Source organism: Salvia splendens, chromosome 5 (genome assembly GCF_004379255.2).
Source record: "Salvia splendens isolate huo1 chromosome 5, SspV2, whole genome shotgun sequence".
Lineage (NCBI taxonomy): Eukaryota > Viridiplantae > Streptophyta > Magnoliopsida > Lamiales > Lamiaceae > Salvia > Salvia splendens.
Window position 1 is genome coordinate 40,515,380 of NC_056036.1, and position 69,460 is coordinate 40,584,839.

At 38.5% G+C, this 69,460-nt stretch overlaps 9 protein-coding genes across 12 annotated transcripts; 5 read left to right on the forward strand and 4 right to left on the reverse strand.

Annotated features, from left to right (window-relative positions):
- The first annotated feature begins 2,236 nt into the window (after positions 1-2,236).
- Positions 2,237-5,534, forward strand: LOC121802779 (vesicle-associated protein 1-2-like). The gene is made up of 7 exons (XM_042202473.1): positions 2,237-2,489; positions 2,569-2,639; positions 2,723-2,804; positions 3,172-3,287; positions 4,250-4,396; positions 4,616-4,693; positions 5,208-5,534. The coding sequence occupies exons 1-7, from the start codon at positions 2,270-2,272 to the stop codon at positions 5,319-5,321; spliced, it is 828 nt and encodes a 275-aa protein (XP_042058407.1). The 5' UTR covers positions 2,237-2,269; the 3' UTR covers positions 5,322-5,534.
- Positions 5,535-7,296: 1,762 nt separating this feature from the next.
- On the forward strand, positions 7,297-8,651 carry LOC121803472. The gene is made up of 3 exons (XM_042203135.1): positions 7,297-7,589; positions 7,676-7,901; positions 8,012-8,651. Exons 2-3 carry the CDS (start codon positions 7,799-7,801, stop codon positions 8,461-8,463), a joined length of 555 nt encoding a protein of 184 aa, XP_042059069.1. The 5' UTR covers positions 7,297-7,589; positions 7,676-7,798; the 3' UTR covers positions 8,464-8,651.
- Positions 8,652-9,415: 764 nt separating this feature from the next.
- Positions 9,416-10,585, forward strand: LOC121803301. Of its 3 annotated transcripts, none has more exons than XM_042202980.1 (2): positions 9,416-9,757; positions 9,823-10,585. In XM_042202980.1, exons 1-2 carry the CDS (start codon positions 9,539-9,541, stop codon positions 9,991-9,993), a joined length of 390 nt encoding a protein of 129 aa, XP_042058914.1. In that variant the 5' UTR covers positions 9,416-9,538; the 3' UTR covers positions 9,994-10,585. The 3 variants fall into 3 exon arrangements, with proteins under 3 accessions (XP_042058914.1, XP_042058916.1, XP_042058915.1); XM_042202982.1 differs by having other exon boundaries at positions 9,877-10,585; XM_042202981.1 differs by having other exon boundaries at positions 9,416-9,736.
- Positions 10,586-10,687: 102 nt separating this feature from the next.
- LOC121802780 lies at positions 10,688-12,413 on the reverse strand. Its single transcript, XM_042202475.1, has 4 exons — positions 12,294-12,413; positions 12,056-12,115; positions 11,598-11,950; positions 10,688-11,515 (listed from the first exon to the last, which is right to left on the reverse strand). Exons 2-4 carry the CDS (start codon positions 12,108-12,110, stop codon positions 10,907-10,909), a joined length of 1,017 nt encoding a protein of 338 aa, XP_042058409.1. The 5' UTR covers positions 12,111-12,115; positions 12,294-12,413; the 3' UTR covers positions 10,688-10,906.
- A 785-nt stretch (positions 12,414-13,198) lies between these two features.
- LOC121806018 (E3 ubiquitin ligase PQT3-like) lies at positions 13,199-20,935 on the forward strand. Of its 2 annotated transcripts, none has more exons than XM_042206084.1 (15): positions 13,199-14,133; positions 14,952-15,063; positions 15,405-15,486; positions 15,620-15,786; positions 15,901-15,974; positions 16,186-16,251; positions 16,335-16,491; positions 16,565-16,713; positions 16,851-17,015; positions 17,183-17,479; positions 18,383-18,424; positions 19,042-19,291; positions 19,400-19,516; positions 19,668-19,740; positions 20,170-20,935. In XM_042206084.1, exons 1-15 carry the CDS (start codon positions 13,971-13,973, stop codon positions 20,788-20,790), a joined length of 2,535 nt encoding a protein of 844 aa, XP_042062018.1. In that variant the 5' UTR covers positions 13,199-13,970; the 3' UTR covers positions 20,791-20,935. The 2 variants fall into 2 exon arrangements, with proteins under 2 accessions (XP_042062018.1, XP_042062019.1); XM_042206085.1 differs by having other exon boundaries at positions 15,901-15,965.
- A 261-nt stretch (positions 20,936-21,196) lies between these two features.
- On the reverse strand, positions 21,197-27,591 carry LOC121806019. Its single transcript, XM_042206086.1, has 10 exons — positions 27,218-27,591; positions 25,306-25,365; positions 25,162-25,201; positions 24,039-24,217; positions 23,911-23,949; positions 23,706-23,789; positions 23,571-23,631; positions 22,796-22,920; positions 21,526-21,617; positions 21,197-21,424 (listed from the first exon to the last, which is right to left on the reverse strand). The coding sequence occupies exons 1-10, from the start codon at positions 27,263-27,265 to the stop codon at positions 21,313-21,315; spliced, it is 840 nt and encodes a 279-aa protein (XP_042062020.1). The 5' UTR covers positions 27,266-27,591; the 3' UTR covers positions 21,197-21,312.
- Positions 27,592-29,561: 1,970 nt separating this feature from the next.
- LOC121806022 (transcription factor MYB114-like) lies at positions 29,562-30,410 on the forward strand. The gene is made up of 3 exons (XM_042206088.1): positions 29,562-29,732; positions 29,819-29,948; positions 30,022-30,410. The coding sequence occupies exons 1-3, from the start codon at positions 29,609-29,611 to the stop codon at positions 30,311-30,313; spliced, it is 546 nt and encodes a 181-aa protein (XP_042062022.1). The 5' UTR covers positions 29,562-29,608; the 3' UTR covers positions 30,314-30,410.
- On the reverse strand, positions 30,373-37,604 carry LOC121806021. Its single transcript, XM_042206087.1, has 5 exons — positions 36,978-37,604; positions 35,151-36,352; positions 32,444-32,593; positions 31,206-31,322; positions 30,373-31,117 (listed from the first exon to the last, which is right to left on the reverse strand). The coding sequence occupies exons 1-5, from the start codon at positions 37,261-37,263 to the stop codon at positions 30,530-30,532; spliced, it is 2,343 nt and encodes a 780-aa protein (XP_042062021.1). The 5' UTR covers positions 37,264-37,604; the 3' UTR covers positions 30,373-30,529.
- A 20,421-nt stretch (positions 37,605-58,025) lies between these two features.
- LOC121802178 (transcription factor MYB11-like) lies at positions 58,026-60,403 on the reverse strand. Its single transcript, XM_042201770.1, has 3 exons — positions 60,106-60,403; positions 59,873-60,002; positions 58,026-59,159 (listed from the first exon to the last, which is right to left on the reverse strand). Exons 1-3 carry the CDS (start codon positions 60,236-60,238, stop codon positions 58,286-58,288), a joined length of 1,137 nt encoding a protein of 378 aa, XP_042057704.1. The 5' UTR covers positions 60,239-60,403; the 3' UTR covers positions 58,026-58,285.
- Between the last annotated feature and the right edge of the window lie 9,057 nt (positions 60,404-69,460).

Below are 69,460 nucleotides of genomic sequence, written 5' to 3' on the forward strand. Positions count from 1 at the left end.
AAAGCAAATCTAGAAGCTATATTTTCAGTGAAAATAGAAGCCTGAACTGCAACGGTAGATATGCTAGTAGAAATATCATTGGAAGAAAAATTATGTAGTTAGTTATTACTTGAATTATTCTGCCACCAATCCATTGGAGTATTTAGCAATAATAATATAGCAGTTGAACTTGAATTATTCTGCCATCAATCCACATGCGGATTAAAGTTTAAATCCATTAATCTTTATAAATCGATTTTCAATTTAAAATATTTTAAAAAGTTCGATTACGTACCTACAATTATGTATGATTAGGCCATTAGCAATAGGGCGCCCTAAGGCGCGCCACGTCATCAGTTTTATCCTCCTACCCCCACCTGCAATGTGGCGTCCTAAGGCGCGCCCTATATGTTATTAATTTAAATGTTATATTATTGTTTTGTTAATTAATGTAAATGTTTTTAAAAATGTAATGCAAACTAAATTAAAAAACACAACGATTAACTAAAAACCGGCGAAGATTGCATTCATTAAACAAAAGTTACATGTTTTGAGTTGGCTAAAATCTACGCAATTCCCAACTTCCGGCGCAGCTCATCGATCAACCCCTGGAGATATTCGGCTTCGGCGGGGTCCGTACACTTCTTAAGCATTTTGTGCGTCTGCAACAACGTCCTCGCCATCGAGGCTGTTTCCAACTTCTCATACGTGGCGGTCAATGGGTGCGGGGTCGGGAGTGGGACCTTGATCGGCGATGGGTCGGCGGCGGTCGAGGATAATGTCGCCACCGCCTTCCCCTTGGCCTTCGCAGCCTTGACGCCTATGGGACGCAGGGAGGACATCGGTGTGCCGGAACTCTCAATGTCCTCGTACGGCCGGTTGAGGTCCACTGGACGAGTTCCGCTTTCACCGCTCGTATAACCACCAGCTTCGGTGTTCTTCGTCCTCTTTGACGCCCCGGTGTGCACAATCCCGCCTTGGATCTTCTGTTTGTCCCTCAAGAGCGCCCAGATGGCCCCGTGTCTGAACTCGCCGTACAGGGACTGGTACGACAACAGCGCTTTGGAGCGCACGTCGCTCAAGCTCTCGCCGCTCCCCTGGGCCCTCGCGCACTTCTCGTACTCCGACGAGAACAAGTTGATTTGCTTCTTCAACTGGTCCCAGTGCTTGCGTAGCTGCTCACGTTGCCGCTTGTACGCGCTCGGCGATGCGCTCCCAGTACGCCTGCTGCCTCTGATTGTTCGCGAATATCGGGTCCTCCGATATGTCTACCCAACACCTCGCCAATATGAGGGATTCATCCGGTTGGTAGTTCGTACGGCCGAGGGCGTACTCTTCACAATTTCCCGGAGGTGGCAACTTCTGCGCGCGGTGCCGGGCCCGCTTCTTTTTGGCGGGGGCGGAAGGGGTGGCGGCGGCGGGAGGGGGCGACGGGTCGGTTTGGAGACGGCTCCATGTCATCCAAACCGTACGATTCCATGCTGAATTTGGGATCGTACTGCGTGTTGTCGTCGAACGGTCGATATTCATCCGGTTCTGTACCTGGCCAACGAGCCTCCCCAAACATCGGGCTCTTGGGACTTGAATCCATTTCGTAGTAATAATAAAAATTCGAGTTTCGAGAGTGAAATCGTGAAATGAAACGTTAGAAATGAAGGTGGGGTAGGGGTATTTATACAAAAAATCGAAAACGCGTGTCATTGTCCGCGACCATCGTCCGCCGATCCCGCAATGGGGCGCCCGATGGCGCGGATGATAGACCATCGTCCGCGACATAGGGCGCGCCCTATGGATCGGCCGCGGACGAAGGGGACGGACGATGGCGGGCACCCACAATGGGGGCATCGTCCGCGCCCGAGGACGATGGGTGCCCCATTGCAGGTGCCCTTATCACTAGTTCACTGCCCTTGGCTTTTTTGTAGTGCAAGTATTCGGTTAGTCGGTTATCGATGATAAAATGTTGATTGTATGTTATGGGTAAGTGGATAACATCTAAAATGATTATGAGTTAAACGAGATGATATATTAATAAAGTAAATAGTGCCATTTTGGTTAAAATATATACTATTAAAAAAATATACTCCGTATTACATGTAGGTGATAGGATTTTTATCCCTTTTTTGAACAAATCTAATTTTATATTTTCACAATGATTTTTAAATCACACAATTTGATAACCAAATTTAATGGTTCCTACAATTTAAGCATATAGTAGTAAAGGCAATTATTAGAAAAAGAATTAGTACTCCTACTAATTTGTTTTGTTACATGTAGAAATGATTGGATTCAAATGAAATTCAACCACTATCTCTCTCTCTATCTCATTTCCCTCCTCAACCTCACTCTCAGTGAATTGCGGATCACCTCCAAATTTTTTGTAATCTTGAATGTATATGTTTTTAGCAACACTTTCAGCTCACAATTTGTTTTTGTCGCTTCACTTTTTGAAACGCACAAAATGAGTACCGGCGAATTTCTCAACGTCGATCCGGTGGAGATGAAATTTCCATGTGAGTTTGCTCCTCTCAATCCGCAATCGTTTAATTGTGTTTTGTTTTGATGATTTTTCGTTTTCGCTGGGTTGATTAGTTGAGTTGAAGAAGCAGATATCTTGTTCTCTGCAAGTGTCGAATAAGACTGAAAGTCATGTCGCTTTTAAGGTGAAATCGTCACAAGATCTGAATTTATGGCGAAATTAATTCTTCCTGATTGCTCGATCCTACTTTTTTTATTGGTGTTTCAGATTAAGACCACGAATCCGAAGAAATATTGTGTTCGGCCAAACACAGGGATCGTTTTGCCCCGTTCCACATGTGATATTGTTGGTAATTGCATTGCTCAATTTCATTGTGTTCATCAAAAATTAATGTGGCATGATAAATTAGGCATGCATGGTGGTTGATCTGTGAATGATTCTCTGTTATTCTAATTGGCTACTTGAGTTTTGGATGAGTTCATTTTCAAATTCAAGGTGTAACGGATAGGGTGTTATTACGAAAATCGTGCAGGGCGAATTGGATATTCGAAAGCATGTTAAGTATCAGGAAAGCAAGCTTGCATTTTGTATATCATTTATGTTTCATTTTTTCTTAGACTGATGAAATTGAATGCTATCATTTATGTTAATGTTTTCTATTCGAAGAGGTTACATTTTCAAATTGTGATGTGTATGTGTGTCTTCTCTTATCGTAGTTACAATGCAAGCACAAAAAGAACTTCCAGCAGAAATGCAATGCAAGGACAAATTTTTGCTTCAGAGTGTAATTGCGCCCGCTGGTACAAATCCAAAAGACATCACTGCTGAAATGGTGTGTCTCTAATTAAATGCTCATCTGTTATATTTTTCAAATGGCTTGAGCTTAAAAAAGGTTGTCAACTATTTGTGGAGTGATCAAATTTTGATTAGAAATGCATGAGCCAAATGCCTTCTTGAAATGAACAACATAAAGTTACTCAAACTCGTATTTTTAAGGATTTGTGCTGTTAGGTGCTTTGGCTAAAATAGGATGAAGGGCTACTTACAATAGAAATGCTCACAGTCCCATAAAAACATTAACAATTTTCTTTCTTGTCTGACCCATATCAAGGCATGAACAATTTTTTTTTTCTTTTTTGCACACTTTCCCACTACAGTGTTATAATAATAATATCCTTACTATCAGTTGTATTTACAATCCCTTTACATAAAAATATCTTTAAAATGAGACCCTTTCTCCACTCGTAATACAAACAACACTAAAGGTGCACCATTTCTACATTCACAATGCAAACAATATTAGATTTCTTAAAACCCATACCTATTCGTAAGTTCGTCTTTTTATGGGACATAGGGTGTATATAATTGTAGATAAGGTTCAAAACTATGATCATATTATTTATATTTACCTTAGTGATTGATAAAAGGCGGGATTTGAATCATGGGTTTATGCCTGAAAGGATAGAAGTGAATGTTTTGTTTATGAGATAGTAGAAGAACCACTTCTGCAGCTGCAGCAAGCTAGTTATTATTTAGGCAAGAATTGGAGGTAAAACTGATATACATTTATTGTTAAAATGTCTGTTTACAATATATGAGGAAAATGACTGGAGACTTGGAAAGATTTTGGCCAAGTTAGTTACACTAGATGTTCTTATGGGAAAGGCGAGGTTGGAATTTCTCGACTATGAACTCCCATGGACTGAACCACTGTGACTATCTTGGTTTGGTGATTGTGGTAGACTTTGTGCTGAAGATTATGTGTAGTTAAATTTTAATGTCTTGTTTTTGTAGTTCAATAAGGATCAAGGAAAGGTGGAAGAGTGCAAGTTGAAGGTTGTGTATATCTCACCATGCCAACCGCCATCTCCAGTTGCTGAGGAAGCAGATGAGGGGGGCTTTTCACCTTGCACCAACACAATGGATAACAGCGGCAGTGATGTTCGTATCAATATAGCTAAATTTTATGTTTTTCTGATAGTTTCTTTACATCTTATACCACTTATGGCACTTCATGTTCTGTCCTTGAACATATTCTCATCCGTTTGCTTTCTGAAGCACATAATTTTCTCTGTTTATTTAAATCGTCGTAGCTAGATATACCAAAGAGATATACGCTGAATCTATTGCACCAAGTCTTTTAATTATTTTATTTCTCAGGCAAACTCTCTTACTGCAAAATTGACCGAGGGAAAAGCTGCTGCAGTTCAACAGGGGAACAAAATTCGTCAGGAATTGGTCAGTTATTCTAAACACTTGAAATTGTTTGACACAAACATAGCATAATTAGGCATACTTGTTTGGTTATCCTCACTGCGCTATTACTTCGTCTCTTTTAATTATGTTTGCCTTGTTTAAGTGCCGGAATGTATTATTGAACCTCAAACATTCCTCTCCTAAAACTGTTGAAGGTAGCTGGTTACGGACTTATGACTATTTCATTCCCTTCATATCTGCAAACTGCGAATATAATGTTAGAAGACGTTTCTAATAGGGCTTTCTGCTCTGCATTTGATTTGTCAAGCTATATAGTTCAGTTTGAGCATATGTTGTGTGCCTGTAGAGATAACACATTCCTTCTCTAGAGATTTGGCACATTGAAACGTACCATACCTGTTTTAGTTTTGATTCGATAAAGCCTTATAACTGCTGCATTTTCTGTTCATTGCTCTCTCATTCTATCCTTCCATTTGCCGCTGCCTCATTCATCTCTAATGTACACTCGCTTATCCAATAAAGTTTTTTCGTACAGGATGTGTTGAAGCGCGATGGCAAGAAAAGTTTAGGAGTATCCATCACCTTGGTTATCATTATTGGCGTGGTAGGTCTTGTTATGGGATACCTTTTCAAAATCAAAAGCACATGACCGCATTTATGCAGAGTAGAATTGATCTTCCAAAATACCTTGTTTTTTTTTATTCATATGCTATAAGCTATTAAGCTTTGTGATTATAGGTAGAGTTCCAATCTTATTTAGATGTTGACAGACAGTGCTGTAATAGCATTCTTCCATTTTTTAAAAACTTGGATAATACATTAGCTGTGTGCATTTTTTAAAAGTGTCTTCGAATTTGTATCATGTCGATTGTTTGTTCCATCAAAATATAGCTTTGATGAAAGCAAGAAAGATGATTATGGAGTATCATTTGTATCATGTCTTTTGTGGTGTGAAGATCTTTTCTTGACAATTTGGGGGATCTTCACTATAAATAATAGTATGGTATGCTACTACAAGTTTGTAATATTATGGTACGCGGCTGATCTACAAAAGTTGATGTAAAGAAAACAAATTAAATGCATTCAAAAGAAATCCTACTTCTAGTTTACAAGCTTGTTTAAGTTTTGAAGGATAAAAGTACTTGCAATGAATAATAATAGTACTAGATGAAACGATGTGAAATTAGAGTCGACATATGAAGGGTTGCACGGACTATGCAGACCAACACAAGGGGTGCATAACCCGTGCGCCCAAACCTAGCCACCATCAAAATGTCGTGGGCGATGCACGAATCGTGCAAAATCACATCCTCAGCGCACGGCCTGTGCACTACGAAGAGAGCAGCGAGTCATCGATTGGTATATGGACCGTGAAGAACTAACAAACTGGAATTTATTTTAAGGACTCGTTCGCTTAGCCCGATAAGGACAGAAATGAAATTAATTATGGGCTAATTATGGGGGTTCGGTGTATCATATTTACTACTGCAAATGCCCCAGCCGCACTGTTCAGTGCATAAATGATGAAATTCAAATTGTGGGGATGCAGTGTTTTTTATTGCTGCATCGAGAACGCTGCCATGAATTCTGCTGGAAGCTTCCCCAATTACCCTTGTCATTTTCTCTTCCCACCCTCTTTCTCTCAAATGTTCATTTGCAGAACCCAAATTCAAACTCCATCAATCCAAAAAAATGCCGCCGTCGTTGTGAATAGCATACCTCTCGAACCAAGCATCCTTAAAAATTGACAAATTTCACACTGCTTCATCATATGTTGGGGGTTAATTAGCAATAGCTCCATTCTCTGCAAAGGATTGACTGGTCTGGGTCTTGTTTTCGACAAATTGCAGCGGCTTGCAGATCAGGAGATTTCTTGGGTTACAAAAGTACGTAGTCACTGTGGTTTGCAACTCTGGTAATTTTGGGGATTTGACTGGTTGCATTGCTGTCCACACAGAGTAGACCGTGTGATTGCAGACCTACACTGTGAGCTACCACTCCGAATCGCACCACCGGCGGTCGTGAACAAAATTTACGTAGGTAATAAGCTCAACCTCTGTTGCGGTGCTATGTTTTATGCCAATTATCTGGTTTTTGGTCCTCCAACGGTGTGAATAATTATCTATGACAGCTATAAAGTACGTTCAAAACATCTATAATGGTTTGGGTCATGTTTGCTTGCGGAGTCAGAACATAAGGTGTGGTCTTGCTGAGGTTTTGATTATGCACCTCCTTCATTGGAGTATCATATTTTGTTTTTCTCTGTGGTTTTTTTTTGTTTTTAAATTAACGCACTGGAATGGAATCTGACATGAAATATGTGGGGATGAACGTACTTAGTCGAATACCGGACTGTATTTTTATGAATTGTTAAGGACGTCTACAGGATGAGAACACCCACAACAAAGTATGGCAGCATAGTCATGATGCTGGAAGACCTCATGCATTTATATCGGGTTGAGACCACAATACTTGTACAGCGTTACATCAAGGCTAAGACGAAACGTGCGCGTCGTAGGATTGTAGAACAAGCCAGACAGTACAGCGTCCTCAATAAGGTTCCCAACCAACTACATCACTTGGACAAACTCATTCATCTAACAGATGTAGATTGCATAGATAACCTTCGAATGGACCGCAACACATTTGGAAAGTTGTGTCGTATTCTGGCAGGCCGGGGGGGTTACAAATTGGTAAATGTCTAGGGATCGAAGAACAGGTAGCGATATTTGTTGGCGTTCTGGCACATCACACAAAAAACCGGATTATAAAATTTAATTTTACACGGTCTGGATCCACGGTATCCTATTACGTCAATAAAGTTTTAGGTGATGTGCTTAGCCTTCATGACATAGTCTTTTCAACGCCTACCCCGGTACCGGAGGACTGCAATGACGACAGATGGAAATGGTTCAAGGTTAGTCTAGTGTTAGAACTCATCTCATTATAATAGTTTGGTTAATTGTGTACCAAGGTGTTTGATGCATTATATTTGTCGACCAGGGTTGCCTAGGTGCTCTTGATGGAACACACATCGACGTCTTGGTGAGCACCAGTGATAAACCACGGTATCGCACGCGCAAAGGGTCTATTGCCACCAACGTGTTAGCTGTGTGCGACCGAGACATGCAGTGTGTGTATATCCTACCTGGATGGGAGGGGTCCGCGGGGGATTCTCGTGTGCTAAGGGATGCGGTGGCCAGACAAAATGGCTTCAGAGTTCCCCAAGGTTAACATAATCAATGAACTGTTTCTGATTATCGTTATAGATAGCATGTTTGCAAGACATCAATCAATTATATATCAAAGGTCGTCTCACTAAGGTGTATTCTTCTACAGGTTGCTATTATTTATGCGACAATGCATACACTAACTGCAACGGCTTCTTAACTCCTTACAAAGGCGTCCGCTATCATCTCAAGGAATGGGGGGTCGGAGATGCAGCTCCACAAGATCCCAAAGAACTGTTTAACATGCGTCACAACAAGGCTAGGAATGTAATCGAACGAGCCTTTGTTGTGCTTAAGATGCGTTGGGGGATTTTGCGAAGTGCATCATTTTACCCAATTCAAACCCAGATCAGGCTGATCATGGCTTGTTTCTTTCTGCATAATTTCATTCGGCGTGAGATGAGTACTGATCCCTTAGAAGACTCCCTTGCAGAAGATGCTTCTACAAACCTTCATGATGACAATTATGTCGCACAACAATACATTGATGTTGTGGAACCTTCGCAAGAGTGGACTGCACTGCGTGATACCATGGCCCTGAACATGTGGAACAGTAGATAGATTGAAATTAGTAACTTAGTAATGCTTGTTATGAACTTGTGGGATCTATGTAATACTACCAATCCCAGACTATTTGTTGTGATGTTTTTTTCAGCCTGTGTCGTTATGCACTTGTTTATGGGGCAAATACAGTACACATGTGGCTATAACTCTAATTCATCATCAATTGCACATTCTCTCTTTTCTTATCTGCCATGGATCTAATCAATTTGGCTCAGTGTCATACGTGCCCAAAAATAAATAAATAAATTTGCTACTGAACACAGTAGTGAACTCAGAAGATTTTATCATTTCCACTCAATGAATTTATGACAAAATGGAGATCCATATATGATAATTAACAACTGTAGATTCAAATCTACTCACAACTCTAAATTATTCTATAAAATATTGAGAATTTCCTTTCAAATTGTCAGGGAATAAGTAACAGTTTTTTGTATTTAATTTTTTCCGGTCTACCATGTAAGAAATTTGAAATTAAATCCACTACCCATGATGATGAATATATGAATATTATGTTATTTAAACGTATAATTTTTTAGACATGAGATGTCTATAAATTGTTAGGAAACTATACAGATGTTAGAATTAATAATTAATAATTAATACTTGTTAGGAACTATTTTATATAGTGCATAAAGTAAATAATCTATATGAATAACTCTATTTATAAATGCTATAGATGACTCCAAATAAAACAAAAAATGCTACATGCATGTAATTCATTCCCATTCAACATTACGAAGCCCCAATCCATGTTGTGACCTCATTTGGCACTGTGGCGCCATTAAGCAACGTTCCATCAGCAGCTTGCAGTTGGAAAAAATTGAACAGAGATGTTATTACGAGGGTGGTAGATAAACGTCAATCCTAGTAATCAATGGTTGATAAATCTTCTATTTAAGAATGAGTTCAACACTTCCTGCGATATCTCACGCCTACCATGCTCTCTTCTACTTGCTACTAATATGATTATCCCTCCCAAGCAGCATACTTGTACTATGGTAACTGGTCGGCTGAGGTCGACGAGATCGTGTTAAACACGATCATCAAGCTCAAAGAGGAAACACGGTGGATGCTCCCTGATTTTCCACCCTGGTTCTTCATGACAGCGCAAAAGGAGCTGCAGTCAAATACCGGAATCCAGTTCACTGAGGCGGAGATCAAGCAGCGTATGGATTTCATGAAACTTAGGTATAAAACATTCAAGCAGGTGCAGACTGAAGGAGCTTCTTGGGACGTCGGAGCACAATACTTGCGGGCCAACGATGATGTATGGGAAAAGATTTTCAAGGTATGTATACTTCACCATGGTATTTATGTAGCCGAACCAACAACTGATCTCTGATTCTGTTGCAGAAAACTCCATTCGCAGGGGCATACTACCACCGAGATGACCCCCATTTCTCGAAGCTCGCTCGCTTGTACGGATTGGACAATGTGAAGAAGGAAGGAGAAACTGAAGTCGTTGTCATCTCTGACCAGACAGAGAAGATCTCTGATGGTGAGCCAAGCTGTTACGAGAAGTGAACTCACCTTGTGGGTTCCCACATCGCACGGTTCGGCGCAAGCTACTTCTCGACGAGGTCGAGGCGCCTACTGATCGGGAGTCGTCAACTTCACTTGGCATATATTTCATTGACTTAGGCCACAATGGCCAATTGCGCCCAAGGTTTGAGAGGGGAAGGGAACTGGCCAGCAAACCCGAAGGCGACCAAGACAAAGTTGGCCCGTCAACTCGCTCACCAAACACGAGTTCAGTTGCGTCCAATTCTCCTAAAAAATGGTGTCCGCACAACTTTAGGCGACCACCATTTAAGTGGGCCTAATATGAGCGTGGGTATCCCCTGTTTTTTGGTACTATAATATAGCTATTTAAGCTGATCATGTTGGGGAAAACATTATAGGACATATATTTTGTATTGTATAGTAGCAAGTCTCATGTTATAGTAGGGGAGGCTTAGCATGGTTTTGCCCGTTTAGTGGTAGTTTGTTCGGTTGTATGCTCGTTTGGTTCTGTGATGTGCTAAGTTTGGTCAACATCAGGATTAGTGTTATCTTGGTGTGTAGCTATGTTGTTATTGGTAATAATGCTATAAAGTATTTTGTATATCATAACGCCTTCTCGTGAGGCTCCACCTTGGTTCTCTTTATCTATAATCTCAATGACTACAAGAGTTACTATCATCATCAATATGCATCTTAGATCTACATCAATGCACCAGAATGAAATACCATAATGTACATATAAACACAGTAGGTTAATTTTACATAGATTGGCTGCACTCACAACTAGCATAACATCAAAATGACAACCAAATTACAAACTAAGTTCAACCAAGATTAATACCCGATAAGAAGCTAGCAAAAACCCAAAATATGCATCATAGATATACGCCTAATCAAACACCAACACCATGAAAAAACGCTGATCTTCACACAGTCAAGCCCCCTTCTGTTTGTCCTCTATTAGTTTCAGCAGGTATCCAAGACGAGCGGTCTTCTGCATTCCCATAAAGATCTCCATTCGTTGCGGCTTGTCACCTAGAATGTTACAAAGCTCGTACCTTTGGTCGAGAGTGAGACCGTCGACGTCGTACAGCTTAGCAAACACATCTTGTCTAGCCTGGCCCAGATCAAACTCGTATCCGATCCGCGTCGAGATCACCTCCAAGCGAGAGTTTGTCTCAGAGTGCAGATTAGCTAGAAACTCCATGAGTGCAGCATCCGAACCATCGAGTTTGCGTTTCTTGCTAGAGTTAGACTTGTTAGTTGATGTTTGTTTTCTGATACTGTTTCCCTCGCTAATGTCCTGATTGCCCGTCGGATTAGATGAAGGTACGAACTTATCTGCTTCAATGTCGTTGAGGCTTGGATGGTAGTCATTTTCATTAACCTCACTGTGTGTGCCTGGTTGGCTCCGTAGGATTTCAGCCGCATCATATATCTGCTCAGCCCCGCCACCACTCGCACGATCCTTACCGAATATCATCTTCCACGTTGTCCATAACGGCCAAGACTTATGGCGCATAAACTTGGCGTCCTTATCGGCCTACATCAATAGATTCAAGCAGTGACAATTAGTCTTTGAAAGTTTCCAACGAATGAATACTAAAAACAGTAGTAATCCTTACCATTACGATTGCTTCCCATTGATCATCATCACATTCAATCCGGTATTCTCCATCAGAATTGAATCCCACGCCACTCCGTCCAAGTATACCTCGCAGGCTTTGGTAGCTCTTCTTCCAAGCAGTGAGTTTCGAATTTACATGAGGAGTGCCTTTGATGTCCGTGTTTGGGAATTCCTTCCGAATAGCATCCTCGATCTTTCCTAAATACCCAGTCCTGAAGCCATTGTCAGATTTCCATCCACTAGAGACCAGATCCAGCAAACATGCATCAAGGATTTCTTCCTCTCGAACCGTCCAAATCCTACGAGATCGGTCGCCTTTACGAAATTTCCGTTGAGAAGTCAAGGGGGTACCTGACCCCGAAGTTACAAATCAACCAAAACACAACAATGTTCCTGTCAAACTCTCATATACAAATCCTTGAAACCAAGTATCTCTGGATTATACGAGCAACTAACCTTCAGAGGGATTTCCGGTTGAGCGAACAACATGTCCCCTTGAACCGTCCGCCATAATATCTACAAACAAACATACAACACAAATCGCTTCACATCAAAAACATCATTGTAATAACTATCCATATTGCAGCTTGCAAGGTCGATTTGAAGATCTCGACCAAATATATATAACCAACTAGTTGGAAAAAATCGATCCACGGAACAAATATGAATAAACATGATGACGAAGAGTATTTACCTCCTAATGCAGCTACAAAAACAGAAATGGTGTGGTATGATGCTTGACGAAGTGGTCAATTTGAATTCTGCTGAATTTTCCCAAACTGCCGCCGATAAATTGAGGAGAGGGGGAGTCAATAATGTTTTGAAATTAAGCTAGAGGGTAGAAAAGTCATTAGGTAATATATATTGTTTTTTTATTTATACACAAAATGAATAATGGACAAATTTTGGGCCCAAAACACATGAATCGAACGCAAGACATAATTTCGGTGGTTGTGAGCCCTACTCATTTAATTCTGCTCAAGTAATATATATGCTAATTCCATCTCTGAAGGAGCGAACGACTCCTAATACAATAAGTATGGTTGTTTTGAAACTCTTTACACTCTTTGGAAAAAGAAATTAATTATATTGAACTAACAGCCAACTCAAATACTCCATAAATAAACATAGTAATATCTTAATGTGAAATAAATTAAATTAAAAATACTATATATTAATTTTACAATATGAGTTTAGATGATAGATCAAATATTAATCACAATAGTGTAACATATAGTACTACTACTTTTAAGACTATAATTAAATTAAATTGAATTTAATTAAGCATAAGTGTTAGAATTAAGTTTAGAAATTTGACTATTTAAAGTATTGATAAATATTTCATCCGTTTCATAAATAAAGTACTTGGTAATATTTTTTATTTGATCTATTAATAATATAATTACTGTATCACTTTTTTTTTTGTTTCTCCTACTTTTTCTTTTTTTTCTCTATCTTTTATATTTCCATCTTTAAACAAATAATATTTTATTTTATTTTTATCTCTCTTATTTATAAATTTTAAATAATTACATAATCAATAATGTTGATAGTGGTACTCCTAGTATTTAAAATGTTGATAGGATCTCCGTTCTTCTAACGACATCGTTTTCGGCCTGACAGATATTATTATTTCGTCTCAGCGGATTTTCATCTGCCGCATTCGCCCAGCCCTAATTCCCAACCTCTCGCGGATTTCATTGACGATTTCGATTCCGTCATCCGTTGATAGATTGCTTTCCGATCAGATATCCGATTTAATTCGTTGATTTTCACCGTGGTGGCGCAGTTTGATTAAGGCAGCTCAACCCTAATTGCCTCCCGTGCTGTTGATTAAGGCGGCTCAACCCTAATCTCGGCGATCGAATTGTACAATTGGCGGACTTTCGTCTATGTGGAGCTAGAATTCGTTCGAGGACATCAATACGAAGAACTGCTTACAAGATAACGGTTCGAGGCAGCGGCAGCGGCAGCTCGGTGGTTATCGTCGTCTTCTTCTGGAGGAAAGGGATTTTTGGTGGTTTTCCTCGATCTCTCCTATCTCTGGTCGTTTGGAGGTGTTTTGGATTGGGATCCGGATAATTTATCCATTGATCCGAGTGTAAAGGCGTCGCCGCTGACTTTGGCGTTTTTGAGTGGCTGAAGGATTAGAAGGCCATCACTTAGTCGGTTTGATTAATATTTTGCAGAGAAGAAAAAAAAGAACTTATTGAGTTTCCGTTGTACTGTTATTATTTCCCCTTTTCAATTTTGAAGTTGAATGCCAGGCCTTTCATTTTGTATTAATTGACGGCCTATATTTCTGTTTGTGTTGTTTCTCTCTGAAATAGAGGGAGAACATATACAAAAAAAGGCGAAACCATAACGAAGTATGGCTGTTTACTATAAATTTAAAAGTGCAAAAGATTATGATTCAGTTGGGATGGACGGCCATTTTATTTCAGTGGGAAACTTGAAAGAAAAAATATTTGAATTAAAGCATTTGGGTGGTACTGATTTTGACCTCATAGTCACCAACGCCCAGACCAATGAAGGTTGGTTTTGATTCTTTGCAGTATGTTGTCAAATAAATATTTTAAATGAAACATAGGCTTATATTCAATTTTGCATTCCTGTCTTTGTATAGAGCACATATTAGAGTTTGCTTTGTGTAATATGATGTTGGTTTGTGATAAACTGATAAAGTCAGCTGTTTGGAAGCTGGGTGGAGTTTTAATTGTGTTGTAGTTGGTATGAGATTGGTGCTTTGAAGAAAGTTGACTCATTTGAGTGTTATTATTGTTCTTTGTTTGGTGCACAAACAATGATTTATTTATTTTGAAATTGTTGGAAGTTATGGAATTGATTCTCTAAAATGTAAAATGAGATCTTTAATCATTTTCATGCTGTTCTGTTAGTTATAAATGATTTAATGTTCAGATGGCATGTTGGAGATTGTTGCATTGTAAAACAGGTGTTAGTAGCTGTAAGTTTATTAGAAGCTTGACAGTACACACACACTCACACATGTATATATATAAAGGACAAAGCTCGACTATTTCTCTTGAACGTCCGAATAAAAGAACCAGCAAGAAAATTGGGATTATAGTATTTTAATGCTGAATATAATAAATATTTAAACCTGTAATAGTTACCGTGCAAGGAGAACATTCAGTTTTGTAGGGTGAATTTGTTTTTTCACCTGAATTTTTAAGATCAGTACTGTAATTGGGATGGTGCTATATTATGGGTTGATTGGGATAATGGGGCTGATGTGATGACTTTCCATGGTGTTAATTGTACTTTCTCTTTGGTTGTGTTTATGTGGTGGTTTTGTGGGGTTTATACACATCTCATTGTTTTGTAATTTCAGAGTACCTCGATGAAGGAATGTTAATTCCGAAAAATACTTCAGTTTTAATACGCCGAGTTCCTGGAAGGCCACGCAAGCCCATAGTTACTGCACCTGTTAGCGAGCAAGAAGAGTATTGTCTCATTCCTTTTAAGCTTTGTCAACTTTTTTACTTGTGAGATCAAAGATTTGTGTAACCACCAAATGTTAAACATCGATTTGAGCTGCTTGTTGATGTTCTCCAAAACTTCGTATGACCAGCTTTGATTTGTTTTTGCATATATGTTAAAATTCACTAATTCTGGTGATTTTGTTGGGACCTTTTTATTTATCTGCTTGACCCAAGGCTATCCATGCAGAGATGGAAGGGTTCACAACCTCACACAAAAAAAATTAAACAAATAGTAGCCTTACCCTCCAAGCACTCACAGCATTTTTTAATACTTGGTTTGTGTATTTGTACGTATCCTGTAGGTTGAATGTTGACCATAATTCTGAAGATGTTCATGCTGTAAAGGATAGCTTTGCTGTAGCAGATCAGTCTTATGTGAAATATGTAAGGTTTTATTCATTAGTCCTGGAATATTCTTACCACCTTCTGAGTATGTAACTGGGAATCTTGACATGGAACAATTTCCGTGTCAGTTTTTAGTGGTGCTACTGTATCAATATTTCCTTGCTTGTTGTAGGGTGAAGATTTAGAATGGGATGAATTCGGAAATGATCTTTATGCTATGCCAGAAACTACCCCTGTCCCACCTAGCATCCCAGTTCAAGATGCTACTTTTGTTAGCAAAGAGGATGAGGAGAACAAGATCAAAGCTTTAATTGACACTCCAGCATTAGATTGGCAGCGGTGAGAAGTTGTTCTGGCTTATCATTTATATTATGGGTGATGGCTAATTTGAAGCCAATTTGTCCTCAATTTCTGGCTATTGGGGCTTAATTTTTGTAACTTCATCTTTTGCAGACAACCTTCAGATGGTTTTAGTGGTAGAGGTTTTGTACGAGGTGGCCGGGTGCCGGGTGGACGAGGTGGTTTTGGTGATTCTCTTTTCCTTTAATGTGTAACTAGACTGCTAATATCGAATTATCTATCTCATTGGTTGTTTAAAAAGCATCTATAACATCATCGTTATTTTCCTTTTATAGTATACTTTTAGCTATTTCAGGAGTTAATGTATCGACTTTTCTGTCTTCCTATGTGTTTGTTGTCTATGACTATTTTTCAAAAACTTAATGGTCTCATTTCCAGGCCGAGGTGGATTTGAGAAGAAAACACCACCACAAGGGTACATATGTCACAGGTGCAAAGTGCCTGGTATGTTCTTTTTCTAGGAAGGTGGAATATATATATCTAAATTGAACAGAAGTATTTTATACAGCTGAGATTCATTCATGCAGGGCACTTTATCCAGCATTGCCCTACTAATGGAGATCCCAATTTTGACATAAGAAGGGTCAAACCTGCCACGGGAATTCCAAAATCAATGTTGGTCGCAACCCCTGATGGCTCTTATGCAATGGCGAGTGGGCTTGCAGCAACTTTGAAGCCAAATGAGTAAGCCGTCTTCACTAATTCAATTTATGTGTTTTTGCATGGTCCATATTTACTCATCAGTGATTCCTTTTAGGGCTGCTTTTGAGAAAGAGATTGAGGGAATGCCATCCACACGACCAATTGGCGATCTTCCAAAAGAGCTGCATTGTCCTTTGTGTCAAGAAGTAATGAAAGATGCTGTCCTGGCAAGCAAGTGTTGTTTGAAGAGCTTTTGTGATAAATGTAAGGAGTTGCTTTACTGTCCAGAATGCAATTTTGCATGCAGAATGAGGTTTTCTTGTCAGATTCTTGATAGAATACCATGATTCTCCTCAAATTTGTTTAAAGTGCTCACTTCCATGTATCTTACTTCTCCATAGGCATACGTGAGTTCATTATGGCGAGATCAATATGTGAATGTGGGGCCACAAGTATTCTCGCAGATGATCTTTTGCCCAACAAGACCGTAAGAGATACAATTAATCGGATTTTGGAATCCAATAACAATAGTGCTGAAAATGGCGGGAGTGCTTTTCAAGTCCAAGGTCTGTGCCTTATTTAGTCTTTGTTCATTTGTTCTCTCTCTGTCTCTCTCACACACATAATGCACAGTCACAAATGCATGCATGAACATCTTTCAGCTTGGATATATAGTGTGCTATCAATGTGGTTTACTTACAACCATCCTCAATCTTTATTTTTTGTGGTTCAGACATGGAGTCTCGGAATCCACAAGCTAATGTTCCATCCCCCACACAATCTGCTGCCTCAAAAGGACAGCAAGTGCTTGCACCACCATTTCAGAGCCAGGAAGTTCCAATAATTGTTGAGACCGTTGAAGAAAATAAGCCTGCAATCCTTCCCTCGAAATCAGAGAATGGGATAGCTTTAAAAGTGCCTGATGCTTCAGAAGCAACACATGACTTAAGAACAGTTAAGGAAACAGCATCGCAAGGAAGTGCACCTCTGGCTGATGAAGAGGTGCAAAGACCTATGTCTGGAGAAGCAGGTAAATGAGATTTATATAACTTGCTATGTGTAATTTTTTATGCCAAGGTTTTAAAAGTTGGTTATAAGCCTCGAGGTGGTATGTGGCATAAATCATAAAAACACATGTAAATCATAACTAATATAATAAAAGACAAAAAAACATAGCAAATATATGAAACACATAAAAATATTAAGTTCGAAGCTAGTTATAAGTATTTAAAATCCCAAATTAAGTCTAATAATTAAATAGGTGAGAGGAGCGATATTCTTTAGAAGAATCACTATGTAGGGTTGCATTTCCCTTTTTTTGCTCTAATCTTTTATTAGGGCTGTTTTTACGGGGACCGCTTCAAATTGAGGCTTTTTTTAAAAAATTGAGGTTTAAACATGAAAGCCCATTCATTTTGAACCTCAAAAAGTCCAAAAAACTGGAAGATAGGACCTTCAGACCCTAAAACATGAGGCTATCACCTTAGTGCGCTTCAGCTGGGCTGATGCATGCGCCCACATTCACATCAGGTGAGGCGCTGCCTCAGATGTGATTTCGCACCAAGGTGCCTCAGAAATACCCCTTTAAACCATGATTCATGCCAAAACTGCCTGGTGCTGGACTGAAGCTTCTAGAGCTGATTGTGAGGTTCTCTACTTTTATCATGGTCATTGGTCACTGTGCTTGCTATTGCAATGTCCTGACTCCTGCATTGCTTCCTAAAATTATTTCTAGTCTCTCATATGGCTTTGATTGACATGGCATGATTTGTTTATTGTTTCCTGCACAAAAAGAAACAGAATCTATCTGTTACTGCTGCTTTAATGCTCATTCTGCTGAAGTCATATTTCCATAGGCCTTAGGTGCCAGATTTGCTTCTGGACTGTCTCATGTATGAAGGTTATGAAATGTAATTTGTTTGTGGTTTCACAGGCCGGAAGAAGAAAAAGAAGAAAATTCGCACGGCACCTGGTGGTATGTTCATATCAAAATTTTCTTACTGTTGTTTGTCACAAAGTTTGGTTGCTGATCTGGGGTTTCCCTAATATTTGATCTATAGGGTGTTTGGTCAAGCAAAAAGGAAATGAACTAAATGTTTGACTGTTTTTTTTATTGTATGGAAATTTTCTATTCTGTGCTTGACTAAGTTTGCTCTTTTCCTTCTGCGCTTTGCCTGGAAACAAATTAAGCCAGATTCATCAGTGCATAACTTATCATTTTCTTCTTCTAGGATTATTTTATTTAAGGTTCAGTTGTACTCTTTGGAACATTATGTTATAATCTCTTAGGATTTCGATGGAGTAATTGGTCAACTTATAGTTTTACAGCCAAATAGGATCCTCCTGAGGGATGGTGTTTAATATACGAATAATTTCCTTCTCCGCTTCGTGATTAACCTTTATTCATAAGATCATGTTTAAGTTGTTATATGCCAAGTTGCGTTCATGCTTGGTCAGCACAAATTGCACAAAATTTTCTTTTGCAGTCTTGTGACCTGACATGGAATACAACATGATTGCTGAGAACCATCTGTTGGTTTAATCTGATTTAGTTTTGTTTATATAAATTTGAAATTTGGGAATGTCCTGCAGCTGCAGAGATGCAGTGGCAAACTGGTCCAGCCCTTCCTCCTGAGAATTACATGATGAATATGGGTCCTTCTGCTTTTAATCCTTGCTGGAATGGCATGCAACCTGGTTTTGATGGGTTTATGCCGTATGGTGCTGGTCCTATGCCCTATGGGGGTTATGGAGTTAATCCTATGGATTTTCAGTTTGGGGGGTTTTCACCATTTGATCCATTTGCAGGACATGGTGGTATTCTTCCATACGGCCCTCAGAGGTATGGTTTAGCTTATTGTTTTTTATGTATTTCTAAGTGACTGATTGTTGTAATAACTTGTTGGTTCTTTATTATTGTGTTTGTGATTAATTTGTTTTATTGTTCCAGGGACCTTTCTGAGTTAGTAGGATACAATGCTCCCCCACCTGTCATGAGTCGAGAGGAATTTGAAGCTCGAAAAGCTGATCTAAAGAGAAAGCGTGATATGGAGAAACGCGATGAAAGGTAAGCAGCCTCTCTCTCTACTCTTAACCTACTATGTTTAAGAATCATTACTAGTATTATTTATGGATTCTTGAGCTGATTTGATAATTATGACAATTGCTCTGAATTTGTCATCTTACAGGCTTGTGTTTTTCTTTTGCCTTTGATATAGGGGATTTTCTAAAGATGGGGAATATGGCAGAGAAGGGAGCAGTATAGTCAATGTCTCTTCGAGATCCAAATCTGTATGTAATTTTATAGTTCCGTTATTCTTATTTCATTATACTCGTCTCTTGATGCAGGCTGATTTTTATATCCGTGAAAATTATAATTTTTCCTGCTTGCTGTTTCCTTCAGTATTTATTTTCAAATAGTTTACTGCTTAGAATAATTAGTTTTGGTTGCATTTACTCTTCCTGTTCATGCTTATATCGATTGCTGAAAGACCGGAGTTAAATATGAAAGAATGCGACGAGAAAGATCGCTCATTCTTCACTTTTTAGCATCACCTCCGACGTTTCTGCGTTGTTGAATACGAAGAGATTCTTCGTGGGAATTTTTGGTCTGCAATATGTATAAGCAAGTTTTTCAAGACCTAAGCAAAGTTGGATATAGATAGGGCGATAAGTTATTAATCGAAATTATGTGGATTCATAGTGCGTTTCTCTGTTCAGAGATCGACGCCCGGTGTCGACCACCACCCTCCAAGTCGCAACCGTCACTCTTCCCGGGACCCTGAGCTTCCTCGACCCTCTTCCAAGAGGAAGTCTGACTACGAACATGATGACCACCACCAGCGCCGCCGTGAGTATCATGAAGAAACCAACCGCGACAAGTATTACGAAGAGCCCCACGGTGACAAGGATCACCACCGCAGCAGCAGCCACCTCCGCCGCTCGCAGTCCCCCACGGAAGCGGCATCTCGGGAAGCAGCCGCTGCGGCTGACAAGAAGCAAAAGGCCAGCGTCTTCTCCCGGATCAGCTTCCCAGCTGGTGGCGAAGCAGCTACCAAGAAAAGAAAGCTCTCTTCATCAGACATAGCAGCTGCCAGTTCTACGAGTCACCGAGCATCGAACGGGCAGCATGAAGAAGAGCACAGGGTAGCTACTGGATCGAGAAAAGGCGGTAGCTCTGCTGTCTCTGTGGATCACAACAGCAGTGATGACGAGAGGCATTTCAAGAGGCGGCCTTCGAGGTACACCTCGTCACCCCCGCCAGCAGCCCCGGTGGAGGAGGAGCACCGCCACTCTAGAGGGTCGAGGGACAGAGAGAGGGAGAGGAGCAAGCGTAGATAAGTGACTGACGGAGGCGAAATTGGACACTCTATTTTGAGGCGCTTTAATTCTGCTTGGTTTGATAATGTAATAACAAAATAATGATGATTTGCGACTGGGTTTTCTCTGTTGCCATTTTTAATGAAATGAGCATGTTTTATAATCATTTTTAAGTCTAATCTCCTCATTCTGCTTTGCTATCTTCTTTTTATCCTGTACTATTGACTGGTTTTGATAATTTTATGAATTAAAAAAAAATCATCTTCATCTCACCTTAGTGCCTCCTACACCACCACTATCAATAAAACTTGAAATCCGCTAATTGATCCGAATAGCCCAATAATTTTACGGAAAGGATTAAAGTTGAAAATTTATAGCCCATAAAAATTGCAACTTGGAAGACTAAATCACAGCCCGCAAACTGATAGGACCCAAATAGTATATCCATTGGGAGTGTCGTGTGTTCTGTTTCGATCACAACAAAAGTAGTAGCACAAGTAGTCCAAAATTTGGACTTTTAATATCATCTAAACGAATTCAACTTCATATGTCAGTTAAGATTAGTGATGACACAACAATATACGCTATAAAGAAAAGGATTGCTATCTGGAATAAAAACTTGGGATTGTCCCTCATATTTGGAGATGTTACAGCCCTGTGAAATCAACAAAATTAAATCAATGTTTGTTTGTGTTAATGCTAAAGAGCTTCGATATTCATATGATTCCACGATTTGATGGTCTTACGAGAGATTACCTTGCAATGCGCTGAGAAAGCCGACGAAAGGGCATGCTCTGGATGAAGACAATACCAGGCCCGGTTAAATGAGCAGTAACCATATTGTCACCCTGCAACAAAAGCAGGCAGTGTTACCAAAATAACAAGTCGGATTCGACAAGAAATTCTGCGTATGCACCTAGTGTTGGCCTAAGTAACTCCAAGAAAATATAGAGATCAAATCAGAGCGGTAAACACTGAACTAGTCGTTCAGTTAAGTTCACAACTCTTAAGACAAATTAGTTGCAGTTCCTGCTTTGTTGGTTATGAAAATGAACACAGCACTGATATGTCCAACTGAGATGATATTTCCTGAAGCACAACTAAGCACTGTATATAAAAATCATCTAACATGAATTTACAATTATTATTGCAGAATTAAGCAAGAACACTAGCTATGTTTTTATGCAAATATAACGGAACAAAGAGCATGGTAGAGTGCTAGTAAAAGATAAACCTCCCAAGTACAAGTAGAAAGTACGACAGATAATGTAACATGCTAATGCCTAACTTCAGGTACTACATCTGATTAGATAAATAACCAACATGAAAGTTAAAAGTTCATAGAAGGATAACAACAGTAAACAGACTCTTATCAAAGTTTAAATTGCAACTTTAGCTCTTAGAATAGGAGTATTACTAACTTAACAATCAGCTGAGTTCAGTATCTCTGAAAAACAAATTCCCCTGCATCACTGCTCGTAAACAAGTTGTCCTAACAAATACCATATTCAACTACTATGTTTTACCTAAACATTTCAAATAGGGTTATTTACCAGTAAATACATGAATTTTTTATTTTGTCTCCAAACTTTATTTTTTGAAACAAGTATACAAACTTTGGACTTGTCTATTTTTCATCCTAAAATCAAAACGACGTGGCAAATTTAAACTTATGTGGCAATCAAATGATGTAGTTTTGATTTTGTTAATTAAAAGATACACATCATCACTCTTCCACCTCACCTATATCTCTCTCCCCTTTCTCTTTTCCCTCCCATTTGTTCTTCTTCCCAAACTTCCGCAGCTATCTTCTTCATCTTTTTCAAACTCAAAAAGTTGGTGTATTTACAGCCAAATAACCCTTTCAAATATAACTTCTCAACTAATAAAAGACCTCATGCAGACTTTACACTAACTTCACAATAAATGACAGGAAAAAAAAATATTGAGGTAGCATAAGCTCAGAACATCTGTGGGCGAAGAATCATCTGCCACATATCTTGGATATAAGAATACAGATACTCACCCCAAAGAGCACCCTTCTCATAGGACCATTATATTTGATTTGTACGTTTACTGATGCTGACACTGCAACGATGCTAGAGACATCAACTGCTAGAACTTCACCGACCTCGAGATTTTTCTGGACAACTAAAACCACCAGAGTGATCAAAACAAATATCAACACTACTTAATTTTGCACACTTTGAAGGAGCATAAACTGCAAACAATAATTAATTGTTCCACCAGATTTTAGAAAACAAAAAAGCACATAGCATCCAAGAATCATACACAACCACTGATAGCAAAGTCGAGGACGCACTTGCGCATGTGTGGAGCGCGAAAAGTGGTGGATTATTTGTCTGTTTATAAGTTTATCCGGTTATTAGTTGCTGGGATAATTGTCATATAATCACAGCTTGCTCTTAACATTTCAGTTAGTTTAATAGGTATTGGCCTTAGTATTGCATGGCTGCGTTCCTGCATGGGCCTTCAGTACTTAAATAGGAATTCTACACTAAAGTTCCTTATCAGAGAAGTTTCATGCTTCGGGGATAGCACTCTGTAGGGCCTTGTTTGAGGAGTGTTATTGAGTTATCGTCTTATTGATAGTTCTTTCTCTTATAATAACCTTTACTCTATAATCACTTAATCAGCCATGGACGTTTTCTCCTGTGAGGTCGTTAGGAGGAAGGTTCAAAATTATAACTACATAGTCTACATGAACCAAGGAAGCAGTTAACAAAGGCCTAAATGGCAACAAGAACTCTTGTACAGAAAATGGAACTCAGAGGGCGTACCAGAGCCGCCACCAACTATAAATGCTAGTCCTTGACCAGATATTTTCTGCCTCAAAAATCCCTGCAAGAATATGACTAAATGACAAGTAACAAAAACAATGAATGCAAATGGGAGAAAAGGAACCCAAATCTGACCTCAGCACTAGTGATAACATTATGTGCCCTCGGATCAACATTTTTTACTTTTACATCATTTATTGAGCAAAAAAAGGCATCTGGCTACAATATATGAGGTAAGTCAGATTCTGAAGCTGAAAAGTTGGCTAACATAATAGCTAGGACAAGAAGCAAGAAAAATCTCAAGTTATTCCTAAGCAATTTGTTAACTATCGATCAATACCTGGCACAACATTTCGCCGCCAAAAAGAGCTAAATCAATCTGTATAAGATGTAAATGAGGAAAATAGGTAAGGCCTGCCGTAAAATAATAAAATGGTCTAAAGCAATGCCCCTACAGAAATAACAGACCGGGATAATTCTTGCAAGAGTAGGTGCAGCAATTCCCACGAACCCATCAGTTGAACCAGTATTCTGGAGAACCATGCCAGTAACACATTTTCCAAGAACCCATTGCCACACACCTGCTTCATTTTCAGGCATATAGACATTTTCCATTTGTATTGACCCAGACATGTAGCACATGGAACCTGCAAGATATCTGTGTATAAAAGCTTGCACCCTTACAACTTTTTTCCTTCTCAAATAGAAGATTGAAAAGAGCAGCTGAAGATATAGTATGTTCTGCAGAGGTAATTAATTAATGTATCGAAATAATTACAACCAAATTCTATTAATATCAATAGTATCATTAGAAAGGCCCCTTAATGAATGGAACTATCATTGTATTAGATTGTAAAATGTGGGGATAAGAGTAATAAACACCCTTAAAGTTTACCTCAAAGTACATATATACCATGGAGGTCTTTTGGTAGTTGTACCAATCCAGCCTTAATCTTCTCTAATGTTTATACTTATATCCCGATTTGAGATTTTTTTTTGAGATGTCATTTATTTTATGTTCATCCACAGTCCACACAATTGGGAACAAGATAAACTAATTTACTGCATTACAAATAGATATAGAGAATAGTGCTTGGGAGAGAGAAAGAACGAATATAACATTTTTTAAAAGCATATATTAAATAACTAAATAAATTAAAGATCTAAAAGAAAACTACAACTAAATGGACTTGTACAACCAACAGTAATGATGAGCAGATCTGCTAAAGTTAGATTCGGAGTTAAGTTCTGTTCGGAAAATATATCATCCTACGCATTATTAACAGTATTATTAACGGAAATCGATTAACAGAAAATCAAGTCAGCATGCATAACATTGAAACCAATTTCGTTGTAAGCATGTCAATCTATAATCATGAAGCGTCTCCAATATTCCAAGAAACACATAGGTTATATTTATCTTTTACTCATTCCCATCACATACAATTCAAGGAATCACATACAATCGAAATCAGAAATTGCACTTTTAGGTTCTTAGAATGTCAACGGCTCTCAAGCAACCAAAGACCCTTCGTTAAAAAATATACTCCTACAAAATTGATAATTACACAACAGATGATTGATAGCTTACCAGGCTTTGAAACGACCTTTTCTTGTGGCTTCAACATTATCTAAAGAGATAAAGTCATCAAAAATTGGGAAGAATATAAAATTTTATTGAAAATCCAACATTTTCCTCTAAAAAGAACAAGAATATAAAATGCTTGAGAAGGACCTGAACAATTTGAGCTTCCCCACCCAATATCTGAAAAGCTGTTACAGCGTCTTGCGGGCTCTGAAACAGAATACGGATGAGCATGTATGATACCAAAAGAAAACTGAACTGGTTTTCATGATAATGGGCCTAAGAAGCCTAAGATCGCCACAACATCATGGATTATTTCATTTTAAAATATTAGTAATATTTTAAAAGTTACTTTGGAAATTGGAACATCATGGTTAGGGATATTTTCATTTTTACTTACGTCATAAGGCATGATTATTTCAAAAGGAGAAGAAAAACAATGGTAGGACAAATATCTTTGAAATGTGCAGTGCATTAGTTAGACATTTCTGTATAAATAACTCACGAATTCTGATGTAGAAATAGAAAGATCTTCCACTCTTTGAGTGTCAAAAATCCTAGGAAGACTTTTTGTTACAGGGATTACAGCAAATGTATGCCTACTTGGTTCCCCAGGATGGCATATAACCACTACGGATCGCTGATGTGGATTAGCCAGTACTCTTGAATGCAGAAAATGCAAGCAAGCAAGCGGTGGGGGTGGAACTGTTTTAAGACTTGCAGTAATTCAGTTGTTTCGTAATTTAATTATTCTAGTCACCCAGTTTTTGTTCAACTCTTTCAAGGGTTAAAGGTGTAAGGAGTATTTAAGCATATGGTCTTTCATTAGGATATATTTCTTGAGAGGGTTATTTCCTGCCTAAGGCTGGCAGGAGAAGTTCATGTGGTCTATTTCAAGCCATTTCCAATCATTACACATTTGACCTGAGTTGAGGTTTATAAGTTCTTGCTAAAGAAGAAAATCCCTCTCTGTTTTATAAGGATAATTTCCTTGGCTCTATCAATTCGGTCCAACCTACCATGTCCCTTTAATTTATGCTAGCAAGATGAATGGAGACTCGATTGGATAGTATGGTACTGTAGATGAGGGTGTCAAATTGATTTGGGCTCAATTGCTTAACATGTACTAGAATCTGGACAATTTAAAGAAGTTGTCTTAAAGATGGTAATCGAGAGAGATATAGAAAGATTGGATAGACATATTGAGGTAGAATGTAGAGATAATTGTATTTCTTGTTGTGAATGTTTCTTGTGTATGATCTTGCTAATTTCCCTAGTATTTATAGGGAAATTAGTGTCTTGTAAATTACACCAATAAATGATAATTGGAAACATACAACACTAGGGACTCTACACTTATTCAATGCTCTAGGAACTCTCCTATGATTAATTTGCCCGGCCATCTTCCTCTTTCCAACAAGTTGGATAGCATTATTCAATGCTGGCTTGCATCCCTACTCCGCGACAACCACAATGAGCAGCAGTGGCACACCATACATTACTTTATCAATGTAAGCCACTGATTTTTAGAAGAATGCAAAAGCATTGATACGAGCTACGTGCTAATAGCAGTGTACTTCTGGTTTTCCTTACACTACCCGGAAATGGACACTCCGGAATTTACCACATACTACCTGATTTCCAAAATGCCCAGCAGCCTAAATGAGATTGGCGAGATTCTGTCTTCATTTTTTCAGTGATCACTAATCAATTTCCGAAGACACAGAAATACATAGCAAACCACTCAAACGCAGCTCTAACTAATTCCGAAAGAACAACTCTTAATCATGCTCAAAATACTGATCAAATGGTAATTCTCTTCAGGCAAGGCTAAAGACGAACGAGTAAAAACAGATTTACTTTCAGTTAGAGTTCTCATCATCATCATCATCATCAATACATACAAGAAATCATCAGCAACTCATACAGTCATTCAAAAAACACCCTATACAAACCCTAATTCAATGAGAAATCGCTAATCCAGATTTGAGATTTTTAAGCGCGCACACACAGATATATCTAAATCCAAAAACATTTTACTCATGTGAAAGAGAAAATTAACCTGGTAAACAAAAGGCTGGAAAGGCGTCGTAAAGAAAGGGGCAGCCATTGACGAAGGATCAGAGCTCAAATTTGGCGATCCATCAATCAATTTTTCATTACTAGTATATCTGTTACGTAATTTGTATGCCCCAAACCCAGGGTTTTTGCTTTGAATTACACAATCTAGCCGGCAAATTTCGTGTTGCTGAAACTGCCTTAGGTCGTTTGCTTAATTGCGCTTGCAGTTTATGCAGGTGAGCTGAACACAGTCAGAACTCAGAAGAAGGCGACTTTTGGTGAAAATCGGTGCTAATGCATTGATTTTCCGGTGATTAGTGTCATCAATGTGACGTGGCACTTTTTTATTGGTTCGAGGAACCACATGGACGTGGTCTTTCTTTTGCAAATATGCAATTTTAATTTTTAGAAAAAACAGGTGCTTGTATGTACAGTAAGAATGGATTAAGATTAATAGATTAGGTGATCATTACCGCACTTTAGGACTCCCAATTTATTTATTTTTAGTATCTCATGTTAGGAGTTCCAGTTGATATATTCCATAAATGTTAATAGTTTTCATATTCCACTAACATTTTTTCACTCACGTTTTATCATAAAATTAATATTTAAAAGTAGGATACAACCAACATTTTTCCACTCACATTTTATTAGTATAAAACTAATATATAAAAATAGGAACCCACATTTCATTATTGTTTTTCATTAATTTTCCTTTACTTTTCTTAAAGTCAAATTCAAATGAGATTCGTAAAGTGGGATGGAGGGAGTATTTCATTATATAGGAGTGTAATTTTTTGGGTTTATTAGATTCATGTGTCAATACATTTTATTTTTTTTTATATTTTTTATAGTAATTTTTTTGCAATATCCTTATACTAATGTATTTTGATTTAAGAGATTTTTATACTTATATTTTTAATTTTATTGTATCTTTATTTAATGGACTTCATAATTTAATTAAAATCTTCTTGTGTTAATTACACTTATTTATTTATTTTTTCTCTTACTTATTTAAAATTAATTCAGTTGCAATATTAACTTTATAATAATTTAAAAATAATAAATTTATAAGTTGATAATGAGAAATATGAATAAAATTTTCATTTCATAATAATTCTTGAGTTGATATTGCAGCTGAATTAATTCCAAAATAAATAAGATAAAAAATGTAATTAACACAAAAAAAAGTTAATTACATTCTAAAATTTATTAAATAAAGATCCAATCAGATTAAAAATATAAGTATAAAAACCTTATAAAATAAAAAATGAATTAATATAAGGATCTAATAAAACCAAAAAATGTAAAAGGACCTACTAAACAAAATGTATTGGTACAATGACTTACTAAACAAAAAAAAGGACCTAATAAAATAAAATGTAATGGTACAGGGACTTGTAAATGTGTTTTACCTAAGTTTTAGGGCAAATTTACTCAGAATTGGACAATCTTGTACTGCTATCTTTTAAAAAAGTAATCATTATTGTGTCATAACTTTGATAACTTTTAGAAAATTTGTCATCCCATGTGACTTTATGTGTATTAAAATTGACGATATAGTTAACAACGTGGCAATATTGACATTGTGGATCGGCGATGTTGTAAACGATGTCAATTCTACAACAGAAAGATGTCGATTTGAAAGGACAAATGTCTTGAATTTGGGATGAATTTAGTAAAACTATATCATTTCCTCCAAATTTGTTGTCATCGGAAAATTGAGAAAATGATCCAAGTTTTGACCAGAAATTGGCCAAACTTTGTGGTTTTTCCGGCACCAGTAGAACTGTACTCAATAATAGAGCTCAAACCTCTAAAGGTTTAATGCTTGCACATGCATGAGCACGTATGCCATCTATAAACGGTTAGCCAATGGCGTTCCACCACGTGACATTCTCATTTAATTTATTAGTATTATTAAACGGTTGTGATCTCTAAAATTGCAAAAAAGATGATGCTCAGAACGCTTGTATTTTACTAGGTGATTCTTAATTTTGTATGGATTAATATATTAATGGATGACAATCATGAACCTTTATAAAAAAAACGTGTAACGTTGTCAAATTTATTTTGGAAAATAATGTTTGATATGATTTTATTGTCAGTGTGATTATCTCACAAGAAAGAAATTAAACCGGTGTTTGGCGTATAAAATATGACGTCACCTACTAAATTTCAATTTATGATAATTTAAATTCTAAATATTGGAATAGGAGTGTTAGGTAGCTGAGATCATTTATGCTTTTTGGGGAGTGTAGTTTTCACATGCACGACTAACCTGGCAGCTGCATAATTTTGCCAACCCCCAAACCATACACATAAAATTCCATCATGAAAAACAAATAAAATGTAAAACGCTGAGCCAAATAATCTCGGAGAAGAGGCTGAGATGGAGAATGATGGCAACACATCCCTCAACAAAGGGGCGTGGAGCGCCGATGAAGACGCGACGCTAGCCCAATACGTTGCCCTCCACGGCCCCAAGAGGTGGAAATGTGTGGCCATCAAATCAGGTTTGTTCATTTTCTCAAACACACACACACACACACACACACACACACATGTTTAGCTCAAATGGTTGAAATGGGAGTTGTTGCAGGGTTGAACAGGTGTGGTAAGAGCTGCAGGTTGAGATGGCTCAACTATCTTAGACCTGATGTAAAAAGAGGCAACTTTTCTGATGCTGAAGAGGATTTGATTCTTAGATTGCATAGGCTCATAGGAAACAGGTTCGAATATATTTTCCCCTCGTTGGAAATTCGTGTGTGTGGCATGCATGACTCATTTAGTGTGTGTACGTAGGTGGTCGTTGATCGCCAAGAGAATCCCCGAGCGAACTGACAACGAGATCAAGAACTACTGGAATGCTCATCTGAGGAAGAAAGCAAAGTTAATGGAGAAGTTACCTGCAATCTCGCTAGCTGCAATGAAGGAGAATCTTTGGAGTGAGGAGGCCAGTAATGGAACAGAGAGTCAAGAGACGGAAGACATTGGAGGTGGTAATGAGGATGGAGACGACAATGAATCCTTCGATGTCTCAGCCTCCGAATTGAATTGGGTTAAACGTTTTCTTGAACTCGAGGAAGATGTATGAATGATGCAATAATAGTCCTGTAGACAGTAGAGTATGAATATTTGATGTGTAATTCAAGATTAGATGTTCAAATAAACCATAAATGCAGATTAATCAACACTGTCAACTGTAAAATCCCGGTACAAAATTGCTGCACGAAAGAGGAGGTTTTCTATACAATCTTGAATTTTGATCTCACCCTTCATACCAATACAAATATATGTATATATGAACTTTCTAAAGAGCAAAAGCTCTTTTCAAAAGATTGAACACGATAACGAAAAGGAGCATTGCAACTATCCTTTTAGAAGCTAGCCACCGGAGATTTACCCTCAGACCATATCTTCTTAGTAGTTGCACTCCGGTCTGGCACAACCACATAACCCAAGCGAGAAAGCAAGAGAAAACCACTTTCATGGTTTCCTTAGTTCCATGCACGCTTTTAACTTCGCTCAGAACCTCCAAATATGAAGCGGCCCCTTGGTTGGAGTCGACCCGGTTTAGACCAACTTTCTCATTCAGCCAATCTGATATACTGACCAAAATTGAGGCTAGCCATGCGATCTCGTCGCTGGAGGCGGGCCGCTTCATCCAGTCACCCTTGAACTTGATCTCAGCCCCTGTTTGGCTGCCAAAGCTTCTAGGCTTGAATATTTCTTCGCGTGATTGATGCCTCGGCTGAGATGTTTGTGATGGAGATTTTGAGAGGGGACCTCCAAACAATTGGCTCAACAGGGCTCTAAGAGAATCCAGAGATTGCAGATTCTGAGAGAGATTGTTTCCAGATACTGATTGCAGCTCAGACTCAGCACGCAACAAAAATAGCTGCAAAACAGTGATCCGTCCAAATTAATAAACAACGTGAAGGTGTAGATATCATCAATAAGCTACATTCTAATTCATAAATCTAAACCTGAAGCAATTGTTGCCCACCATCTTCACCATCTGCAAAAAGTCGTAAATCTTTATTCCAGTTCGCATGCAAAAAGGATCCATCTGCATCACTCTCACACAGGCCATCCTCCCAATCCTGAAATGAACCGAAACTAACAAATTAGAAAGAAGTGTGGGAATTGGGATATATAATAGCAAGTCCAAACATACCCCAGCACTAGCGCATAGATGCCAGACACAGAAACTAAAGAGTCAGATTATATCAAGGAGCACAGTGTACGACAATTTATAAGATTCCACAAGCCACTATTAGTCCAACAATTTCCCTTCTTCACTACCATAAGGAAAACTACAGATTTAAAAATAGTCCTCCCTCCGTCCCATAGTAGATGTCACACTTGGGAGATGGCACAGGATTTAAGGAGATGTTATTTTGTGTGTTAAGTGGTGAGAGAAAATATAATTTTATAATTGATGTGAGAGGGAACTTTTTCCAAAAGAGGAAATGTGACATCTTTTGTGGGACAAACTAAAAAGAAAAGTGTGACATCTACTATGGGACGGAGGGAGTAGAATAAAGGCTATATCATGTCTGTTCAATATATGCAGGTCCTACAATGATGTAAATGGAGCAGGGTATTTGAAACCCGGAACTATCAAGATAAAGCTTTTTAGGGACCACTGACCTGTTTCACTATGTAATAATAACATCATGAGCTCTATAAATAAACATCACGAAACAGAAAGTTGGAAATAGGGAAAGTGATGCTCAGTTTAACCATCCAATATAAATTACAACCAGACAAAACAAGAAGTGTACAGAATGAGTTGGAACTCAATCCCCATCACCATCTCAAGGTTACCATAGCACAGTCAAAGCAGAGGGTATAACAATTTGGTACTCTGGATTTTAATGAGGATGTAAGCATCCTTTTTCTGTGTTACAAAGATTATACACAAGTTCATGTTTTAATATTCTGATTGTGAGTACTTCTACATGTCTTTCCAAACAACTGGTTGGATGAAAGAAACTTTGACGTCAATTAGCAGACGAAAGATGAAAGAAGAAAGGCCTTTCAGAAGGATGAAGTCCAAGACTCCAATTTAAAGAAACAAAGGCAGGGCATTTCAAATAATCACAGCATCATAGGCAAAACTCTTTTGATTACTAGGTATAACTACAGCTGAAGTAATTTACTTTCTTGGAAGATGATATAAATTAAGAGAGAAAGGGACAAAGACAAACAAATAGAATACCTGCAACTGTTTGAGTATTGTTGGAATACATCTGTTCAATCCAGTGAGCATTGATTTAGAAGGTTCAGCAGCAGTTTTTGAATGGAAAACATTGTCAACACTCTTTATCAGATCCATAAGCTCAACATTCGAAGTTAAGATGTCAATTACCTGCATTAATTCGCAATACAATAACAATTAATTTAAGGATGGTAATTGTCAAAGACACAAGTACATTAAAAATTTGATTAATTTATTAATTCAAGGACAAGGCGATGGTTATAATGTGTACAAATTTAAAAAAATTACACCCTCCATCCCACTATAAGCGAGACATACTTTAGTCTCTCTCCTACTTTATTCTCTTTTCACTTTTCTACTTTATTCTCTCTCCACTTACTCACCAAACATCACTTTTCTTATATCTTGTGCCCAAAAGAGTACCTCACTAACAGTATGAGTATGACGGAGGGAGTATCAGTTAGAAATTTAAAATAAACCCCAACACAACTCAAGAGTTCATGAATGGTTCGTCAGAAAAATATAAAACAATCAGCAAATCCCACTTGGCTACCTCATCGTTCAATTTACAGATACTGATTAAATGAACCAAGTTAAGAATTTACTTTTTTGGTTTTAAGCCAAAATTTTGACATAAATGGTGGCATCACATGATGATACGGGGAGAAGGCAGAGGTGATCGGAACATAAGGAAAGAACAAAACTAATCCTCAAAGTGGTCGCAGCTTATGCCTATTGTTTGCCTTGTCCTGGAATGTGTTTCGTGTGTTAACCATCGCTCACCTCACCAGTTAATAGAGCACCAATTGATAGAGCAAACAGTGATTAACAACAACGGACGAACTTGAAATAAATGAGATAAACTGCTCAAAGAGGCTGACAGTAGTACCATTCACAACACAGAAATATGAAAGACTTATCCCTCTCAAGCCTCAAAAGATGTACTACTACTATATAAGAGCTCACAAATTCCTACTCCTATCAGGACTCAAAGATAAACTATGACAAGACTCCTTAAACGAAATAACAACTCAGAGACTAGAAGATAACCTAATGAAACATTAAAGGATAAAGAAAAATGTACTGCCTCGTAAAAGGTACTTTAAAACATTGGATATAATGGCTACAAACTAATAGCATAAAGTGGTGACAAAAAGATCACTTGCAATAAATTAGTTTTGTGTTAATTTGGCAGATTCATCAGTTCAGATAATATCTGTGAGCACTTAATTAACAAGCAGAAGATTACAAAGTTCATGGTCTCAGGCACATATCAGTTGATACATTACAAAAACATAACACAACAAGCATATACTGTTACGAGGAAGAAACCACAGTTGAGTTGAAAATTTTATATATAAAATCATACTCCATGCAGCCAAAGACCCATTTTAGAGTATTCTCCTTTATTAAAAGATACAAAATGGCTCATCCTGGTTCATCCTCAGAAATTTTTCGATAGGTGTAACTGCCCTGCTACAGAGATGGCTCCTTGAAGATTTTATTTAATCCCAAAGGAAATTATGCTCCATCACCATCATAACACTCTAAGACAATGAAGGCAGTCTTCTAAAGCAGAAAACTGAAGACTCGTGTCCTATAGGTCTTCAGACTTTAATTCCCGAAGCATGCTCAAACCAGCCTACATGCACTTTGGAAGTTTTGGATACTCAAATGAGAACAGCCTATACATTTATGCTTCCTAGTTCCTACTGCACCATAAACTTGGGAGTGACAAGAGTTAGGAAATACTCCCTCTGTCCCATTAGAAATGAAACGTTTTCCTTTTTAGGTTGTCCCAATAAAAATGAAACGTTTCCTACAATGGAAACAACACTCTCTCTACTTTTTCTTCTCTCTAACTTTACTCTCTCTTCATTAACTTACAAAACACCACTACATAATATCTTGTGCCGGAAACCAAATGTTGCATATTTATTGGGACGGAGGGAGTACTGATTACTGAAGATGCAAAGGCAAAGTATTACTGGAGAGACAAAACATTAATTTAAATATGGTGCCAGGAGAAAGGTTACAGGCCTTAAAAGGTTTCATTAATAGCCAAAAGCTTTGAAATGTGGCATTAAGAAGATCAACTTCAGGGCAGAAAAGATGAGCAATGGAGGAAATTGCCAGTTGTCTGGTAAATTGCTTAAGAAGATTCAAGCCAACAAACTTAAGATGAGATGAGTTGAGGCGTACAGCATGTAATAAAGAGATAGAGAAGTTGACAGATAAGATTGGCAATTGTGTACAACTTCAGGAAGGTGACAAATAGGTGTAAGAAAGTTCTAATTTAAACCGCGATAAGGATCCAAGGGATGATGCTAAGAGTAATTTCCAATACATGGATGCAGTAATAGAATAATCACTTCCAATATTATAGGAGGGATAGCTAGATATGAGGGGAAAAGGGAAAGAGAAAAACTATTTGAAGGTGACAGAAAAGTATAGAGCTGGCTGATTGTAGTGGTAGAAGGGTTTAGAACATTAGCAGGACCAAGGTTGTGACAACCTCCCTCTTCACTAAAACATTACAAGCATAATAACAAAATCTGACATCTATGACATATCAGTTTCAAGCAATCTCCATAGTCAAGAGCAATATAGAGTGAGAGTGAATTGTCATGTTTAACAAGTTGTAACACAATAATAACGAAGGTAAGAGATGGGATGTTTACTGTGGTGCAAAATCAAAATGACTGACCTTAGTGACCATCTGAACAATTATTTCTGCATCTGTGTGGAGAAATTTGTGAGCAAATCCAATAAAATGCATGACCAATGAGCTATAGAACAGATAGTTTCCCAATACAAATCCCTGCCAAGAGGATGCATATCCAGGAGTTGATAATTCAGTGATGCAGTTTGCTGAGCTCGAAGGTGGCAGTCCTAAAGACTCATTAAGATCAGCAAACTCTTTAAAGCTAATCGACCAAGGTAACATGTAATCGACCCAGAGGGAAAATGCTTGGGTGGCATTTTTTATAGAAGATTCCACCGGACAAAATAGAAATGTTCTCAATATATATCTGTACAATGGCCTTTGAATCATCAAGTTCCAAGATCCACTAGAATTTACACTTAGAGCAGCATCCCTTGTCTTTACAACATCATCAGAACCAGAAACTCTCCACCCAGGACTTCTGACTTCAGACTCATCCAGCCCACCCATAGCTCCAAATGAACTCAGATTTAAATACTTCATGAAAACATTAATCACATCACCCAGTCCTGATGTAGGTGGGGTTTCTCCAAGAACAGACCTAAAAGGGAAAGTAACGCCAATTGCCTTGCACAAGTCTGTAGGCAAGGGAGAAAAGTCACTATCGACCAACCAAAAATGGATCATTGTACTAATTAAAAACTCTGCTCGCTCCATCACAGAACTATCATAACCAGGAGAATAATGGAGCAGGGAACTACGGTAAGGCTGCACGTACAGATCTTGGGATGGCACAAAAGTATGAAGATACACATATAGTAGACGTATATACAAATTACCCTCTGTCTTCTTTTCAGTTTCCCGTTTAGTACTTGAAAGACCGGGGATTGAATAAGACCAATTTTCCAACCGAAACTTTTTTGTTCTCTGAACCTTCACTGTCTCAGAACTCTCACTGTTACCTCGACAAACAGGGTAATAGGCAAACCAGAATAAGTAGTACTCCAAAACATTCAGTTGAACCTGATATGCAGTGCCCTTGATTGGATCTTCCTTAATCCTGTTCCTAAACAGAGTGCACAAGTCAATCAAAACCCTACAATCTTTCTCATTTTGAAGCATATAACGAACCCACTCCGGTAATCTTTCATTGGGGAAGACGTATTTAACTAGAGAAAGCCGATCAACTCCTGAGATTGAAGACAACAGCAATCCATTCGGCGATAGAAGGCTGAAGAGTCTACCTGCAAGCGATCAATACAACCATACTTCAACAGATATCAGCTAGTACTACTATATGAAAACTTTTCTAACATGAAAACAGACACAGTTTGAAACCACAAACAGAGTAAATACACAAGAAACAAAACACCAACTAAATTCCAAAACATTGTTTAATATAGTATTCTAGACACATAGAAGGAAAAATCAATTAACAAGATGAACTGCACATTATGTCCATATAGCTGGGGAAAAACGAAGCTACAAGTTTTTGACAAGTGACAGGTTAGTATACAATACACTAAGTTTATAACATAAACAAACAATATCAGGGCCCCCGAAATGTAAGCTGCTGATGCTATTAGGGGGAGAACATACCAGCTGAAAAGCAATAAACAGGTTTAAATGTAGAGGAAAACAAGCTCAAATATGAAAGGCAACAAAAACTAGTTAGGAAAATTAACAATTCCAGAAGTTTTAACTAGGTAAGCCCCGACCTATAAGCTCCATATTGAATTCGAAAGTAGAAATGTCCCCAAGCAAATCTATGTTGCACTTAGACAATGCATAAAACTAAATGACAATCGATGAAAACGAGGAAACGCGAAATTAGGAGCTGAAATTTATGAGTATTCACATTAACCATACCAGAAAGCTCGGAATCGTTTTCGGAAGTAGCAACGTCTATCCACCCATTGCGTTTCGTCGTTGCAGAAGGAGGCGATGAGTCGTCGAATCCGAAGATTCTGCAAATTAGGGCAGGGAAAGTGACGGAGAAGAACCAGCGCTGCTGGTCGGGGGCGTGCTTGGAGAGGAAGGACTCGACGGCAGCGCAGGCGGAGGCGATCTGCGGCGGAGAAACCGCGGCGGCGACGGTGGAGGCGAGCTCGGTGGCCTTGGATTGGGTGTCCGTAGCGTAAGAGTGAGGAATCATTTTCTACGGCGACAGTAGAGAGAGGGAGAGAGAGGCAGAAGGCAAGGCGTTGTACGTTGGCGATGAAAGAGTGAGAAATGAAATGCGTAGGGCAAGAGAGAGCGTATAGTTAATGGAGATTTTGAATGGTAGAAGAGGCAAATGGCGCGTTGCTAGGGCATGAGCACGCGTGCGGTGTTACACGGTGTTGACTGTTGAGCACGCCGTGCTTATACATCTTGAGCAAAAAAGTAGGGAGTGATCGGTGATGCTGAGCCGCGGACAAGGAGTGACTCCTATTTTCTGAAAAGGAGGGTCACATTGAACCAAAACACACGAGATGAGAGTGATTCTGACCTACATATTTGAAGAAAACTTAACAGATTTTATATGTGTTTTTCACAACAAGGTGCATCTTAATTTATGATATCTATCTCGTTAAAACTCCAAGGTTAATGTGCTTTAGGCTGGAGCAATTATAAGATTGGTAACCCAATAGAAGTTTCTTAAGATAACTACCAGTCTTGGAATCAATTTGTTACACGCGTCATGTGTATGAGCATGGGTGAAGCTAGTAAGGGATTTGGGAAATCATGGTCCCCCAAACATTTTGAACAATTACTAGGTATATTGGAATCTTGGTTAATATTTATTCAATAGGGCTGGCGCAGTTTGTTTGCTAATTTGGCTCAACCTAGAGAGGTTAGAGGATCAATTCTTGTGAGCCATTTAATTTTACTATTTTACATGTATTCATTGTCTTACATTATGTTTTCTTTATTCTTTGTTTTGTTTTACACTATTGTTTTATGTTATAAACATAAATACTTACTTGTTATTTATCTCATTATTTGTTTTTAGTCTTTAATTTATGTTTTTAGTCAAAAATCACAATATTTTACCAATTGTTGGTATATTTTTTGTTAAATTTGAATAAAAACTATCAAACGATAATAATTAGAAAAAAACACATAATTTAACATGAAAAAATTAAAAGGGCGTAGATGCGTGTGAATGAGTGTGAAATATGGAGTACTTATTAAAAAAATGGAATTTTTTTTAAAAAAAGGTTTCCACGCGCTGCGGTTCTCGGGCCATGCTATAGGCGGCCGCAGGCAGAGCTGCGGCCCCGGTCCCACAGCCCCGTCCCCGCCACCTACCTAGCACGCCCGCGTCCTCCCCCCAAGCTGCGGCTGGACGTGTCCATCACTATAGGGAGCCGCGGCGGTGCCGCCTCCTCAGCAGCTGCCGGGGCTCCCCTATAGTGGACACTCTAAGAAGACTATTATTAATAGTAATTATGACGACGCAACTATTGATTCTTTCACCGTTAACATTGCTTCTGTTGTTAATGTTGCAATTGCTTAGGCCATCCGCTGCGCAAGCAGAAAAAATGGGGTCGGACCGCACCTAGGGTCCGACTCGGGCCTAGCAATGTTGGAGGTGGCGGTGGAGAGGTCGGGCCACCCCTGGGGATGCTGGAGAGGTCTGGGGACAAGCCTGGTTGCGACCCATCCCGGCGAGCGCTCGGGCCGGATCCCAATTCCATTTTTTTTTATAAAAAATTGATTTTTTTTTGCCTATTTAAACTCCACAAAATGAGATGATCGACTTCAACCTCTCAAGTTTAAGGAAGAAGAAGAGGTTTTTGTTTATTTTTAGGAATTGTAATTTTTGAATTTTTGGGAATTCATTCTCTCCGTAAGCTTGGTAACCTGCAAAACAAAGTTAGAGACTGAGAAGGTTTGACCTGTCGTTGGGCCTCACTCTCACATCAGTCGTATTTTCCTTCAAATTTATTTGATTCACATTTGCAAGGAGTTTCTCTAGCAATTCATCTTCCCAGGCAAAGAGATTCATCCTCCAACAAAGGATCCATCTCCACTCCCCATTTATCCATTTTCCCATTTCTTCAATTCTATCCTCTTTTTGTGTTGAAAGTATGAATAATCTAGGAAATACGTCTTTCAGGCATTCTTGACTTCTTTCTGTAAAAGTTTAGAATTCTAAAACATTCACAATACTTTAGCTACAAGAATTAATTTATGTTTTTTGTATTTGCAATCTATTTATCGTACATGGAAGTAACGAAAGTTGTCTGATGATTTAGCGAATTTTTGATGGGAATAAATGCAAGTAATAAATGAAGATCACAACACTGAAAATTACGTGGTTCGATTTACTGAGGTAAATCTACGTCCACGGGAAGAATAGAGGGCAAATTTGTATTGCTTGATCTAGCTTACAGATTACAATACTGATTCGCTATATGAGATTCAGGATCTAGAGAACTTAACCTTGGTCTATCTGATCTAAGTTCTATTTATACATTCGAACTAAGATCGTGGTTTGCAGCCCTGGTAGGGGGGTTGATAACTGCTTAATACCACTAAATAGATCGTGGGTGTAATGGAGGTCGTGGAGATCCTGCATGGGTCCACTATCTCCTTGTTCGGTCGAATACTGAGACCGAACTGCTGAAATTTGCCGATCAGCTTTTGCCGATCTGAGAGTTGAGCTCGATTGGTCGGCTTTTACCGAGCTATAGGCTGTGACCGAACTCTTTGGTTGTGCCGAACTGATACTACCGAGCTATAGGCTGTGACCGAACTCTTTGGTTGTGCCGAACTGATACTCTTTCTTGGGTTTTGGGCTGATGGGCCGTCACTGCTATTGGGCTCGCAATTATTGTTTAGTTGTTTAGTTCGTATCCCATCACCACCCCCCCCGAAAAGCGAAGTGAATCACTTCGGCATTTTGGATAAGTGTAAGGGGGAGGCTGACGTCAGGGGACGTGCTCTGCACGTGTCTGCATTAAATGTGACAGCAAATCCGGCCAGAGAATCCAGAAAAAGTGGGATTTGAAACGGTGCGACGAATTTGAAAAATATTTCCTTTCTTCATCATTGGAACACTTTTGCGATTATTTCTTCTGCATTCTCTCTCTTTTTCGTAAAATTTTCTTCCGCTTCTTCAAGAATTTCTTCAGAGACTTTCGACCATCAAAGAGTAAGAATCATGTCTTCTTCTTCTGAAACTGTTTCTGAATCAGGTAGTGGTAGGAAGGGGGGTAAGGGATCTTCTGGCCGGAAAAAGTCCGGGGAGAAGACGGTAGAATATTTTCACAGCATTTTGAGTAAGGATACTGTGATATCCTTACACAGAAAATATTTTCTTCCTGGGGGGTTAGTGGTGATTCCCGACGACACTCATAGGGCTAACTCGCCGCCGGAGGGTTATGCCACCGTTTACGAAGCCTGCTTAGAATGCGGGCTTCGTTTCCCTCTTCCCCCCGCCTTTGTAGAGCTTCTTGATTTTTTCCAACTTCCTTTAGGTCAGGTGACTCTGAATTCTTGGAGGCACTTATCGGCCTTTGCTGCCGAGCTGCGTAGACTAGAAAAGGATCTGTCTCTGAGGGCAATCCTTAATTTCTTTCAGTTTAAGAGAAAGGGATCCTGGTTTTACTTGATCCCTTTACAGCCCTTTAGAGCCTTCTGTAAAACCAAATGGCCGATGTGGAAAAATCGCTTCTTTTTTTACAATAGGACAGCGGCTCCGGACTTTTCCTGGAGAGGGCCGAAGTCCGTAATTCCTCATCCTCGGGTAGAACCGTTGGACGAGCTCGAGGGCGGGCTCAATAAGATTCCCATGATTAGGAAACAGTATTTGGAATCTGAGCTCGTCAAGGGTGACTTCGTGTTCGACTCCTCGTCTTCGGACGAAGAGACTGAGGGTGAGGATTTCTTTTTTATGCTTTACTGCTTTAGCGGCGAAAACTAACTTTGTTTTCTTGCTTTTTGGCAGTGAACATGCTAAGCAGGCTTGGTCGCAAATCCTCCGAATCAAAGGAGCCGGAGAAACAGAAAACCACCAGCTCGGCGTCTGATGCCGAGAAGAATCCGAAGAGGCAGAAGACCTCTTCGAGTCAGTCTTCGGATCCAAAAAAGCCGGGATCGACCTCGGCAAGGGGGAAGGCGAAGACTCAGAAACCCCCAAAAGCGCCAGAGAGAGACATTGTCCAGGGGGGTGTTGGATCAGGAGTGGTTACGGCCACTTCGGAACATATCTCTGAGCCCTTTTTATGGCCAAAGGACTTTGTAGAGGTGAATTTTCTTCTTGATTTTCTGGCTTTGCTTCTTTCCTATATTTTTTTTGTGGCCCCTCTGTTGACTTTTTCCTTTTTCCATTTTCAGAGGAACAATATGCTCTGCAAACTCGTCACAGTTGAACTCTCTAAAGCGTCCAGCGATTATGATGAGATGCAGAGGAATTTGAATGCTGCTCGTCACCAGGCCGAACAGGCTCGGGCAGACTTTGAGAGGGCAAGGGCCGCTATGATCTCGGCTCAGGATGAAGCCCAGCGTGCCAAAGACCAGCTCATCATCCAGAGAGAGCGGTCGAAACAGAGGGAGGCGGCTGCCGTGGTTGCTCAGGGGGAGGCTCTCCGTGTTTACACGGAGAAACTCTTTTTGAGCAATCAATTTTCGGCCCTTATCGGTGATCTGCTGAAATTGATGACCGATAATGTTGAGCAGGAACCCGAAGTCGTCTTGCCGCTGTATGGCCGAGAGATTGCAGCGCGTCTCCAGAGCCTGCCGCTCCTTGAGGATCTTGCGTCTTCATCGGTCCTGCTTTCTGCTGAACGAGTCCGTAATTGCCGTGCTGACCGTGACGAGAACATGGAGGCCATCTTTGCCTCCTTGGGGCCTGTTTCACCCGCTTCAATTTTCAAAGAAGAGGGTGAGCAGGAAAATGAGGCCGGCAAGGAGACCGAGCAGAAGGATCAGCAGACCGGCGACGGGCACGCCGAGCAAGAGGTGCAGCAGATCGGCGACGGGGGCGCCGAGCAGGAGGGAGGGAGGAGGGAGGCCGAGGCTGAGACCGAGGTCGACAAGGAGAAAGAAGCTGAAACCCACAGGGAAGCCGGAGACGAAACTGGCGAAGTATGATTTCGTCTCCCTTCTCTTAGTTTAGTTTCTTTCTTTCTATTTGTAAAATGGCCTTGAAGCCCTCCTTGTGTAAATTTTTTCTTGTGAATGAAAAAAATTCTTCTTTCTACACTCGTGTCTTCCTTATAGCTTTTCTTAATCTCTTTTACTCCTATTGTGGTTTACTGCCTGCTCGGTAAACTGAAATGCCGAACTGACATAGCTGCTTCGTATTCTTAACTCTAAGGAGCTGGAGGTACTTCGCTGGAAGCGGCTATACTCTTTGGCTTTAAATGAAGCTGAGAAAAAAGCTATAGATGACCAGATGAAGTATGATGAACTCTTGGCTCGTTTAGTGGAGCTGGAGTCCAACAATAAGGACTTAGAGTCCATAAAGAAAGATCTGGAGGCCGAGCTGAATACTGTCATCGCTGAGAGGACTGCATATGAAGATTTCATCTGCGGGCGCGGGGGAATGACTATATCTGAAGTTCAGAATCAAGTTGATGAACAGTGGGAGAAGCTTCATGTACTCCGGAAGAACAATGTGCTGGAGAGCTCGGCTTGCCAACAAGTTGTGAAATCATTGCGGCGCTTGGCTTCTCTGTACGACATCATTCTTTCCCGGCGTCCCTCAATCGAGAGATTCCTTAGCCGTTTCCCGCTAACAGATGCTCACACTCCAACTCAAACCTCTAATCCACTTACTCAAATTTCTACTCCAAATCAGCAACGGACTCAGGAGCAACCGGAAACGTCAAGACAAGAACGCCCTGAAGTTCGTAGAGGAGTTGTGAATATGAGTGAGCAAGATCAGCGAATGCTTCGTGAAGAGACTCTTCGCCGCCGAGGTGCTAGAACTTCCCGGACTCAGGGAAGAGGCGGTAGGTCGATCAGAGCATCTCGTCCACCTACTTATTCTTCAACTGCTCGGAACGCCCGAACTCAGTATCATGAGGATTTTTCGGATAGGTGGCTCAACTTTAGCAATCGTAGACAGTAGAATAGTCCTTTGTAATGGTGTAACGCATTCTCGTAGGGCAGCGGAATTGTATGCCCCACAAGACTTAGTAAATGAAATTTTTTCATTTCGCTTCTATCACTGCGTATTTACAGTTCAGCGATTTTTTATTTCATTTATTGTACTCGTCCTCGGTCTTATGAAGTAAACTCTTCTTTGACCGGACTTAGTTAGTGTCCTTATTTTATCGCTTGGATTGGACTTTCCCTAGTTAACCGGAGTGGTTTTCGGCTTATTGCAGTTCGTTTCAGACGAATTGCTTGTTTCTTAAGCTGAATTGTGGAATCTTGTATCTTCCTTAGAAGCTTGGACTCACAATTGTCTTTAATACATGATCTAAAAAAAGGGGATCAGCCTTTAAGGAACAATATACCTCAGTAACATTTGTAAGAGACAAAACGCACATAACCCTATGACCGAACTAGACACAAGAACAATAAAAATATGAAAGCACATAACCCTAGGACCGAACTAGACACAAGACTGACCGGACCTTGTCTCTTACAAATAGAACTTCTTGAGGTTGGAAATATGCCATGTTCGGGGTACTTGTTCTCCTGACATGTGGGTTAATTTATAAGACCCTTTTCCCAGGACTTCTGACACCCGATACGGACCTTCCCATGTGGGTTCAAGTTTGCCCAGCTTTTCTGCTCGGCTTACTTCATTGTTTCTCAATACGAGATCTCCCACTTGAAACTGCAGCTTTTTCACCCTTTGGTTATAATACCGGGTTACTTGCTCCTTGTACTTGGCTTCTTTTATGAAGGCCAATTCTCTTCTTTCTTCGGCAAGATCTAGTTCGGCTCTCAGTCCGTCGCCATTCAGTTCTGTTGAGAAATTAAGGGTTCGGGGGCTGGGTATGCCGATCTCAACCGGAATTACGGCTTCAGTGCCGTACACTAGACTGTACGGAGTTTCACCGTTGGAGGTTTTTGGTGTAGTTCGGTAAGACCATAGGACTTGATGAAGATTTTCTACCCATTGTCCTTTGGCTTGTTCTAACCGAGTTTTTAATCCTTTCACCAAAGTACGGTTTGTTACTTCCGTTTGTCCGTTTGCTTGTGGGTGAGAGACCGAAGTGAACCGCTGTTGAATATTCAACTCTTGGCACCAATTCGTGAATGTTTTGTCAGTAAACTGAGTCCCATTATCTGAAATGAGGATATGGGGTATGCCAAATCGGCAAACTATGTTCTTCCAGACAAAATCTAATGCCTTTGAGCTTGTTATCGTAGCTAATGGTTCAGCCTCCACCCACTTTGTGAAGTAATCCACGGCAACGATCAAGAATTTCATTTGCCGGGGAGCTTGTGGTAGTGGTCCTACTATGTCTATGCCCCATTGCATAAAAGGCCAAGGGCTTTGCATAGCACATAGATCAGTCTGCGGCGTCCTTGGGATATTTGCATGGATTTGGCATTTCGTACATTTCTTAACTAGCTGTACTGCTTCTTGTACCAAAGTTGGCCAATAATATCCCCATCTCAGAACTTTTTTAGCTAATGCTCTAGCTCCGATGTGGCTACCGCAAGATCCTTCATGAACTTCTCTAAGGATGTAATCCGTCTCTTCTGGTCCTACACATCGCAATAACGGTTGAAGGTAGGACTTTCTATATAGGACTCCTTCATGAAGTTCATACCGACGTGCTCGGCATGTGATTTTCCTTGCTTCTCTCTTATCCTCGGGAAGTTGTCCTTGATCTAGATACTTTAATATTGGCGTCATCCAGTTTGGTGAACTAGTTACTAAGTGTACTTCAGCTTCATCAATGCTTCTGTGCGGTAATTCCTCCACCTTTGAGCTCGGATATGAGGCCAACTTACTTAAAGTATCTGCTCGACTATTTCCCGCTCTGGGAATGTGGATTATCCGAAAATAAGAGAAATTTCGGCTAATACTTTGCGCTTTGTCCAAGTATTTTTTCATCCTTTCACCACGGGCTTCACTTGTACCCAGCATGTGATTCACTATGACTTGTGAATCACAATGAATTTTGAGAGATTTGACAAGTAGACGTTGCGCTAACTGAAGTCCGGCAAGAAGGGCTTCGTATTCGGCTTCGTTATTAGTGGTTGAGAATAAGAACCGAAGTGAATAAGTTACTTCGTGTCCGTCGGGAGCGATAAGTAGAATACCAGCTCCACTTCCTGTCTTATTCGAAGCTCCATCTACGAATCCAATCCAACAGTCCGGCGGCTCTACTTCGGGTTTCTGGGGCTGTGTTAGTTCATCATTGGTAGGATTTTTCTGTTCGGCAATAGTAGGGATTGCCTGATCGAACTTTGCCTCTACAAGAAAATCTGCCAAGGCTTGTCCCTTGATGGCTTTCCGAGGTAGATATTCTATTGAATGTTCTCCCAACTCTATGGCCCACTTGGCAATTCTGCCTGATGCTTCTGGCTTAGTCAAAACTTGCCGAAGTGGAAGATCGGTTAAGACGCATACTTTGTGAGCATAGAAATATGGCCGCAGTCTCCTTGCTGCATTTACTAATGCCAGAGCAATTTTTTCCAGAGGTTGATACCTTGTTTCGGGACCTCTTAATGCTCGGCTTGTAAAGTAGATAGGACGCTGTTTTAGGCCTTCTTCTCGTACAAGCACCGCGCTAATGGTTTGATCTGATGCTGCTAAATATAAGAATATCACTTCGGCATCTGTTGGAGCAGAGAGAATAGGAAGTTCGGTTAAATAACTTTTGAGTTCGTCAAAAGCCTTTTTCTGTTCGGCTCCCCACTCAAACTTTGGTGCCTTCTTCAAAACATTGAAGAACGGCATTTGCTTTTCGGCTGCTTGGGAAAGGAATCTATTCAGTGCGGCTAGACATCCAGTTAGCCTTTGCACATCATGTATGGACTTCGGCATTGCCATGTTCTGAACAACTTGAACCTTTAGGGGATTTGCCTTGAGTCCTTCCTTTGAAACCCAACAACCCAGAAATTTTCCCGAATCTACCAAAAAGGTACATTTTTGGGGATTGAGTTTGAGGTTGGCTTTTTTGAGCACGTCGAGAGTGGATTTGAGATTGTTTTCGTACTCCGAAGTGCTTCTGCTTTTAACAACTATGTCGTCAACATATACTTCAACCTCTTTTCCGATCAGGTGCCGAAATAGCTTATCTACCATCCTTTGATATGTGGCTCCGGCATTCTTTAAACCAAATGGCATCTTTTTATAAGCAAAAATACCGAAGTCAGTAATGAAAGCCGTTTTTGAAGCATCATTCTCATCCATTAAAACTTGGTGGTATCCTTTATACAAATCAAGAAAACAGAAAATTTCGAAGCCTATCAGAGCTTCTACTTTTTTATCTATGTTGGGAAGGGGGTAGCAATCTTTAGGACAGTGCTTATTTAGATCCGTAAAATCTATGCACATCCGCCATCCTCCTTCTTTTTTCTTGATCATCACAGGATTGGCCACCCAAGAAGGATATTTTACTTCAAATAATACATCCGCTTTCAGTAATTGGCGGACTTCGTCATGGATGACTTGATTTCTTTCTGCCGCAAAGAGTCTTTGCTTCTGTTTTATAGGCCGGACTGAAGGATCAATATTTAACCGATGTGTAATTACCTCGGGAGACACTCCAGTCATGTCCAACGGAGACCACGCAAAGACATCTTTGTACTCTTTGAGGAGCTGGATGGTCTTTTCCCGGAGTAGAGGTGTTCCCGCGAAACCGATCTTGACCGTTCTGGATGGATCATCTTCGTATAACTGAACTTTCATCGAGTTCGGCTCCGGTGTGACTTCGTTCATTTCGTCTGCCTCTGACTCCGGCTGCTGTGATTGCTATGCTTGATGGTGCCGATCTGATTGTTCGGCACTTTTAAGCGCAATCTGCAAACATTCTTTTGCTCTCTTTTGATCACCTCGGATGACTGCTATCCCTCCTTTAGTGGGGATCTTGATTGTGAGGTGATAAGTAGAGCAAATGGCCCGAACTGTGTTGAGCCAGTCTCTTCCCAGTATAATGTTATACGGGGATCGAGCTTTTACCACAAAAAACTCGATCACCGTACTGGAGCTAGTAGGCGCTCTTCCTACCGTAATCGGAAGGCTGATAATACCTTCAGGGCGGGTGTCCTCCTGGGCGAAACTTTTCAGAGGAAGTGGGGCCGGACTGAGCCGAGCTGGATCCACTTCCAGTTTATCAAAACATTCTTTAAAAAGAATGCTAACCGACGCTCCTGTATCCACAAACACTCTGTGGATCAGTTTGTTTGCCACTCCAGCTTGAATGACAATAGCGTCTTGATGAGGAGAAATGGCCGGGACGGGATCTGCATCTGAAAATGTAATTACTTCCTCCTTCTTCAGCCTTTTATGTGTTGGCTCCTCTCGATTGAAGCCCCTGCGCTCTGATTTTAGAGACGATTTAGTCTTCCCTGCTGGGAGAGCGTCAATAGTCTGGATCACTCCATCATATTGCGGCTCGTCATCGTCTTCGGGATCCTGTTGCCTTTTAGGATCCTGAGGAGCGCAGTTCGCACTTCTCTGTTTCTTATTCTTTTTCGGCGGCTTGCTTTGGTATTTTTTTAACGTCCCTGCTTTCACAAGAACATCAATATCTGCTGCCAAATTTCGACACTCCTCGGTATCGTGACCGTGGTCTTGATGGAAGGAGCAATATTTATCCTGACTTCGGCGCGTGGCCGATTTCGTCATCGGCTTTGGTTTTTCGAACACATCAGAATGCAGTTCGAAAATTTCCGCTCTCGACTTGTTCAATGGTACGAACTGAGCGGGTGGTTTCTCAGGATTGAGACGTGGTCCCAATCTGTCTTGTACCGGTGCCCTTTGAATTCTTTCAAAAGGAGTTCGGCGAGGATGTCCCTGATCGCTATGATCGGGCTTCCTCTTGTCTCCTCTGGAAGAGCTGTCTAAAGACCGTTTTCGACGGTCTGCCTCATCAGCACGAGAAAACTGGTCCGCAATGTCCCACATCTCTTGAGCTGTTTGCGGACTGCATTCAACGAGCTTTCTGTAGAGAGCTCCTGGCAGAATTCCATTTTGGAATGCCGAAATGACAAGTAGATCATTGAGATCATCTACTTGTAGGAATTCCTTGTGGAATCTTGTCATGAAGTCGCTAATCTTTTCATCGCGACCTTGACGTATAGAAAGCAGCTGAGCCGAAGTGATTCGGGTTTCAGCTTTCTGGAAGAACCTCCTATGAAAAGCATCCATTAGATCTCTGTAAGATCTAATGCTGCCTTGAGGGAGGCTATCAAACCACCTTCTTGCGTTCCCGATGAGCAGCTCGGGAAACAGCTTACACATATGAACCTCATTGAGACCTTGGTTCGCCATATTATACTGATAGCGTCCCAGGAAATCATGAGGATCCACTAACCCGTCATAAGTCACTGACGGAGTTCGGTAATTCTGTGGCAACGGAGTTCTGGTGATATCATCCGAAAATGGAGTCTTCAGCGCTCCATACATAGCGAATCCGACATCTCTACGGTATGGTGGAGATGGAGTTCTCCTGTGATTTCGGTAACAAGGAGGAGAAGGAACATATCGGTGGTGAGGATTCTTTCTCCTGGAAGATACGACACTACTGCGGTAGTGACTTTCATGTCTGGAGGGGGAGGGAGAATCCGCCGTTTTCTTCTCCGGCTTCTGGCTCTTTTGCAGGAATGTTAAGAACTCATCCTGCTTCTCAGCCAAGAACAACTTGACAGCCTCATTCAAATCGAGCTGCTGGGGAGGCTCGGTGCGATGACTTTTTGAGTGGTTTGTTCTTTCACCGTGAGAACTGGAGGCAGATTTCTCCCGAGGCTGTTTTCCAGACCTACGGGCTGGACTAGCTTCCTCACGTTCATCACGGACGGAAGTATGGGTATTATGTGATCTGGTACGCATTTTTTGGTGGAAGAGGATCAAAAACTCGCTTTTATCACAGTTTTGGTTTTCTGTGTTCCCACAGACGGCGCCAGTGATGATTTAGCGAATTTTTGATGGGAATAAATGCAAGTAATAAATGAAGATCACAACACTGAAAATTACGTGGTTCGATTTACTGAGGTAAATCTACGTCCACGGGAAGAATAGAGGGCAAATTTGTATTGCTTGATCTAGCTTACAGATTACAATACTGATTCGCTATATGAGATTCAGGATCTAGAGAACTTAACCTTGGTCTATCTGATCTAAGTTTTATTTATACATTCGAACTAAGATCGTGGTTTGCAGCCCTGGTAGGGGGGTTGATAACTGCTTAATACCACTAAATAGATCGTGGGTGTAATGGAGGTCGTGGAGATCCTGCATGGGTCCACTATCTCCTTGTTCGGTCGAATACTGAGACCGAACTGCTGAACTTTGCCGATCAGCTTTTGCCGATCTGAGAGTTGAGCTCGATTGGTCGGCTTTTACCGAGCTATAGGCTGTGACCGAACTCTTTGGTTGTGCCGAACTGATACTACCGAGCTATAGGCTGTGACCGAACTCTTTGGTTGTGCCGAACTGATACTCTTTCTTGGGTTTTGGGCTGATGGGCCGTCACTGCTATTGGGCTCGCAATTATTGTTTAGTTGTTTAGTTCGTATCCCATCATTGTCTAGCTTTTTCATTGTAACCAATAATTGTTGAAATGATCCAGAATGATAAGAAATACTAGTACTTGTTATTAATCACGAACTTAGAAATCGGTTCGTAAAAAGCATGGCCTTTTGTCCGTCAAATCTCCTTCTACGCGATTTCTATGTGTTGGAAAGACAAAAAAACATAAAGAGACGTCCTCATTTATTGGAGTTGAGTTCCAAAACAGTGTAGAGTTCCCAAATGTGTAGTTCCAATCTCATTTATTGGGGTTCTTGAAGGGTCTCATTTATCCCTATAAATATTAGGATAATGAGCAAATGTAAATAACACAAGACAATAATAATACAAACTTTTTCATCCCCTTATTCGGTTCTTCATGGTATCAGAGCAGGAGAGATTCTGGCTCAGAAATCTTTCATCATAGCCTAACCAATTCTCGACCAAGAAACCAAATCAAACACAATACCAATCCTTACCCTTATACACAAATATGTCAGACTCAGAGGAGGAGAAACCTAGAACCGAGTCCAGATTAAGAACGACCAGGAATGTTACCGTGGCGTTCAAACTGAACGGGAAGAACTACCCGTTGTGGTCACGACTAATGAAAGTCGCGATAGGGAGAAGAAGGGGATACTCCCATATCACCGACGAACCACCCGAACCAGATAGCAAGGGATACCGCGAGTGGGAGGAGACTGATCTCGTGGTTTTCTCATGGATAGTCGACAATATCGAAACTGATATTCTCGCTGATTTTGCCCATCATCAGACGTCCAAGGCATTGTGGGACAACTTACAGGTCACCTACGAGAGCAAGGCTGACCCGTACCTCGTATATGACCTGGAAGACAAGGTAATCTCAATTAGACAGGGAGATATGGATATCGAAACATATTACCGTCGAATCCACGGTTTGTGGGTGAGTATCGACAGAACCCAAAAATCGCCAATAACGTGCTGTGATAAAGGAGTTAGGCAGTTCCGACAATTCTCAAGCGAGAAAAGACTAATCAAATTTCTCACCGGATTAAATGAGGAATTCGACGGGATTCGGCGTGACATACTCAAGCTGGAGCCGTACCCCTCAGTCGAAGAGGCCTACGGGATTGTGAAGAGGGAGGCGGCTCGACGGAAGATCATGCCACCGGCGTCCCCTTCGCTCACCGGAGACCTCTCTAGCGCGGGAAGCGCCGATGCATCATCGGGGGAGATAGGTTACGGATTTGGAGCGCAAAGAGACCGACCAACCAACCGGAACGGACCACGACCGCCACCTGCCGGAGGAGCCAGCCACCAGACCGGAGCAAAACAGGACAAGAGCAAGCTTTGGTGCTCCCACTGTGGGAAAAACAAACACACAAGGGAGAGTTGCTTTCTACGGGTGGGATACCCGGAATGGTGGGACGAGAGGCAGAGAGCACGGGCCCAGACGAAGTTCGCCGCCGCCAACATCGCGGAAATGGAACAGAGGCAGAACACCCCAATTGCTCAGCGAGATGGAGCAATTAGCGACGGGAACAAACGAAATAACACCCATCTTCTCGGAATCAATGCTGGAGGAGGCGGCGAACACAACGGCGGCGGCGGAGGCGGTGGAATTCGGGTCGGAAATTTTGTGGAAAGAACTAGAGCAGGGGAGGCGACGAATTGGGGAGGCGACGGGATTAATGGAGGTAAAGGGTTTGGTCACCCACCAAACCCTTCTAATTTGATGCATTTTCATTTTAGTCCTCCATGTTTACCCAAATTAAGTCAGACACCCCAGTCTAGAAATAAGCCACCTAACTTGTTGAAATATGATAAGTCCCCCACGAAAATTGATAATATCAAATCAGCCCTAGAAAATGATACAATGAGGATCAGAAATCGTTTTGCACCTCTGATAAATATTTCCGCTGCATTTAATGTGCAAAATGGTGATAGAATAAATAGGAAGGGTTGGATTTTTGATTGTGGTGCTACAGATACTATGACTCCGGAGAGAGCTGATTTTATTGATTTTGGGGAAATTACTGAAACTTTTATTCGGACTGCAAATGGGGAACTAATTACAGTGGCCGGGACTGGAACTATTGAGATTTCACCAAATCTTCGATTGTCAAACTGCTTATTTGTTCCAAGTTTATCCCAGAGATTGATGTCTGTAAGTCATGTGACAAGAGAGTTGAACTGTACACTCCTAATGCATCCGAGTTTTTGCATTTTGCAGGATATTCGGACGAGGAAGATCGTTGGGCGTGGCACTGAGAACCAAGGACTCTACTACGTGGATGGGGTAGCTCAACATGGTAGTGCGATGCTGGCTCACGGATCCACGAAAGAAGAGGCTTGGTTGTGGCACAGAAGACTAGGACATCCTTCCCCTGGTTATTTTAAGCTTTTGTTTCTTGATTTTGCACTTCCTACAACTTTTTCTTGTGAGACATGTGTTTTGGCCAAGAGCCACAGACAATCTTTCAAACCCTCAGATACTCGTATGAAATTTATGTTTGATCTAGTGCATGCTGATGTTTGGGGTCCTGCACCTGTTATTGGGGGGAATGGTTACAAATATTTTGTTGCCTTTATTGATGATTGCACTAGGATGACGTGGATTTATTTTTTAAAACACAAATCTGAGGTGACCGATAAATTTATCCTTTTCTTCAATATGATTCAAACTCAGTTCCAAACCACCATAAAAATCCTTCGGTCAGATAATGGTAGGGAATTTGTTAACAACACTATGTCTGAATTTTTTAGAAAGAAAGGTCTTATTCACCAAACATCATGTGCTTATACACCAGAACAAAACGGGGTGGCTGAGAGAAAAAACCGTACCCTCCTAGAAGTTACTCGTGCCCTTATGATTGAATCTAAAGTTCCAACCTTTCTTTGGCCTGAAGCTATAGCAACCTCCGTCTACCTTATCAACAGATTGCCAACAAAAATCCTAAACAAAAAAACTCCCCTTGATGTTCTCTCCACCCAAGCCAAAATACCCGAATCCCTTAGCATGACACCAAAAGTCTTTGGATGTACAGTTTATGTCCACATTCCTAAACACGAGAGAACCAAATTCTCCCCTTGTGCAACCAAATGCGTCTTTGTTGGGTATGGGGTAAACCAGAAAGGGTACAGATGCTTTGATCCGTCCACTAAGAAAATTGTCACTACCATAAACTGCAATTTCCTGGAAACTGAGTTCTTCTACCCACACCACCTTAGCAGTCAGGGGGAGAAAAATCCTAAAATTGATCATGGGGACTCTCTAAGTTGGTTTGTGCTATCTCCAAATCCTTCTATTGAGGATCAAACAGAGGCAGTTGTCACTACCGCCGAGCACGCCCCTCCACAAGAGTCTCCTCGTCCATTGCCTCCCGATCCTCCTCCAAGAATATCCAAGGTAAATCCCGAATCTGAGACTGAGGAGATTATTACAGTTGTTACTAACAATGCAGAAGATGTGGATAACACTGTGGATAGTGACACTGGGAGATACATTCTTCCGCCTAGGAGCACTCGAGGCATTCCCCCGAAAAGGTACTCTCCCGAGAAGATTGGTGCAAAGAGCAGATATGGAGTGGCAAACTTTGTACAGGGAAATCTGACTAAAATGGCTCGAGCTTTTGAAGCGGCACTCTATGAGGAAGAGGAAATCCCACAGACTGCAGAAGAGGCAATGAAGCATAAACATTGGAGGGAAGCCATGTTCACTGAAATGAAAGCGTTGATGAAGAATAATACCTGGGTGAAGGGAGAGCTACCAAAAGGAGTCAAAGCAGTGGGGTGTAGATGGGTGTTTACTATCAAACGGAGACCAGATGGTTCAGTCGAAAGATATAAGGCACGACTTGTAGCAAAGGGATACACTCAGACATACGGAGTTGATTATGTTGAGACTTTTTCGCCAGTAGCAAAGATCAACACAGTCAGGGTACTATTCTCGATCGCAGCTAACAAAGATTGGCCACTCCACCAGTTTGACGTGACGAATGCCTTTCTGCATGGGGAACTACCTAAACCAATCTTCATGGTCCCCCCTCCGGGATTTGGAAATGAATTTCAGCCTGGAGAAGTATGCAAGCTCCAGAAGACATTGTACGGACTTAAGCAATCCCCAAGGGTCTGGTTCAGTCGATTCACTGAAGTAATGAAGAAGTATGATTACCAGCAGAGCAACTCAGATCACACGTTGTTCATAAAAAAGAAGAATGGGAAAATCACGTGTCTTATCGTCTATGTGGACGACATGATCATCACCGGAGACGATGAAGAAGAGATCGGTGAATTGAGGAAGAACTTGTTCAAAGAATTTGAGATGAAGGATCTGGGTCGTCTCAAGTATTTTCTAGGAATTGAAGTTCTGAGATCAGAAAAGGGAATCTTCATCAATCAGAGAAAGTACATCCTCGATCTGTTAGCAGAAGTGGGAATGGTAGACTGTAGGCCAGCAGACACCCCAATGATACAGAATCACGGATTACAGATAGTGGAAGGAGCAACGCTCACAGACAGGGGGAGATATCAAAGGCTGGTAGGTAAGCTCATTTACCTCTCTCATACTAGGCCCGACATAGCATATGCTGTGGGAGTTGTAAGTCAGTTCATGCACTCACCACAAGAAGATCATTGGGAAGCAGCTCTCCGAATTGTACGATATTTGAAAGGTACTGCGGAACATGGGGTGTTGTTTGAGAAACATGGACACTTGGAAATCAGTGGCTTCACTGATGCAGATTGGGCAGGGAACCCAAATGACCGAAAGTCCACGGCAGGGTACTTTACGCTAGTTGGAGGAAATCTTGTTACTTGGAGGAGTAAGAAGCAAAAGGTAGTTGCACTCTCAAGCGCGGAAGCTGAGTTCCGTGGAATCAAAAGTGGCCTCACCGAGATATTGTGGCTAAGGAAGCTCATGACAGAGCTTGATCTGTATGTACCAAAACCATGTAGACTGTTCTGCGACAACAAAGCTGCGATTAGCATCTCTGAGAATCCAGTTCAGCATGATAGAACTAAGCACGTGGAAGTTGACAGACACTTCATCAAGGAGAAAATTGAAGCCCGGATTGTCGAGTTTCCATATGTGAAGTCAGAAGATCAGTTGGCAGACATTTTAACCAAGGCGGTGAATTCCAAATCATTCAAGGAAGTATTGAGCAAGTTAAGTATCGGAAACCCCGTTACTTAACTTGAGGGGGAGTGTTGGAAAGACAAAAAAACATAAAGAGACGTCCTCATTTATTGGAGTTGAGTTCCAAAACAGTGTAGAGTTCCCAAATGTGTAGTTCCAATCTCATTTATTGGGGTTCTTGAAGGGTCTCATTTATCCCTATAAATATTAGGATAATGAGCAAATGTAAATAACACAAGACAATAATAATACAAACTTTTTCATCCCCTTATTCGGTTCTTCACTATGTGAAATGAGGCAGAGGGTTTACGGAGGGAGAGGAAGAAACTGGAGAAAAATGAGGCATAATATCCCAATTATATTTTCATTATTTTTCTTGAATAATTTAGTTGGGTCCCTGTGGGCACACCCGAACTCCACATTAGTATGATATTGTCCACTTTGGGTAGAGGGTTTACGGATTAGTATGATATTGTCCACTTTGGGTAGAGGGTTTACGGAGGGAGAGGAAGAAACTGGAGTAGAGGGTTTACGGAGGGAGAGGAAGAAACTGGAGAAAAATGAGGCATAATATCCCAATTATATTTTCATTATTTTTCTTGAATAATTTAGTTGGGTCCCTGCGGGGCACACCCGAACTCCACATTAGTATGATATTGTCCACTTTGGGTAGAGGGTTTACGGAGGGAGAGTAAGAAACTGGAGAAAAATGAGGCATAATATCCCAATTATATTTTCATTATTTTTCTTGAATAATTTAGTTGGGTCCATGTGGGGCACACCCGAACTCCACATTAGTATGATATTGTCCACTTTGGGTAGAGCCCTCACGGTTTTACTCTTGGGGTACTGCCCAAAAGGCCTCATACTAATGGAGTTGGGGTAGTCCATTTATATGCGTGCAACTCTTTTCCATTCTCCGATGTGGGATATGGTTTGCTTCACCACAATCATCCCATCAAACCAAGACCACCAGACCAAGACCACGTACATGTCTGTGCCCCCATGTTACAGGTCACCCCTGGTCTTGGTCGAGTTCACACACCACATCGGAGAACTTGCAAGCGCAACCCACCGAACCCCGAGCCACACAGGCCCAGTCCCTGAACCAGGGCTCTGATACCACTGTTGGATCCAGGTGGTGCACACCCGAACTCCACGTTAGTATGATACATAAACCTTACAAACCAGCACAAATAGCATAGCTACTACTCCACAACTGAACAACTCCAAACAACAGCAATGTTCAAGAAGTGAAAAAATTTTCTTTGTGCAAGACATTTGTCGTCTTTACTGTGTTGAATTGTGAATTCTATTCAACCGTTGGTGGCCGGAGGAGGAGGGGTTGCAACGGTGGTGTGTCAAATGCGGGCAGACTGTTTGGAGAAATGCCTCGACGAGACTTATCTCTCGGATATTTTCTACTACTAATATTTTTTGTTTAATTTTAATATTCAAATAATGTCGTTTTGATGTATTATTGACTTTTTACATCGACATCAATTTTGACACGCGAGTTTTAACTTTGCCGTAATCTTCAATCGTGAAAAATGGACTGCAAAGTCAAAATTTATGATTTTTGGGAGTAACGTTTAATTGAGTAGGAAATAACTGCACTGATTTTTTAGACCATTTGCAATTTTCATTATAAAATAATGATCCACGTTCGTTTGATATTATCAGTCTCATTTTACTATTTTATTTCATTCTCTATCAGAGTCTCATTAAGCTTTAATTATTAAAAGTTGTAAGCAAATTACACATTTTATTTAACTCATTTCATTAAAAAATTAGTAGTACAGAGTACTATATAAAAATGTAAGTCACATTCTAAAAAAAATTCAATTCACATTTCGTGAAAAACACGGAAACACTTAGTTGGACCAAAGGAGTATTTGTTATGGTGCATTATCTTATACACTATTGGGACCATTAATCTAGTTTAATTTCTTCTAGCATGTAATGTTTCTAACATAGCTAGCTAGCATATGGAATATGTTTGAATTATTCTTTGCTACTATACAAAAAAGAGGGAGAGGTGAAAGGTACATATAGTTATGGCGGAAGTTATTAATGTAAAGGGGGACCGAAGCCATTGCCATAACCATTACTCTTATTATTCCCTCGAAAGCTTTGAACTTCATTAGTTTTAACTTTTAATTCAAACGATATGCTTTAGGTCCATAAATGTTATGGCTAACGGTAAGATATACTGTGATAAAATAAAAACTTAAAATCATGTATGTATTAATGTATAAAAATCTATATAATAAGTAAGCATAGTTCGTATTTAAAGATTCCTTATTACGACAAAAGAAAAGTATTGTTGCATGATTTGCATATTTAAGGATTTAAAGAATCATTATGTACTAATTTGTGTTTGCCACTTTGAACACTAAGCAACGATTATGTGGAGTCCATATCATTTTTTTAATATTTCCTTATTATATCTGAGATATTATGATTGTGGTCATCAAATAAAAATATTATTCCTTTTTATTTTAAAGGGAAAAAAAGATTTTAGCATAAATTACACGACAAGGATGTTCATGATATATAAAGTGCATTATCTATAATTTTTTGGCAGTTTTTTGTCGGTAAAATCAGCCGTCATTTTACATTTGATTCAGCTGTCTTATTCTTTTATTCAGCAGTTGTGATAAAACTGAATAAATAATCAAAAGTAACCTTTATTTATTATTACATATACATATCTTTGGAGATTATATAAATCTTAATTCAAGTGTTTTCTGATAAACTATTATTTCAATTGTGTGGAGGATTGGAAAATACACATAAATATAAGTCTCACGATTAAGTGGATGTATGAAAGAGCCGTTACGTTTAAATAAATGCTCTCTTTTTCAGCGATGTGATCAATCATAAATGAAGAAATGCATTTGTGGCTAAATTTGAACTACGCTTCATCTTTTTATTCCATATTTAGTAAACCAATTTTATATTGCCATATAAAAACATCCCTTCTAAACTTTTAATTCCTAATACGAGGTACGTAGCAATTGATGGGATAACTACCACTAGTTAACAAGTTATAATAATTTAGCCAAAGAAAATAATAAAGTATTACCAAAATTTACGGAAAAAATCTCCTTCAGCGTGAAGAGGTAAATCCACAAGACCCATCGATCTACAAACTCACTATCCACAAGTCAAATGTAGGATAACAACTTAACAAGTTTACAAATGATATTTAGTAGAAACACAACAACGATATTAGATGATCAATACAACTTTAAATAGTGAAAATAAAAATTTGAAAACAACATTCACTTCATAAATTAATAACCGATGATTTAGCTGTCCAAGGTTGATATCCTTCAATCTTTACGAACAGACTAAACTACAAATCACAATTTATGGCCATTCACTTTACTACAAAAGTTATAAGTAGCATAAAGTTTACGACAACAACCATGAACACATCACATCATCCAACAATTCGTTGTTTGGGTCACATTTCTCACTACAGTCATCCCATAACCACGAAAATGTACTTTCATAAATTTCTGATGACATCCATTCCGATAGATCTCCTCGGCCCGAGCCCATTTCTCTCAGCCCATTCCCAGGCTCAGACTCGTAAGTATCACACTTCAACGAGTTTTCTAGGCTGAGCCCGAACTCTTCGCCCCATGATGGAGGCCCGGACTCGCAAGTATCACGTCCATCACACATCGATGAGTTCTGCAGACCTGGCCCGAACTCTTCAGCCTGTGATGGAGGCCCAGGATCATAGGTATCTAGGCCTGGCCCGAACTCCTTGGCCCGTGATAGAGGCTCGGGCTCGTAGATATCACGCGCATCACACATCGATGAGTTCTCTAGGCCCAGCCCGAATTCTTCGGCCCTTGATATATCCACACCCCCGATTTCCGAGCCCCAAAGCCCGCTCAAATCCTCCATAATATCATCCATGTCGCAGACTCCCGGTCCCGGCATGGAGTCGCCGCCGCTCTCTCTCTCCTCCGCGATGATTCTGCCAATTTTCTCTCTCTCCGGAGTGGGAGTCGCCGGCATAACAACGGCGGCGCTTGCAGCTCCGGCGGTGTCTTCTTGAATGCCCGTGCGTTTGCGGCCGCCTCTCCGGTTACCGCTCTTGGTCTTCTTGCGGCCACCACCGCCGGCCTTCGGCGGCAGCGGCGGCGACGGTGGTGGGATGAAGTTGGGATTGGGGCGGCGGAAACCGTGGAATTTTCTGCTTAAATGGGAATTCCAATAGTTTTTTATTTCATTGTCTGTTCTACCAGGTAAATGCGCGGCGATTAGAGACCACCTACAAAATTTCAGCCGCCGATTATTAATTAATCAAGTTGATTAAATGAGTTAATTATGATTAGTTATAGCTTTTCAAGTCAACTTTATCTTGTTTTCATTTAATTAACAAGTTAATGTCCCCTAAAAAATATCAACCTAATTTCATGCTGATAGTTTATTAACCGTTCTATTCTCTATAGTAAATTAAAATAATTGAATAAATTCGAACCGGTCAATTGACTCAATTTCTATCCAAGCAACATCTTGTATTAAAAAAGTCGTGTCAGAATATACCATAACAAGGTAAATACATGTCACTTTATTCAGAACCAGTATGGTCAGGGACACGTTGTGGAAATAATTAAAAAAAATTATTTATCGGCAATAAATAGCCGCAAGGGTCATGAGTGAGTGTAGGTCATATTTATTGAGGTTATAATGGACTAGTGAATTGCTACATTTTCTAGATTATGCCCACTTTTAATTTCATTTGGAATTTTGTGGCTTGATTTTATTCAATTATACATGATATATAGAAATGATTTTATTTTTATCAAAAAAATAAAAAAGAAAACTTCATCCGATAACAATATAACATAGTACTTATAACACTACTTTACAGTTGATTGGACTCATTCCTATCAATTCACAATTTATAATCATAATTACGAATATTGCTTTTAAAAATATACTTTTAGTTTTGCATTATTGAAATAGGAAAAAGTAAGGAACCTGTTTCCCTTTGATGCATGGAGATTGAAGATGATTTCTTCTTCTTCAGCAGATATATTTCCTCTCTTCACATCAGACCTCAAATAATTGATCCATCTCAGCCTGCAACTCTTTCCACATCTAAGCAACCCTAAAAAAATTCCCACAAAAATAATTGTTAAATACAAGAACAATTATATATAAGTAAGCTACATTTCATTCAAACACGCATTACCAAAAAAAAAACAATGTACCTGCATTTTTGGGCAATGATCTCCAAGAACCTTCACCATTTTCCTCAATGTATTTTCTAAGTTTCTCATCTTCTTCAGCAGTCCATCTCCCTCTCTTCAACCCCACTTTCTCACAGCACGGCGCTCTTCCCATCTCTCTCTCTCTCTCACTAGACAACAAAAATTAATTAAAGTGTTTTTTGGTTGCAATATTTATAGACAATATTAATTTTTCCAATAAATAATTCTTTTTATTTAGGACATGCTACAGTAAAAAAAAATACGTGCATTACTCTCGTGCTTTCATTGGTTGTGGGAGTTTAACTATAACTGCACACACACTTACGCGAAGGTGCTAATTTATTTGGGCTATAATGAAATGCGGGGGCAGAAATGGAAATACACTATTTGTGGTGGCGGAATTCTCCACGTAGGCTAGGGAGGAGTAGAATTGTCGTGGCGCCTCCACCGTCACGCGCCTCGTGACGGGGCGTCGATCCGCCACGTTGGCAGCCTTTCCGCCGTCGCCGTCACGGCCCCACCTCTCTCTTTACTCCGGCGGTCGACCATGTCGGAATAATTACCGTTGCTCTCGAATTAAATTAGTGATGTGTGTATTAACGTTTTCTCACTGCTTTACCAGTTGATGAAATGGGTTTCTTTCATAAATCCATTTATAAAATGTTTTAATAAATTTATTGCAAAAATAGACTGACTCGAAATATTTTACGAAAGAGATGATAATGCGTATATATTGCTCTTGCTATTATAGTACAACGATTGAAACAAATTTGAGTATTTGACAAATTAATATGTAGGACTTGTTATTACAATAATTTGTCAAATCGTGTCGAAAATCAATTTCATATAATTTTATATTTTTAGCTGGAATACATGCTGGAAATGTAACTTATGTGGAGTGTATTTAAAAACGTAGGACAAATGGTAACATGTCAGTCTAAAACTATCTATCAATAATGATGGGTCATTGGGTCTCATCAGTCATACGTATAAATCGGACATGGGTTGTGTTTGTTATTGCCAATTATTAAAAATAGTAGTACTATATATTTAGCATTAGATAGCATGTTCATGAAATTTTACTGCCTTTTTTTCATTCACCGTTCAATTAGTTGTCGTTCGGTTGGAATGATTTAATTATCATAAGACAATTTATTTAAAATTAAGTTGTGAAATTATTTTAGTTGAAAGAAATTGACAATAACTAATTATTACATAACTATTCATCCAGGATTAAGTTGTGAGATTCAATTTCATGAACCAGACATACATATATAGTATATATAATCTCGGAGTATAATCTTGCAAACCCAATAACCACTTAAATTATATTAATTTAAAATAAACTTACCTAAAATCAAAGATGATCTGGACACAATTAAAGAACCAATTATCTTCTTGTTGCATGATACAAATGTGACATTCTGACTCGTCTCCCTTACCTAGAGAGTTGTGGTTATGTGTTCTGATTTCTTTCTCTTTTGTCCTTCTTGGGTTTGTTTGTTTGGTTATGTCTTGCATTAGGGTATTTGGTTTTGTTTTGCTCATGTGTTTTTTGTATTGACTTTGTTTCTATTGTCTATCACTCAAAATTCAAGCCTTTGTGTTTTTTTTGCTTGACTTTGTTTTCATTGCTCATAGTTTATGGAGGTTTTCCTTTAATTTATTCAAAAGAAAGCTAATTAAATTCACACGTATTGAGTCTTAGTAGCTCACCCTTGGAGGCTCATTATTATTACATACTAACGATCGACAAAACTAAATAATAAATGCAAGAACAATAATAATGTTCCCATAAAAACAACTATTAATAATTTATGAGTAAAACTTGCATAAGATGCGCGTAGTTTAAATATTTTGTATGATCAGTTCAGTAAATAATTTCACATCACTTAAATATATAAAATATTAAATATATTGAACGCCTCATAATATATTAGGTACAACCAATACAAAGTCTAATAGAAAAAACTTAATTCATTTAGGTGGCGTTCGGTTGCCATAACTAATATCATGAGATTATCCATCTAGGATTAAGTTGTGGGATTATTTTAGTTGGAGGGGTAGACTATAACTAATTATCATGAGACTATCCATCTAGGACTAAATTGAAGGGTTCAATCTTATGATCCAAACATGATACATATTTAATCATGAGATTTAATCTTGTCAACTGAACACCCCCTTAGTAGTAGATTTTTAGTGCGAAACAATGTCGTTTCTTTGCGCGACTACGATGCTTGTGCAGTTGCGAGGGTCATATTTTACTAAAATTGACACAAATCCAATTTATTTGAAATCGAAATATGTAAAACGATTGGTTTTATAAAACTTGAGTAAACCGCTGTGCGTAATTTCTCTTAAATAATAAATACAATATAAAATTCTTAAGCATAAACCATGAATGCTCATCTACCTTTCTTACATAGGAGGTTTGAATTTAACCATTTTTTTATTTGTTATCAAAGATATTTTTTAAGATTTATTTTCGACTTCTCGAAGAGTATTATGTTGGTTGTATTTAATGCATTGGTCTGCGTGGAGGATTCAAGATCATTTATTTGTAAGAATTTCCACACTTCAAATCATAACACTTTGTAAGAATTTCTACACTTCAAATCAGAAAACCTGTACACTAATTAAACATTCTTATCTAATCCCAATCAATGATAGTATGTAACATTAAATGTAAATACTAGAATGTCATATGAATTCTTCAAAAAAAACTAGTATGGCATATGAAATTATATTACAATTTTATCCTCTAGAATATATATGCTCATATAGTTGATAGAATCACAAAATGTTGGAATGAATCGGATTGTTAAAGTTTTTTTTACCTTTGTAGTAGTATATTTTAATGGAAAAATTAACATATCTCGACATTCTCGAATTAGAGACCTTTAGCCTCAAATATTACTACTCTATCACTAAGCCAAGGCGGACGCAGAAATAAACATGAGTAGGGGCTAAATTTTCAAAATTTTATAAAAAATAAATTTTTATGTAATTTAAAATATTATTAGGGGCTTTTATATACCAATATGTTCAAAATATGAATAAATTTTAAAATTTTATAATAGAAAAAAATTAAAAATTGGATTCATTAGGGGCTTAAGCCCTCCCCTCTTTATAGGTGGGTCCGCCAATGAAGCCAACACACATTATTAATCTTATTTATATAAACAACGTGAACATGATTTTGCACATAATAAAACTCGTTTTTATTTGTTTTCAAAAATAAGTTGTTATTATACTATATTCGATTTTTAAAATGAATTGTAAAATTATACTTACTAAAACTAATATACTCCATTCTTCAATAACTAATTGTCTTATTATATTCCTAGTTTGATGTGCCCAAAAAAATTAATTTCTTTCTATTTTTTAAAATAATTTTCTATTTTTAATAACACCGACCTCATATTCCACTAATAATATTTCACTAACAAACTAATCTAAATTTTTTTTGGACCATCTATAAAAATTAATTTCCTTTCATTTATGATAAAGCTATCTAGGCTATATATTAATGATATTCTAATCACTTTTTTTTTTCTTTCTATTTTACTAATTTTATACTATTAAAATTTGAGTTGTGCACCACAAGGACTATTACTAGTGGAAGAAGTGAGCATGTTACATATGCAAACATAAAAAAAAAAGATGTTACGAAAATTTACCTAGATTCGTAGCACGTCAATATGCATTTATTTAGGATGATATATATATACTACTTATTATAGATTTTAATTTTATCGGCTGGTTTAATGATAATTAGGTCAATTTCGAGACTGAAATTACGCGACCTTTATTTTGAAAGAGATCGATAATTTTGATATTTGAATTTTTATTAAAGAAACATAGATTTGACAATATTTATTGAATGAGACATATTGTTTATTTTATTATAGCATACACATCGTAGTTAATTACTCCTTATTTATTACTACTACAAATTGACCATGTTCACAATACCACTTGCGTTACGTCTGTTTCAAGTGGAATATACTAGATATAAAAGAGCATGTTTTGTATTTAAGGCAATTAATATTTCATACACAAAAAAATACCCAAATTTCTACAGCAATTATAACTTATTTGGATTTTCAACTGATACGATGCAGGATTGATCATTGATATGATATTTGTATTGTTTACGCTAGTGTTACCATCATTATTGAGTACCTTTTTTTGTCCGTTCATGGACATCTATTTTATCATTTTAGTATGTTCACCAATAAAATTCTAATGTTATTTTGACTACAAATGTAAAACGTTTCATGTTTGTTAACTTTTTCATTCATATTTTAATAATTTTCAATATAAAATTAATATATAAAATGTAAGTAAAGTTTTATTATTGGACGTAGAGAGGAATATTTTATGAAAAAATAGAGAAGGGTGAGATTTAAACTTGAGCTACTACTTGAACCTCATATTTGTGATTTTTTATATATATTAATAAAAAGGGAGAAACTGAATATATATATATATATATATATATAGGGAGATGATCAAAATAAGTATGTGTTTAAATCCAGAAATGCAGACCAAATCTTGGCCCTAGGATTAGATGATCTAATGGTCAATAATTAACCAAAAACACGGAAGGTCATAATTAAGCAATTTTAGGTCATATTATAATATTTGGGTTTAATGTCATGCTAAGATCGTTTTAGGTCATGCTTTGTTAGCATGACCTAAAAATTACCTAATTATGACCTAAAAGTGACCTAATTATGATATTGTTCTGCGTTTCTGTATTTAAATCTAGTTTTGCATAGATCAAAACCCTATATATATATATATATATATATATATATATGTGTGTGTGTGTGTGTGTGTGTGTGTGTGTGTGTGTGTAGAGTTCATGGAGCAATATGGCAATATTTTATGGTTTAATTAGTCAAAGCTGAGTAATAACATGTGTGTACATATCGTGCCTATATATGTGTGTGCATAGTTCGTAGATCAATTTGGAAAGCTTCCGAATTTCTAAGATTTTATTCCTCATATAAAAACTTATAGTAGTAGTTTAAATCTCTATATAATAACTAATGGGACACACATATCATTATACCACGTAGTGCGTCTAGACCATTAAATTTTTTATTCCCGGAAAATAGTCACTCTACGGGTGTCGAAACGGGTACCCGCGAGTATTTGAACCCGATTTCACGGGTACTCGAACCCAAAAAGTTCAATATTATACTACCCAATCCCGACCCGTATAGTTGTATGGGTATTCCGATACCCGCAGTTGCGGGTACCCAAACCCGTTGGCTGTAATTTTACATGTTTGTAAATCCAAAATGAATTTTGGGATTGTTGCTACACTATGATTTCATATTTGTGTGTTTTATACTTTGCTATGTTTGCACGATTTCCAAGTATTAACTATGCACAAATGTGGTGATTTCTAATCTCTTACTGATAATATGATTAGAATGAGAAAAATAAAAGAAATACTTACCTAAACAAAATAAATACTCGCCTTAATCAAAAGACGAGTCGGAGAGGAGATACAATAAGAAATAAAGTTTATTGGGCAATATATATTTGAAACTAATTAACTAAAATAAAAAATTTGAAAACCCTAACCATAAAAATATTGGGTATTATCGGGATTATTGGGTATACCCGCGCAGGTATCGGGTATATCCATACCCGCAAAACTTTAAAATATAATACATGATCCCGCCCCGTTTCCCGCTGTCACCGTGTAGCGGGTACTCGATACCCGCCGGGTATCAGGTCGGGATGGGAATTACCGGTTACCCGCTATCCATTTCGACGCCCCTAACTCTACCGCTAAATTAGAATAAAAAATTTAGTGATCCAGACATATTGTCATGCATATGGTGTGGTGTGTCTAACCAATAATAATTGCATAAACCACTTTTCCATCATTTTTCTCTTTTGCAAGTATGATTAGTTGAATAAACCACTTTTCCATCATATTGTCATGCATGTGGGCCAACCGGTTTAATCCGCCAACCCATTCGGACTAACCTGTTCAACCCATTTTTGTATTTGGGTTACAAAATTACAGCTTTAACCCACTAATTTTACTTGGCTATTCGGTTGACCCGCAGATTTCGGATTGAATTGACATCCCTATGTACGGATCACTGAATTTCTAGTCGCTAAGTCATCCGAACCAGACAATTTTTCATTATCTTGTGGTTTAAGATCGCCAAAATGAGCACATCATGATGCCACAAGAACTGCCGAAATTTGGCATCTAACCGTCATACTACTATAAGTTAGTGTTTTGACGATGATGGGAAGATGAATATCTTCTGTTGTAGGAGTATTTCTTCTTGTATATTTTTATTTTAAAAACTTGTATTTCTTCATCAAATTAGGTATGTAGATTAAATTCATATTTGCCCAAACAGATTTGATATATTTCGGTCACCTGCTAAATGACCTTAGTAAATTACTGATTATACCTTAGTAATTAAATTACTGATTATTTTTGGGCCACCTTATCAAACCTATTCTTTGATTTGGATTGAAAATAAGTACAGAAGTTATTTGTTATCCAATAGTTATGTAGCCTACTTAATCAAAGAGAAATAGTACAAAACTTTATATTAAATTAAATGATTTTATTTTAGATATTCTACTTATTTTAAAAGAAAATTTTAAAAGTTAGTTTTCTTTTTCTGTATGTAGTGGGTAAAACAATTTTTTTTGACTGAGATAGATTTGATGATTAAGTTCTAGAAAAAAAATGAATTTAAAAAATAATAGAGACTTTATCGAAAAGAAAATAGAAGTTTAGTACGTATTTATTTTTATATAAGTTTATTCTTAATAAAAATATGATAGTTTAGTACTCTTCAAGAAATTAATCATGCATCCATGTTTTTTTTATCGTTTTTATCAAAGTAATTTTCATAAATACTAGTAGTACTAGTAGTAGTTAGTGGACCATTTTTCTCCTAATATGGTGTCGTCTTAACATTGTATTTAGTACTCAATTAATATCCTTAATTTCATAGTCCTACTCTTTTTCATGAATTTTTAAAAAAAAGTGAGCTTAAAAAATTAATAGAATGTAAATTTCAATTATTATTTTTGTAATGATGTATGAATGAAATTAATTAAAAAAATATAAGTTTAATTGCTTACAATTTAGTATCACAAGCATGTGCTATGCACAAATTAATATATTTTTAAAACATTAATTTTCAATTTTAAATTAATTAAACAAAATTAGAATCAATATTAACAATGAACAGTATGAGTAACAATTTTAATTATATGGGAATACAAAATCTATACAAATTAACATTGCAGCATAATAAATTTGAAACAAATCACATAATATATTGTTTAAACATTAAATCATGGAGTAGGAATATAAAAATTTATCACAATAAATAATTAAACACAATGGATAATTACTCATCATTTTTAAAACTTCTTTATATACTACATTAACTTTAAAATTAAAATTAACCTCACCATTATAAACTAAAACGTTCAATTCTTCACAATTCGTCACTCTTCAACAGAACTCATAGGTGAAATAACTCGTTTGACATCTCTAAAGCCGTCCACCTCACCTAAAACTACAATAAAATAAGGAACAAAATTAATTTGTAATGCACAAAATCAATAATCAATATGTATAGCTACTTTCACCTAACGATTTGTATAGTTTTCAATAAAATCAAAATCAAATTGAATTATACATTAAATTTACCAACAAAATAATCCTTTCATATGACCTGCTTATAGATATGTATAAACAAATTAGCCAATTATAATTTCAACATTAATTTTTTAACAATGAGTGTAATAATCTATTTTGGTAAATTTAATGTATAATTTAATTTATTTTTAATTTTATTGAAAACTATACAATTTGTTAGGCGAAAGTAGCTATACACATTGACTCAACCGGGTCCTCTTCTAATGCTTTTAACACCATAATCCAAAACTAAGACTAAATCTACACCCTTAAAATTTAAAATAAATGGATGAGATTAAAGCTCACAAATATCAATAAACAGTAGACAAAATATCAACAAAGGATAATATCGTCATTATGTTATCATATAATAATTTTGGTGGGTTTTTTTATATCAACATAGTATATTACAAATATCAACAATATGACATGAGGATATCGACACAAGTACAAGAAAATATCAATACAATTTTATTGATATTTAACATACACAATATTGAGATTTTACATACACTATATTGAGATTTCTTTTAGCATTTGTTGATAAAATCTGTTTATCAACATATGCGAAAATTGAAATATAAATTATCAAATTTCATCACCCGAACATCGTCGGAACATATGCAATTGATATCTCGTTGGAATCCTTATAAAATTATCTTTAATTTGATATATTTTTTGCGAAAAAATAATTTAAATCGGGAGAGTTATGTAAATTTAAAGTTTTGAGATGATTTTGATAAGAGAGAATTGACATTAATACCCTTTAAATTTATTTACTAATTATTTAAATTTAAAATATAATTATTTAAATTAGCCAACCAAAGAAATTGAGGAAGCCTCGAGCTCACTGAGCATGGTGTTGAATGGTTCCATGACGTCAAGCTTTCCTCCGATGGTAATGGTATACTTGAGTTCTATAAGATAAGTAGGTACGTGTGGATATCTATCCTTTAAATGATATATTTATAGGCTTCACTTAATCACCCTTTAATTATACACGATCATTTTCGTAACTCCCACACATACACGATCATGTATTTGTAATTTATACAAATGCATTTTAAAATATCTTCATTTGTAACTGCCCCGCTAATTTTAGTTTACAGCTTCTTTTTTAAAATATGACAAATAATCTCAATAACTTAATTTTGATTCCCACGTTTACACCTTCATTGTAAAACCTCCCACACACTCCACTTAGGCTTTCATAATTTACACATTTTAGTTGCCCTTTAATTATACATTTTAATTATTTTAAATTAAATGGCAATCTTGTAAATTTTTTCAAAACTCCCCTTTTATATTATATATATATATATATATATATATATATATAAAGAGAGTCGTGATCATATGATAACCCCTAAATATCGTAATAACCCTATAACCAAATCTGGACCACACATATTTCTAATCATGCGGTTGAGATTCAAACTTAGATTTACTTCATAAAAAAAATGCGGGGGTAAAACTGTCATTTCTCTCATTTAATTTCTGAATTTTGCCAAATATCACGTAAAATGATAAAATGATAAAATGATAGGTGTATTGCATAGAATGATAGTTTTGAGATTCAAACATAAATTTACTTCATAAAAAAAAGTGCGGGGGTAAAACTATCATTTCCCTCATTTAATTTCTGAA

Coding starts and splice junctions, on each gene's coding strand:
- LOC121806019 (XM_042206086.1), bottom strand. CDS start 27,265: ATGGCTGCCCCTTTCTTTACGACGCCTTTCCAGCCTTTTGTTTACCAG. Junction 23,790..23,910: donor GCGGCGAAATGTTGTGCCAG/GTATTGATCGAT, acceptor CATATATTGTAG/CCAGATGCCTTTTTTTGCTC. Junction 21,618..22,795: donor TGAGAAGGGTGCTCTTTGGG/GTGAGTATCTGT, acceptor CTTTTGTTGCAG/GGTGACAATATGGTTACTGC.
- LOC121806018 (XM_042206084.1), top strand. CDS start 13,971: ATGGCTGTTTACTATAAATTTAAAAGTGCAAAAGATTATGATTCAGTT. Junction 15,064..15,404: donor CCTGTTAGCGAGCAAGAAGA/GTATTGTCTCAT, acceptor CGTATCCTGTAG/GTTGAATGTTGACCATAATT. Junction 17,016..17,182: donor GAGTGCTTTTCAAGTCCAAG/GTCTGTGCCTTA, acceptor TTTGTGGTTCAG/ACATGGAGTCTCGGAATCCA.
- LOC121802779 (XM_042202473.1), top strand. CDS start 2,270: ATGAAATTCAACCACTATCTCTCTCTCTATCTCATTTCCCTCCTCAAC. Junction 2,490..2,568: donor GGTGGAGATGAAATTTCCAT/GTGAGTTTGCTC, acceptor TGGGTTGATTAG/TTGAGTTGAAGAAGCAGATA. Junction 2,640..2,722: donor AAAGTCATGTCGCTTTTAAG/GTGAAATCGTCA, acceptor TTGGTGTTTCAG/ATTAAGACCACGAATCCGAA.
- LOC121803472 (XM_042203135.1), top strand. CDS start 7,799: ATGCAGTGTGTGTATATCCTACCTGGATGGGAGGGGTCCGCGGGGGAT. Junction 7,902..8,011: donor TGGCTTCAGAGTTCCCCAAG/GTTAACATAATC, acceptor ATTCTTCTACAG/GTTGCTATTATTTATGCGAC.
- LOC121806022 (XM_042206088.1), top strand. CDS start 29,609: ATGGAGAATGATGGCAACACATCCCTCAACAAAGGGGCGTGGAGCGCC. Junction 29,733..29,818: donor ATGTGTGGCCATCAAATCAG/GTTTGTTCATTT, acceptor GAGTTGTTGCAG/GGTTGAACAGGTGTGGTAAG. Junction 29,949..30,021: donor CATAGGCTCATAGGAAACAG/GTTCGAATATAT, acceptor GTGTGTACGTAG/GTGGTCGTTGATCGCCAAGA.
- LOC121802780 (XM_042202475.1), bottom strand. CDS start 12,110: ATGGCGGACGGTTCAAGGGGACATGTTGTTCGCTCAACCGGAAATCCC. Junction 11,951..12,055: donor AACCGGAAATCCCTCTGAAG/GTTAGTTGCTCG, acceptor CTTCGGGGTCAG/GTACCCCCTTGACTTCTCAA. Junction 11,516..11,597: donor AATGGGAAGCAATCGTAATG/GTAAGGATTACT, acceptor CTATTGATGTAG/GCCGATAAGGACGCCAAGTT.
- LOC121802178 (XM_042201770.1), bottom strand. CDS start 60,238: ATGGGAAGAGCGCCGTGCTGTGAGAAAGTGGGGTTGAAGAGAGGGAGA. Junction 60,003..60,105: donor ATCATTGCCCAAAAATGCAG/GTACATTGTTTT, acceptor GAATTTTTTTAG/GGTTGCTTAGATGTGGAAAG. Junction 59,160..59,872: donor CATGCATCAAAGGGAAACAG/GTTCCTTACTTT, acceptor GAAATTTTGTAG/GTGGTCTCTAATCGCCGCGC.
- LOC121803301 (XM_042202980.1), top strand. CDS start 9,539: ATGCTCCCTGATTTTCCACCCTGGTTCTTCATGACAGCGCAAAAGGAG. Junction 9,758..9,822: donor TATGGGAAAAGATTTTCAAG/GTATGTATACTT, acceptor ATTCTGTTGCAG/AAAACTCCATTCGCAGGGGC.
- LOC121806021 (XM_042206087.1), bottom strand. CDS start 37,263: ATGATTCCTCACTCTTACGCTACGGACACCCAATCCAAGGCCACCGAG. Junction 31,323..32,443: donor CAATACTCAAACAGTTGCAG/GTATTCTATTTG, acceptor GGTTCATTTCAG/GATTGGGAGGATGGCCTGTG. Junction 31,118..31,205: donor GTGGGCAACAATTGCTTCAG/GTTTAGATTTAT, acceptor ACTGTTTTGCAG/CTATTTTTGTTGCGTGCTGA.